At 50.8% G+C, this 71,668-nt stretch overlaps 1 long non-coding RNA gene across 1 annotated transcript; it reads right to left on the bottom strand.

Moving 5' to 3' along the window:
- Positions 1 to 23,565: 23,565 nt before the first annotated feature.
- Positions 23,566 to 38,030, bottom strand: LOC133230412 (uncharacterized). Its single transcript, XR_009730842.1, has 3 exons — positions 37,356 to 38,030; positions 34,042 to 34,417; positions 23,566 to 24,145 (listed from the first exon to the last, which is right to left on the bottom strand). It is a non-coding gene; the product is annotated as an uncharacterized LOC133230412 (long non-coding RNA).
- Between the last annotated feature and the right edge of the window lie 33,638 nt (positions 38,031 to 71,668).

The following is a 71,668-nucleotide window of genomic DNA, read 5'->3' as shown; positions in this document are numbered from 1 at the left end:
CAGGCAAATCATGTCAGTCTTCTCTTAACCCCTCTGGTGCTCCTCACTGCACTCAGAATAGAATGCAGACTCCTCCCTCTGGCCTTGCAGACCCCTCCTCTCATGCCCCTCTGCCCTGCATGCTCCAAGCATACAGGCCTCCTTGTGCTCTTCCGCACTCCTGCTTCCTCCCTGCCACAGGGCCTTTGCACTTGCTCTTCTATCTGCCAGGCTACTCTCCCAACTCACCAGCTGGCTTCTCACTTCATTCAGTCACTGCTTCGGCATCGCTTCCTCAAAGAGACCTTCCTTATCCCCTCAGCTGTAGGTCCCACCAGCAGTGCCCTACTCATCCCCTATTTCATTTTCTTCGTTACACTAATCATCACCCCCAAAACTATGGCAGTGTTTTGTTCATTCCTGGCCTGCCTCCCTCCACCCTCACCTTGACCATGATCTCCCAGGGAAGAATAGTCCTGCCAGGTTTGGTCAGCTGTGTCCACCCAGCCCTCACCCAGCCCCTGGGACATGGTGGGAGCTTACTCATCAACTGTGAATCAGATGGGTGAGCACCCCACTACCCCCTTTCAGGCCCGATTTCTCCAGGGAACCTTTTGTGCAGCACTGAGGGGAGGACCTCACTAACCTGCCTCTCCTCTGAATCACTTTGCCAGCTATGATCACTAATTTGTGACCATTTATGTGGTGTCCTTCTTTGCCTCCAGCCTGCAAGCTCCTGAGCCCAGGCCCGCATCTGCCTCAGTCCTCATTGGACCCCAAGCCCCTTTCAGAGCTGGACTTAGAGAAGGAGCTCAGTAAACATCTGGAGACTTGGGTTCGAAACCTCCCTGGAGGGCAGGCGTGTTCCTCTGGGTGAACCTGAGGGACTTTGCTGACGCCCTATATGTGTCTGCAGCCCCAGCCACAGAGCTGCATGGGTGTCGCACCCAGCCCCAGCAGGGAAGCAGCCCAGGCTCCCGTCGGCTCCACCTTCTGCTGAGACCCAGCTCAGACGTAGGAGAGGACAGCGGCCCAGGGTGGAGGACAGGAGTGGAGACCTGAGGGCTGATTCCCAGTGGGCCTGGCCCGGGAGGAAGCCTCTTCTTCTTCAGGCTGTGAAGGGCACCCACCCTGGGGAGCAGTGACACTTAGCAAACCCCAACCTGAGGGCTTTCCACGCCCTCCAGAAACAGGGACTCTGTTTTAAAATTTCTGGGGAGAAGATCCGAGTTTATCGATGCCTCAAAAGGCCTCAGACATTAAAATGTTTGTCAAGGCTCCTGCACCTCTGGTCCAGGCCTTTGGTCTGGTCTCTGCACGTGGCCACCAGGGCGGCTGGCTCTCCAGCCACAGGCTCCCCAGCAATGGTCCTCTGAATAGGTCTGTCCAGGGGGAGGCTGCACGTGCCCCTTTGAGTGACTCAACACAGCATGGCCCCCGCTCCAAGAAAGGAAATCCGTGGGCTCCTAGGCCTCACATGGGCATCACCTGCTCACCAGATCTGAGCAGCAAGGAGCACTCAAGTGGGGATGGGGACAGGGAAACCCAACTGGGGGCCTCCCGCTCCCCTTTCTAGATATGGAGTCACAGGCCTTACCTAATTAACCCAGCTCTAATGGCACCAGGGGAAAGGGAGAATCAGGAAAAGTGGAAAGCGACGCCCCCAGCACGTGGCCTGTGTCTGGCTGAGCCCTCGTCATCCTGCCAAGGCCTGGTCCTGCCCAGTGATCGGAGGAGACACTTCTGCAGCCACAGGGGACAAAGGGAGCACTGAATGAGACTCGGGGTACTTGGCCTCATCCAAACCCACCCTTGACACGCTGTGCATCACTGTGAGGTCACGGAACCTCTCTGAGCCGATTCCTCTTACATGAAGTGGGAGTGGTAACAGTCACATTTCACCTCGTAGGATCACTGTTCAGAGTAACAGCTTCACATATACAGAGCACTTCGAGCTCTTCAGGGCCACCCACACCCACTCCCATTGTCACTGTCATCGTGGTCTTCGAGGGCCCTCGGCACTCTCTGTGAGATGGTGCTCTGCACACATTCTTTACAATGTCAGCTTCACAGTGTCTCTGCGTGGCTGGTTTTGTCTTCTCCGTGTTTTGAGCTGAGGAGACAGACTTGGGGTGGGGAAGGCCTGGCCCAAAGTCACACAGCTTTGATTTGAACACAAGTTGGCTGAGAGCTCAACTCTCTGGCCCTGAAGGCACCCACTGTGGGGTCCCGAGAAGAGATGTGCACTGTGTCCCCGGGGACAAAGCCAGCAGTGTGTGCTCAGGAGATGCTGGGAGCCGCTTCTCCAGGCCTCTCTGCACAGGTGTCAGTGCAGGGGTTACCCCAGCGGGAGCTGGGTAGTTTGTGTTTCCCTTCCCTGCTTTGTATAGCACCAATCACTAGCACCTAAGAGGAACAAAGACTGATTGAAATGAAGTCCCCAGCAGCTCGCGTGCCCTGCAGCACTCCCCTCGCCGGCCCTGTGCCCCAGCCAGCACTCAGGATAGCAGCCGCCTTCCCAGGGCCTCAAAGGAGCCTGGGGAGAAATCCAGACCTGGGCTCCACACCTAAGAATGAGCAATGGCTGCCCTGTAGGATGGGGTTGGGGTCTTGGAGATGAAGTCTCATTCTATTACAGGTGCCCCCCACCTTAACACAGGAACAGAAGCTGTGACTGACCACCAGACCCTTCATTTGAATCCAATCACCCTTCCTAAGGGCCTTTCTGCATCTTCTGTAAACTCACTGTTGGGGTTCAGAGCTTGCTATGTTTCTGATCTCCTTTGGCAGTGGGAGGTGGAGTCACGGAGGGCCATGTATTCCTCTGAGATTGGAAGGCTAAGGAATAGGTATCTCTCCTCTAAGATGTCGGTATCCTTTGACTGGACAATGAAAGACATTGAGCTCATTATATTTTCCTTTTTTGCTTTGGCTGCCAGGAAGCTCAGAAATAGCATTAATATCTAATATATCACACATGCATCATAAAGGTGCTGGCAGGAGAAAGTCTACACCAAGATGTAAATCTTGGATAAATCTACAGGGGAAGACCCACCCCTCCACTCCCCACACCACCACCCAGGGTCCTCTCCCAAGGCTCTCTCCCATCCTGGACTCTGACCCCCTGCACTTACCACCTTGTCACTCCAGAGAGCCCTGGTCATGTTCTTTGCTCAGCATTCCTGTCCTTCTTCAAGCTGAGTCTCCCTGTCCTCTGCATAGGCTTGTGTTTTTGCCTCAAATGTCATGTCTGGCAGCACACAGGTGTCAGAAAATCTTGTTTAAGCACAGAACAAGAGCAAATTTTCTCTCTGCGATGGTGTAGAGTTCAGCCTGCTATGTGGCTGTGACTGTTCCCTCTAAAACATGCTTCACGGGGTGATGGACTGCCCTGCCTTGGATTCAAAAATGAAGCAAATTTTCCTTTACTAATTTAGTCACATACAACAATAAATCCCAGAAATATGTCTTATGTATATTTTGCATTACCTTTTGCAGACAAATACAAAAACATGGTCAACATTTGCAATAAAATTATCATAGAAATGCCATCTCAAATCTTATTTTCTTTTTTCCAATGTGCATTTCACAAATAACTTGTATTAAAATTATGTTTTACAGAGTAGAAATAGAAAACAAATACCCCTGGTAATTTAAATAGGCATTTGCATAACATGACTAGAACACTTTAGAAAAACGCACAGCATCGGAAAATATGAGTTCAAAAACACTTAAATACAAGTGATTTTAATAAGTCTAATATGAAAAATGCCTTTTAGCTGTATTAATTAGTGAATTAAAATGTGTTGATCTTGGAATATTTTCCAACTAACAGGTTTGGGGATTGGTGTAGGTTTTTTTCTTTCTGTTTGTGAGAGAACGTTTCCATTCATTAAACACCACCACGGGGCCGTCCTGGAAGTGTTTCTGCAGGGATCTGGAGAAAGGCTGAAACCAAGCTCATGCCGTGTGCTAGGGAAATACAACTGCATGAGGGGACAGTGGAATAAATGTCAGATGCCAGGGGTCCAGGGTCTGACCCACTTAGGTGCAAAGTAGGGCTGAGCGGTTCCCCTGTACCAGATTTCTCAGGAGCCTGGGTACCCAGATGTGGGCAGGGAGAGGTAGAGAGGAGATGGCACAACCCACAGAGCCCACCCTGACTAATGTCAGGGCATTGCAGACCCAGCTCCCTCCATTCCTTCTCAGGAAGGACCTGCCCCAGCACAAGGGCTTCTTGTATGTGGACCCTTTGTGCACTGAGGTACTGATGACGTACGCTGTAGACATTTTCCTTGGTGGATTTTTCTCCCACAGTTCTCTCTCTCTTTCCATTTCTGGGTTGTTCCCTGGTGCGGTACGGCAGGTCAGCTCTAGGCAGGTCCTGTGAAGCATGGGGCCTGACAGCCACGAGCCACAGACAGAGCTGAAAGGGTGCACAGCCAGGCCCCTTGGAGACAGCTGCTTTTTCCGTGGAGGAGCACACTGGCACTGAAGGATTCGGGCTCTGTGCGGTGATCGCTCAACAAAAACGAGGAAGATGCATATTTATTTCTTCAATTTAGTTGGAATACCCTTCTGAGAACCCACAGTAGAGGCACTTTCAGTGCACAGCTTCTGAGCTGTTAAAATTTTCATTCCAGGTCCCCAGGAAACAGTGCGTTAAAACACATCACTGCATCCTCACATCATCAAAACTCCTCTCTTGCCCAGTTTTCCCAAGAACGAGTAGAAGAAATGACAAGGGAGCCTTGGGGCACGGGCTGTAGGGAAAGGCCCGGCAAGGAAGAGGCTAGAGGTGATGGCCCAGGCCAAACCACAGCTGCTCCATCAAATGCCCTGTCTCGAGGGATGGTCTTAATCCACCTGGCTGCAGAAGCTGCCATCAACTGAGTCCCTCTAGCTAAAAAGGATTCTCCAGCCACTCAAGTGACGTGGATCCCATTCATTTAGTCACCATGTCTCCTGAGGATCTTCTGGACTCTTAACAGTTTCTCCAGCTTTCCTTGTTTTTAATGACCTTGATAGGCTTGAAGTAATTTTGGTCACTGGTCAGTTATTTTGTAAAATGTTCCTCAATTTGGGTTTGTCTGATGTTTTTCTCATGGTGAGACTGAAATTATGGGTTCTGGGGAGGAAGACTATCAAGTGCTGTCTTTTATCACTGTCAATCCCATCATACCATCAATATCACTTATCTCTGTTGATGTTGACCTTGATCATCTGACTAAGGCCAGGTTTCTCCACTGTGAGGTTATTCTTTCTTATCCCCTCTTTCCATACTGTGCATTTTGGAACAAATTCACTATGCACAGCTCATGCTTAAGGAAAGTGAATTTTAATCTACTTGAATGAGGGTGAATAATCTATGATTGGGAATTCTTTTGTTTAGGAGATGTCTACTCTCTCCATTTATTTGTTTAATTCAATTATTTATCTATGTCCAAATGGACACATGGATATGTATTTTATTCTTTGGGTTATAATCCAGTGCTACATTATCTATTTTGTGGGTCAGATTGTTCCAGCTTTGGCCTTTAGGAGTTCTTTCAGTTGGCTCCTGTATCCTGGTGACACTCAGCCCCTATCATGTGCATCTGTGTAGGTTGAAAACTTTCTGATTTTCCGACACTATAAGATGCTTCAATCTCATCTTGTATATTTCCCATTTCAGTCCTAGAACTGGCAATTTCTCTAAGAGCCATGGTTCCTATCTCTGAGAATGGTAATAGAAACCAAGGTCTGGGTACAGGTGTGCTAGTTTTTTCTAGGCTGTCATTACTTCTTGGCCCTGTCAGCTGACAAAACAAGGAAATGTATGTGTGTATGTTATAATAACCCCTGAATACACACAGATTTATAAATATTTCTACATGCATCCATCTATATCTATATTAAGATAAATGAGCTGACAATCATGTTCTCAGATCTATTCCAATGCTATGGATCATTCTAGCTTTCCCACTTGCTTGTCTACAAGGTACCCGCTTTCCAGGTGGAGAGAGAAAGGCCCCGAGGTGGCTCATTGTCACAGCTCAGCTCAGGAGTGGACAGTAAAGCCCATACTCCGTGGCCTGCTCCAAAAATACAACTGCCCTAGGTTAGTGGGTGGAGGCAGAGGACCATGCTTGCCTGGTAAGGAGGAGGAGATGGTAGAGTCTTACCCAGGCAGCAAGAAGCCTCAGGTCCTAGGAGACCAACAGTTTAGAAACTTGCGCAGTAGTTAACTAAAAGGGTAACTAAAAGCTAGTCCGCAAAGAGTCACAGCCTTGGGACACTCAAATTTCCCTTGTCCCATCACCTTGACTAACCTGGCCAGGAAGTGAGCCCTGGGCAAGCCCGGTGGAGTTGATGCTGGCCTCTCTCAGGCCTTAGCCTCCCAGCGTACCTGCCAGGACCAGACACAGAGGTTCCACCTTACTGTCCCTGAGGGTGCTTCCAAAGCCTTGGAAGACCCTTTGTCTTCACAGCCAAGGTAACCAACATCCTGCGAGCAGGCCTTATGCAGGAGCTGATGGGATTGGATGCACAAACATCCCAACTTCCTCCCAGATGAGAATATTCCAAAGCCTGTGCCATAGCGCCTCCTGAGCTCCCATGGAACCTTGCTTAGCAGCCTCTTCCCTTCTTTCACACCCCCTCCCTCCCAAATAAAAACACTTTCACTGCACCTTTGTCTCAGGGGTTGCATAACCAGGACCCCAAACACCAATTAGCCCTTTCTTATATGCCGTCTGGAATCCAAGGCTGCTGCAGCCCAAAGTGCTCATCCATCCTCAGAGCACGGCTATCAGCTGTGTCCTGGCTCCAGCAGGCGGAGGCTTTGGGAGCAGAGGCTCTGGACCAGCTCAGGCTGCCAGGCGGCCTGGGGAGGGCGGAGACAGGGGTACAGTTCTGGGGGTCACTCCTGCTTGCTCACGGTGGGGAAGTGCTAAGAGAGCGCGGCACAACCCTGTGGTCTAGCTGGGGAGGCCCTAGGAAGAAAGAAGAGGAGGCCCAGCTTAGCTCTCAGAGCCATTTTAAAGCCGTCTTTCCTAGCGTGTGAGGGGAAGGGAGCTCCATTTGTCAGCTCAGGTAGAAGAACCGGTGGCATCTGAGCTCACACCTGCATAGCCTCTGTGACATCCCCACAGAGGCTCCATCAGTCAGAGCAACGTGCTGGTGTCCCATGAAGGGCGACAGTCAATTGACAGATCGAGCTGCGCCCATATGGAGTGGCACGCTGCCTGCCCCCCATCCCAAGAGCAATGGCATTTGTCAGGAAGCTCCCCGTGGGCCTGAGAAAGTGCAGTCTCTGATTCACCAGAGCCTCTGCACGCTCTCCCCTGTCAGAGGCATGGCTCTGCCACTGGCCCTTCATGGCCTGGGCTGACCTGCGAATTTTGTGCAGGAAGCCCACACACACTTACGGTGTGCAAATACATACATGCGCACACACACACGTGCAGCAGTCACACGTTCACCCAGCCCCCACTAAAGAAGAAAAAAAAACCCTTTTGCTTTTCTAGACAAGGTCCTTTTCCTTCACAAGTTGTTCTTGTCTGATTGGCCCCCAGCTGTACCCTCAAATCCCCGTGGCCCTTCCAGGGGTTAGGGGCCACCTGTCTTTGCCCCTGGGGCTCTCCAGACAGCAGCTCAGGGCTCATGTGAAATTCCACGTTGACTTTAGAAGGATTCTGTGGTGTCCTGATTACCACTCTGTCCTTATGAACTGGATTAGAGGGCCCTTAACAGATAATGCCTGGAGTCCTCTCTGCTTGTCGGACATTGAGCAATTATGAGCAGGGTCTTAAGAGATAAGTGAACAGTGATGCCTCAGCCAGGAGCTCAAAAGGTGGTTCCAGGGAGGCTTTCACAACAATACTTGGTGCAGGAGGGAATGAACGCCCTGGCTTTGGACGCTGAACTATGAGCCTCTCGGTGAGATCTTTTCATATCGGGATAAGACCTGGGTAGCTCTTAATCCTTTAATTCTACCAGTTGGCCAGGAGCTAGAATTGGATTTGGAGCCTAAGGGAGGAAGAGGGGAAAAATCAACAGAGGAATTTAAAAATCTTCGTTGTTGGGCCCAGCCAGCGGTCATGCCAGGAGCACGGCTGTGGGGAGGGATGCCCCCTGGGTTCCCCTCCATGGAGGGGTGTCAGACTCAGGCTGTCAGGCTGCCAGGAGCCCTGGTGACCACTGACCGTAAGGGCGCGCTGTGAGGACAGGAGGGTCTTCGGCTCGTGGTGCAGGAAGTGGGTGCTTCTTCATACTGCCTCCGCATAGAGTAGGAAGAATAATCACCTTTGTAATGAGCTACTGATATGCCCCTCATCTGTGTGAAGCATTTATAGAAGCATCTTTGGAGAATCAATAACTGGGCAAAATGAAACGTGTGCCATGGTTCACTCTGCCCCCTAAACATGATTCCACGCGGCAGCGCCTCCTCATTGCCCGGAACTGCAGCCCCCCGTTCCACAGGCCCTTTAGCGCCTCACCCTTGGCAGCATGGGGGCCAAGGAGGTCTCCTTTACAAAAGAGAAAATGGGATAAGAGGCAAGGATGGAGTCAGAGGTCCCACAGGGAGGCCCTGACCCCTGAGAGCCTCATGTTGGAGTCACTGATGTGACAAGCCTCGCTGGAAACATCCTAAAGGCAGGTCAGAGGCCATGACCACAGCCTTGGAGAGGCGTCTACCGCAGGGTCTCATTCATTCACTCATTCTCTCAGCGGGGGTGTGTTGAGGCCTGCTCTGTGTCACACCTGGCCTATGTGCTAGCGGCAAAGCAAAGGACAGCTTTGGTCCTTCCCCTCCAAGACCCCATAGCCCAGAGGGGGAACGGAGGTGGGAATTGCCGGTTACAAAGCAGCGTGGCTGTGCCGGACAGGGCCTGAGGGCCGCAGGAGCACAGAGGAGCCGGGTGCCTATCCAGACTGGGAACTGAGGCCTGCTGATGGGGGAGGAGCTGCCAGGAGAACACACTGTCCCATTCCCTGTCCCAGATCTTCAGAGGCTCTGAGGCAGGACAGGCGAGGGAGGGACTGTGAGAGGGAGAGAGGAAGCATCCATCCCTATGTCACCCGTAACAGGAATCCATCAGTCTTCTAAGATTATTATTCTGCCCCAGACATTTTAAGCCAGAATCTCAAAAGGGAAGAGACTAAGAACTAGGGCCCCTAAGCCCCACACAGAGCCCGCCTGCCCCAGCAGAGGGCTGCAGCAGAGGGATGGATGACTGTCCCCAGCTGGACAGCTGCTCAGGCCAGCAGGTGGCAACCCAGGACCCTGTGGGCTGGATGAAGAAATGATTTCCAGAGAAAGCAAACTGGCCTATGGACAGCGGAACTGTGCACAGAGAACCCCCCTGGAACCAGGTCTCTGGGTTCCCAGTCCAGGTGCGTTCCTGCCTCCATCCAGGGGCATCACGTGGCAGGAGCAGGAAAAGAGCTGGGAAGGCTTCACACTGTCTGCACTCCTTCTTCACTGCCCCTTCCCATGTCCACAGAGGACGCCTTCCCTGCGCACAGAGAGGCAGTGGAGGTGGAGGCCGAGACCTGCTGGGAGGGGAGGGACCAAGAGATACCACCATTCATTCTGCCATCTGACCACATGCTGACTGGCCCTTGAGAAGTGTTTGGTTAATGGATTTCTTTTTTTTTTTTTTTTTAAGAAGAAATATCCTTGTTTTTCAAGTTGGGCTCTTAGTTGCAAATGACCAAATCTCAATTTAAACTGGAAATAAAGGGTGGTGGGCAGGAAGTTTCAGCTTCCTGAAAAGTCCAGGAGTGGACCTAGTATAACTTCAGGCATAGCTGGATCCAGTCACTCACCTCCAGCCTCCGGCTCCTTAGCTCTGCGTGGCTACACTCTCAGCCCAAGCTGAGCAGCAAGATGGCACGCTATAGCCCCAGATCTGCCTCCTGTCAGCACCAACCCCTCAGGACAGGACGGCATTTCAGAAAGTTCCAGACGAAGTCCTTGGGCTGCCTCTTGGCACAAATGTTGGTCAGCTGAGCATCCATGAATCAGATGCTGTGTGGGGACATGGTTCTGTCCTGAGATAAGCCTGGACAAGTTATTAACTTTAAACCAGAGAGTGGGTCATCCTCTGCATGGAGCAAGAACTACATGGACCAAGTTGCTTTTGGCATCAGGGTCATGGCAGGGGTGGGAAGAAGGGAGGGGAGTGGGGAGTGAGGGAGGGTGTGCTTCAACAGCCTTTTCCCAAGCTCAGGGAGCGGGCAAATAATGGTGACTGCACCTGGGGGACACAGGAAAACCCACCAGAGGCACAGGGCTTGGCCTGGGCCCCTTAGCACCTATTGTTCAGCACCTGGACAACTGCACCCCCACCTCACCCCTTGCCCCTCCCCATCCAGAAGCCTCTACCCCACCCACCATGCACCCACCAGCCCCAATCCCTGGGGGACCATTTGGGAAAAGGCAGCTGTCCCCCTGTGCTGGTTATTGATTTAATTTCTGTTTACTTCACTGTAAGCTTAATTTGCTGTGTTAATGGCATTTTAATCCACTTGCCGGTTGCATGGGGCTGATAATACCACACTTCTGTGCAGCAGCAGTGACATTTCTTTGTGGCTGGGTTCTTCAGTGGGTGGGGCCGGGAGTCCTTCCCTGAGCACTCCCCTCCCCCACCCCGCAGTGACACCCTCGGCCAGACCCTGGGGGTGGGAGACACGGCTGCCTGCTCTCTGGAGCTTCAGGACAGTCCTCCAGAGCAGAGGGCACCCTAGCTAAGGCCCGTCCCTGAGCCCAGAAGGAAATGGGCGGCTGCTGTGGGTGAGGAGCTGTGTGGGGCTCAAGCGATGGTAGTGGCCTTGGGGATCTGGGCCTGCCCTGGCCAGGCATGGCTTCCTGGTGGGGTCAGCCCTGAGCAGGCCTTTTGAAATCAAAGATAGAAACAAGCCAGATAATTGAGGGATTCTAGAAAAATTTAGGCAAATCTGATTTCTCCGTCTGGAGCCAAACTCTGATAGCTGTCGGTGTCCTTGCACCCAGTCACCATCCGCCCTCCTGGTAGCGGTAGCGGCAGGCTCTGCCTTTCACTGAGTCAGTGAAAGCAGTGTGAGCAGTGTGTCACCATGGGCGGGGCGCCTGCTCGGCTTCGCAGGGCTGTGCTGGAAACCCAGCACCAGCCATCGGTTCTACATCTATCTGGATCCCGACCAGGGCAGCATCGCAGACTTCAGGTGACCTGGTGCCAGGTAAGACCGGTGCGGTCCGCAAGGCGGGCACCGGGGCAGCGAGCCAGGAGGGCCTCCCCTCGGGGCAGAGCTGGCCACCTGCTGTGCCCACCACCCCAAGGCAGGCCAGAGGACTGCCTGCCATTAGGGTCACAGCCAGAGGTGGCCCTTGCCCGGAGACAGCCCCTGCGGGTGGCCGGCGGTGGTCAGAGGGCAAGCTGCCCGAGCCGACGGGTGTGCGTTTCTGGAGAGTGAGTAATCACCGGGCACAGCCTGTCTGTGGAGGAGGTGACGTGTGCCCAAGGAGCGCTTCACAGTCAGGGTGCAGAGGTCAGGAGACATACAGAGAGTGCAACGAACACGAAAATAAAGTAAGACGAGGAGGAGGAGGAGGAGGAGGAGGAGGAGGAAATATTTACGGCTCTTCCCGGTGCCCGGCACTCTCCCAAGCGCTCTCCTTGCGTTATTACACTTAAGCCTCATAACAACTCGGTTGTTTTTCTCATTTTCTGGAAAAAAATAACTGAAGCTTAAGAGATGGTCACACAGATTGGATCCAGCAAAGCCAAGACTTGAACCCAGGAGGTCTGACTCCAGAGCTTGTGTTCTTAGATAAAACCCGGAAGGCAGAGGCTGCGGAGCAGCAGAGGCTTTGGCCAGGAAGAGAGAGGAGGAGCCGGGACGGGGACAGCCGGACCTCAGGATGGACAGAAGACTCTGCCATCAGCTCGGCCCCGGGGCTGCCGTCTAACCCCACCCTGGGGCCACGGCCCCCTCTGCCCTCTTGCTTTCACTAGAGCTGGGTGACAGCCCGTTCTCCCTGACACCCCGGAAGGGACAGGCCACTCAGAACCCTTTTCTCGTTGATTCTTCCTGTCCCAGACCTCCAGACGCAGCAGTTCCACCATCCCAGGAGTGTGCCTGGGGACCAGGGGTACCTGTCCCCCTCTCCCTGTTTGGGCTGTGGTCCCTCTCATGTGTGTGTGCAGCTTGCACACACACACGCGCGCGCGCGCGCGCGCGCGCGCCAACACCAGACGCCCCCGACTGCCCAGGCACTCATCCTCATCAGAGGGTCATTCCAGTGGCCGGGATGCACCCCTCGTGGTGTCACTGCTCGTTGAGAGCCACACAGCCTGTAATGACCCTGGGCATTTCCTGGGATTAATGGCCAGCAGGATTAATGGCCCTCAGCGACACCCCGGGCCATTAGGCACCAGGAAGCCCCACACCTCAGTGGCTATTACTTAAGTGGAAGACATTAGCGAGCTAACAACAATGTCTAACAAGGAGGGAATTATCAGGAGAGCGCCTGTCTGCGCTCATTACCTGGTCAGGCCTGAGGACAAGAACTGCAGCCAAGGGCAGGGGCGCCCCTTCCAGTCCCCTCCCCTCCCCCATCCTCTGGAGGCTTCTGTTCAGCCTGGAATCTCTTCTTTTGGAGCATTTGGTGTGTGCGTCTGTCTGTCTGTGTGTGCCTCTGTGTGTACGTGTACATGTGTCTGTGTGTCTCTGTATGTATGTACATATGCCTGTGTATGTCTGCGTGTCTATTTGCGTCTGCGTGTATGTCTGTATGTGTAGTGTCTATGTCTCTGCGTGTATGTCTGTGTGTCTGCTTGTGTCTTGTGTGTCTGTGTGCACGTCTGAGTGTGCCTGTGAGTGACGCTGTGTGTGTATACGTGTGTAGGTGTGGTGTGTCTGTGTCTCCGTGTGTATCTGTGTGGTTGCTCGTGTCTTGCGTGTCCGTGTGTGTGGTGTGTGTTTGTGTGCATGTCTTTGTGTGTGCATTTGTGTGTGTTTATGAAAGACCTCCCACTCGTACCTCTGAATGTCAGCGCCCCCTTGCTCTCGCTTCTGATGGGCAAGTCCCTTCTCCACTGACAGCCAGACCCCAACCTCTCGACCTCTCGGGACCGCACTGCATCTAGCCCTCCTTCCACCTCACGTTCCCTGCTCCAAAACAGCTTGCATGTCAATCAACCCTTTATTCTGAAAATGTTTCTGAGCCTTCAAGGAGCTGTCACATTCCCTGTGCAGCCCTGGGATTCAGGAGCTGCCTACCTTCGTGAAGCTTATAGTCTATAGCAGGGAGGATAGAGAATGACCATTCACGCCAGAATATAAGGACAGAGTTTTCCCAAAATTGTCCTGTAAAAAAATAGAGAGCTGCCTTGTGCTCGCGTGTTTGCTGAGTCTTCTGTCACATTGCTGGCTCTCTCCTTACTGCTTGAACTTAAAGGAAAAATACATTACACCTGTATGTTCTACAGGTTTTAATCACCACTAACTCTGGGTGCTCATAGAAGTCACCTGATGGAATCAGTGAAAAGAAAAGACAAAGAAATGGAACAATCATAATTATTCATGGGAAGGGATGTGATCTCAAAATTACAGGTACTGGATGTCATTGGAAAGCAGCTTTTTCAGGGGTACTTTAAAAAAGCAGCCCAGAAAGTGGTTGTTCTATGGAGAACATGGATAGCAAATGATGTTCGTGGCTTTAGGTACAATTCCTGACAGCATCCTCACGGATTCAAACAGTTCTGCATCCCACAGGTGGCTGGAGGTGGGGCCTGAGAACATGGCTTCTGCTAGCAAAGGCACTGAGGCGGAAGTGCTCGCAGGGCGTTTAAATGCAAGGGAGTCCTAGCGCGGGAGAATGAAAAAGTGTTCCTATGTGATGTCCTGTACAAGATGCAATTTCAAATATGTACTGCAACACACACACTGTTTGAAAGAGGAATTGAGCCATTCTGACTACTGCCTTAAAAGGCTACACGTGCAAGCAAGACCTCCCAAAAATGTTCTCATCCTTTCATTGGAAAAATAGAGGATCTTCTTGCATTCAGATAGGAAGGCACAAACAGTAATGACATGTTATTTAATTAAAACTGTGACTTGTAAACAATGGAAAAGAGCAGTGTATTATGAAACCCAAGGATTATGCTTTTAAAGATTATGAGTTGGCATTGATAGAAGGAAAGAAACTCACTGGTCCACAGAAGTGGCAAGCAAGGGCAGCTCCAGGCACTAGGAACAGCAGATATAAAGACCCTGTGGACAGCAGCGGGAAAGGCCCTGCCTGTGGGAGCCTGGGGGTGAGGGCTGAGCTCTCATAGTGCCTGGGGGGTTCCTGGCCTCTCTCCAGGGGCAAGTGGGAGCCTTCAAGGGTTTTACACACCAGAGTAGAGTGATTCGCCTCCATTTTAAGAGAGCTTTCTGGATGCATCCCACAATCATGACAGTCATGCTCTAATTACTTGAGCTCTGGGGACCCGGCACCTTGCATTCCCTTCTGTCATTTCCCTCCCTGTTTCAGATAAGTTTTCCTGAAAACTGAACTCACTTCCTGTGGCCAGGGGTCTCTCTCCCTTCTAGAACAGGGCAGGTGCTGGAGAAGACTTTACAGATTCTTGGAATTTGGAGCCAAGGTGGATACCGCCAGTCTGAAAGGGAAGATTCTCCCTTCCTGACCTCCTGATAGGCAAGGAACAAAGGACAAAGTAAGCCCAACAGGAAGCGAGACCCCTTCTCTCCACAGCTTTGCCACACTGCCCAGCCCTGCTCCGGCTCCAGACAGGCAGGCCTGCGGCCTCGGACTGGCCTGGGAGCTGTGGCTCTCTGGCCTCCAGCAGGCCACAAGGACAGAGGTCCTCCTCCCAGGCCAGCAGCGGCCTGGACACCCCCTGGATGTCTTTAGTCACAGAAGTCACATCACATAGCACGTGGTGCTGTATCCTACCAGTGCATAAGGTAAAATTAGAGCAGAGCCAACATTTCCCTTGAAAATTTCTTATGATGCCAGTGGTGCCCCTTCCATTAAGCTGGTGGCTGCAAACAGAGCATGTTGTAAGAAAAACTCTCTTTAAACACAAGCATGTCCCAAAGCTCTGTGAGATGCTCACACCATGAGAGGAAGCGGGCCCTGCTGGGGGAACTTCAGATTCGTGACTGCCACACACGCTCACCCTGGGACACTTGCCCACTGAGTGGAAAGGCCAGCAGAAGCCACGGCATGGTCTGGACAGCCACCTTGATGCCTCTGCTCCTCCACCGTGCACCCTAAGTGGCCCGTGTGGGGTGCTCGGTGGAGCCCTCCACTCACGAGCTGATTGGCACTGCACCTGGGCACCAGCCAGGAAAGGACAGGACAGGACTGGGGTTTGCCCCAGGCCCAGGGATCCCCAGCCCAAAGTGATGGTGCAGATGGCCCAAGCAAAAGGAGATGGCCCCAGTGTCTTTGTAGGCTTGTCCAGCCTCAGAGTGGACACACAGGAGAATGGGGAGCCACTGGCCAGCCTCGGCATGGGGTCTTTTATTCGATGCATTGTGACAGGTCTCGGTGCGACCTGATTATCTTTGGGGCTTCCCCGGTGGCGCTAGTGGTAAAGAACTTGCCTGGCAATGCAGGGGACATAAGAGATGCGGGTTTGATCCCTGGGTGGGGAAGATCCCCTGGAAGACGGCAGGGCAACCCACTCCAGTATTCTTGCCTGGAGAATCCCATGGACAGAAGAGCTTGGAGGGCTACAGTCCCTAGGGTCGCAGAGTCGGACATGACTGAAGCGACTTAGCACTGTGATAAAGGCTTCCCTGCGGCTTAATTCCAGCGTGGTCCTGCAAAAGCCTGTCCAACAAGAATTTTCCCTCCCCGTGAGCCAGCCGCCCCAGGCCATGAAGTTTCTGCGCTTTGTGTCGTGCTTCCAAACTGGAAATGTTACCTTGCCTTTTATTTATATTTTCCGATGATGAAACCGGTTTTAAAAATGCCCCACGCCATAGAGTGAGAGGGCTTTGGTACAACTCATGCACAGTTGGGGCGGATGGAGGGCTCCACTTCACCTCATCTCTCCTTTCTGCTTAAATATTATGCCACATCCTGATTAATACCAGACCAATAAAATCATCTCCGCAATCTGGTTAGAGGCTTTTGTCTTCCCAGATGGCCTGCAATGTTAATGTGTGACAATTTCAACAATGAACTAGGACTGTTTTATGGAACCAACATTTGTTCCACTGCTTTTTTTTTTAGACTCAGAATTTTGACACAGATGGTACAAATTACTCAAAAAACAGAAATGTTCATTTAGAAGGCTTAAATATGTGGTTTTACTCAGGCCATCAGAATATTTTACATTTGCAATTCAGTAAATTTACTAACAACCCTGCTATAATTAAGGTCTGTGAAAAAAAAAATCCCCTTTCTCCAGCTTTTTATATCTATAGAGTTTCATTAAAGCCAGAAAAAAAATATTATTATTTATTCTAGTTGTGCAATGTTCTTATTTCCTTGTGACATACATTGTTCGCCTCTGCTTTCTGTTTCCGTCATGGTTCCTAATTGCTGCTGAGGACGAGGGTAGGTGGGCTGCTGCTCCAAGGGCTCCCCCTTCACCCTGTGAATCAGGTTTCAGCTCCAAGTCACTGATCTCAATTGTTACAGCCGCAACATCTGCTAGAACCTTCTTGCGCAGGAGAAGGTGAGCTGGCCTTTTTCACCTCCATTTGCCATCTCTGCAAGGGCGGGCCCCACAGCACACGTCTTCTCCCAGCTGCAGCTGGTTCTTTGTTTCCAAGTGGACCCCGGTCTGCCTGTCAGCATCAGAAGACAGCACTGTTATTGTGACTCACATTTCAGTGCTTGTTCTGGACAGGATTGTGCAAAACGCAATACACAGATACCTGGGGTTAATCTTCTCTCTTCTTAGAGATGATGAACTGAGGCTGAGAGAGGCTACATAAAGGTCAAGGCCTCCCACCATAATCCCCTCAGCAGTGAGGGAGAGCACCAACAATTAATAAGAACCATACAAGCAGAAGCTGGTGCTCTCCCTCATCCTCAGGATGATCGTATTAAGAGGTGGGCCCTCTGGGAGGTGATGAGGACATGAGGATGGGGCCCTCATGATTGGGATTAGTGCTCTTATAAAAGAGGCCTCACAGAGCTTCCTGTCTCCTTCCATCACATGTGGACACCTTGGGAAGCTGGCAGTCTGCAACCCAGAAGAGGGCTTTCACAGGAACCCTACAATGTGGGCACCCTAATCTTGAATTTCCAATCTCCAGACTGTGCGATATAAATGTTTGTTGTTTCTAAGTAAAGCAAAACAAAACCCTGGTGTTTTCTGAGTGCCTCCTCTGTGGCACGCACTGCATAGTCCCTTCCACTGGTTACCTCATCTAACCCTCCTCTTACAAATGTGGGCACTGAGGCTGAGAGGAATTAAAAGGAAGGGGGGTGGTGCCCACTGGGGCAGAGGCAGCCAAGGGAACTGGACAGCCAGCAGCACCCCCGCTGCCTGCATCTGGTCTCAGCCGGGAGGACAGCCCGAGGAAGGTGTGCTCACCACACCCCCACAGCCACCTAAGACCAGGAGTGGCCTGCTCCCACCTCAGCTCCCGACACGCTCCCTCTGCCTTTCCCTCACATGGTCAGGTGAGTTGACTGCCGCCCGTATACAAGTTTGGGTTCATGGGAGACCTTGGCCGCCAGCAACCAGAAGACAGGTCTCCCCATTCCTGCCCTGGCCAGCCCCCAGTACTCAGAGTCTGGAGAGTGCCAGCACACAGTAGCCTCTAACTACTAAGGAGAACCTGTTGCAAAACGGAAGCCACAGGCATAGCTTTTACAAATGCCCAGAGCCCCCTGAGTCGGGGGAGAGCTTTTCAGGGGCTGATGTGGAGGGATGCCTAGAGAACGCATGTTAGGCTCTCGACCTGGTGTCCCGAGCACAGGGTGCTCAGCCAACATTAGCTGTTGCTTTTGTCATTACTTGTTTTTAATTTAATTTTTAATTGGAGGATAATTACTTTACAATTTTTTTAAAAATTTACAATTTTAGAAATTTTTACAATTTCTGCCATACATCAACATGAATCAGCCAAAGGTATATATAGGTCCCCTCTCTCTCAAACCTCCCTTCAACTTCCTTCCCCATCCCACCCCTCTAGGTTGTCACGGAGGCTTTGGGTTCCCTGTGTTACCCAGAAAATTCCCATTGGCTATCTACTTTACATATGGTGCCATCACTCCTATGATTATTCTTTTGGAAGTCTGCAAGGCCAGTAGAATAATCAGATCTGCAACAGTTCTGGTCCTGGGGGGAGGTCCCGACTCCAGAGGCACACTCAGGCAGGGTTCCCCTCTTCCAGGCCTTTTTCTGGGGGCTCCTGACTGAGCTCAACACCACCCCTTGACCTGACATGGGACCCTAGGTGAGCAGACTCTTCTCAACTGCCTTGGTTATTTTCCTGAGATGGAGTCAAGGGAAAATTCAGCCCCCGACCCAGAACCTAAACAGGACAGGGTGTCCTTATTCCTTCCTGCCTGCAACTTGAACAATTGTCTGCTTAAACATTTTCCAATATTATTTTCCCAGTAGTAATGATTATAATAAAAGCAACACCAGCATCCTGTTCACTGCTTCGCTGACCAGAGTTTTGGTGTTTGCTTTCGGCATTAGGTGACATCCGATTCTATGTCAGCATTGGTTCTTGTTGTTCAATTATATAAACAAATAATTTACTTCAACTTTAAAGTTAAAAAAGACTCTGTCAGCCATTGTTGTCCTTTGCTAATCCTTGCAGTGAGTACCATGCATTTCTGTGTGAGGCTTCAATTCATTAGAACATTCTACTAGCACTGCCAACAGAAAGTATGTTCTGAGTTTTTAAATGTTGTTTCCATGAAAATCAATCACTCCTTGCAATTAAGCCAATAGTCTCGCCATTTTTGCTGTTATGAGCTAAAGCATCCTAAATATATTGACAGCTGTCTTCGATAGGATGACACAAACAAGGGGGAAGCAGGTCTAAGGCTGAATGTCACCAAGGGGAGTGGGTGAGCTCCTCTTGCCGAAATGCACCTCATTTTCATACCCCAGAAGGCATTCACTACACTTTTTTTTTTTGCAATGGCAACATACAGTAATCAATGTTTTGCATATTACAATCAATAACACACTTAAATGTTTAAGTTTTGCATTCTTTTGCAATAAATATTGATATATTACAAACTCTGTAAAAACTGTTCATTGGACTTTTTGTTTGCACTGTGTACTGTATCATTCAGCAAATAAGTGAGCTAAATATTGTTTGTTACAAAACAGATGTCAAATAAAATTATGCCATATGTGCTATTAAACACTTTTCTTATTTTTTTTTTCAGCAAAACCCAAGACTTAGTTTCAGAAGTGAATGTATTTGGCTTTTCAAGGATTTGAAGCATGAAAGCAACATCTTTGAAATATTTTTAAACCTGCTGGCTTTGTGTGATCCAGTTTTGCGAGCTAATTCTGAATGTTATTGTAGATTTAAAATTTAAAATTCAGATAGATAAATAAAGACATGGATATGAACACAGCAATCTAGAGGTTCAGATTGACTTAGTGTTGCCAAAGAGAGGAAAAATAAAGGAAATTCTGTTCAAAAAAATTAATTATAAATAAATATAAATCTACATATAGAGAGAGGAAATTAGAAGAGTTTTTTCCTACTTGACTAGAGAATGTGAGAAGGTAGAAAAGAAAACTTTCAAAATTGGGCCTGCAGAGTAAAAGGGTGGGGCCTGTTTGGAGATGTGGGGGTGATTCAGGAGGTATGCGGTCCAGCCCGGCCCCCCAGGTGCTCCAAGGGGCTGGAATGAAGGCTGGAAGTGGGGGAGTATGCAGGGCAGCAGCTATAGCTCCCAGAGGGACTCACAAGGCCAAGAAGGAACAGTGGAAAGGGAGTGGGGGGGCAAGGACATGTCAGTGAGGAGCTGTCCCGACCAGCGTCCCTCGTGTCCTCCCCTCGTTCGGCCCAGCAGGGGTCTCCTCTGCCCCAGCCCTGTCAGAAGCGTTTGCACTAGATGGATGGATCTCTCAGCCTGCGGAAGTGTGAAATGTGAAACAGAATGAGCAGAATGCAAGAAACATGTTGCTAAGAGCCACCGAGCGAAACAAAATCTGGAGGCCCCGCATCCTGGCATTGGCACCAGCGGCCCCGATGCTTCTACCCACAGACAGAGGCAGGAAGCAGCAAGGTGCAAGAGCTGGCCGGGCTGTGGGGGCACAACTAGGAGGGTCATCGTGGCCCATGGCCACAGCTCTTCCTGCCCATCTTCAGAGGATGCCTCCGATTTCTGGCATCAGCTTCCGTGTTGGAGCGGTCTGAAACGCAGAAGAGCTGAGACCCCTTTCTACCTGGGAGGGCCCCTGGGGACTAAAAGAGCTGTGATACCTGCGTCCTCTGGTATCGGCCCTCAGAGACAGCTGGCTTCTGCTTCTTGCCGTGCCCAGATCATTCCCTTGCATCCTCACATCCCTGCATCTGTGCATGGGACCCCTCCCGTGGGCCAGGTGCCATGTAACACTCTCCCCAGCCCACATGGCAAACCTCTGTCTACCTGCTGAACCTGAGCAGGACACGCATGGACAACCTGAGTATGTGGACGTCATGCTGATTGATGTGGGTCAGTGTCGACAGGTAACTATGTCCCCATTTTGTCTCCCCAGGTGGACAGTTGAGAGTTGCATGTCAGTCAACTCTTCAGAAGGTCCATTGGGATCAAACACCTGTGGTATACTCCATGTAGTATCCTTGTCCTGGCTCCACCACCCTCCCCACCCCCACTCACCACATTATGTTCCCAGTAAGCTATTTGGGCACTTAGACTACGGCCTTGGCCTCTGCATCCCAAGGGAAACCGGGATGAGACCCTCCCTACATCTAAGCTCTCCCGATTCTGGGCCTTAGTTTATTCTGGGCCCCTGCCCTAAGGTGAACATTTGGCAAAGGCCCATGCCCCAGGCAAGCTCTTTTGAGAGTCCATCAGTTACCCGATTTTTTCTGACACTGATAAATGTTTCAATGAGATGGCTTGTTTACTTAACTGATGGCTGCTGTCCTCTTTAGGTGTTCTTAGTCCATCAAAAGGTGTATCCTTCAACTCATAAGTGATACCCTGCAATAGCAGCCCTGGGAACTTTGATTCCTGAGTCCAGACACTCCTTGGGGACTTAGAAGTGGCCCCTAGGGGGTCTTGGCAGCCTTGCCTCACAGCACAGAGCCTCCTGCCTGGACCCTGGACAGTGGTAAAATGGAACATGTCTGCTTACCTCACCCCTTCCTTCGTTTTTCAATCGTAAGGGCCCTTTTGAGCCTTGCATGTGCCCAGCCACAGTCCAACCTTGGAACTTCCATCCGGAAGATGACACACAAGAATCCAGATCCCCAAAGTCACAAAGGACCCAGGTGAGTGACAGAGTTTGGTCCTCAAGCCTCAGACTCCAGAGCTGCATGGAGGACCAGGAAAAACCGAGGAAGCCCTGCTTTCTCTGGGAAGTGGCGGTACCGGAACACCCCTGCATTCAAGGTCTGGTCTCGGGGACCAATCTGTGAGCCTCAAAACAGTCAGCGTCTCCCACGGGAGGGAAGTGGAACTCACACCCTGGCCTGCTCTTCTCAGGCTTTGGTCTGTTTATCACTTCTGGGGCTGGAGTCTTGGTCAACGGCACCTGGGTCCTGCCTTCTCTACGGGGCTGCAGAGCCAGAGTCCAGGAGGCAGGTGGTGTCTGTCTCCCCAGAGACCCCCACTGCCGACCATGGCTCAGAGCTCTGCAGGCACAGGGGAGTGACCGGGACCCGTCCCCACTTCACAGGGCATGGAGGGAGCCACAAGGCATTTGGGCATGGGGAGGGGAGGCTCCTCCAAAGAGATGAAGAACTAGGCCATGGGGGATAAGGAGGAGCAGGAAGAAAGGGAGCAGCAGGAATGAAGTGTCAGTGCAAGGCCTGCCTGACCTGCACTGCCTGCCTGCTTCCCCTTTGCCCCCACAGAAGTTTTATCCTGAGAATCACCCCTCCCTGTTCTTGAGCTACACAGAGGCATTTATCACCCTTGGTTCCAAATGCATCTGAACTCAAACACCAAGTTATCCAAAGGCAGTAGGGTCATTAAATACTTTAAGCTGGGGAGGGGTGGCCGTGGAGCGAATCACATTTGCAATTTAGAATCCTCGTTCTTCAGCTGTGTGGACAATGCTTTCAAAGAAGTGAAGGGGCTGAAGGCAGAACGTCCAGTTGGAAGCTGTGGCCACCGCTGGGAAGGAAGGAAGGGGCTGGCAGGGGAGTTGGAATCTGCAGGACTGAGGAAGCAGAGCCAGAGGACGTCGTGACAGGCTGCGTGGGGCTAAGAGAGGGCAGGTGGTGAGGATGAGTCCTGGTATCTGGCTGGGCAGCTGGGTGGATGGCGGAGCCGCCTCTGGGTGGAAAGGATTGCAGGAGCCAGAATGGGTCAGCTGTTGGTAATGTAATCAGTGAGCTTTCTCCTAACAGTGGGTTCAGGGTGGCTCAGACTGGTGGTGGGGTGGAGGCGGAAAACTGTTTCTGGATGGTTCTTTGGGTTGAGTTTCATCTTTTGGTAATGGACAGGTGAAACAAGAGAAAGAGAATTTGGTGTCCTGGCTGCTGCTTTGGGAGCCTGGGGGAGGGACGAAGTAAGGACAGAACCTCAAAGGAGGTGGAGCAGGGGGTTTGGTCCCCCGGAGGCAGCAGGAGCGCTGGGGGACACAGGGGCAGGCTGCTTGGGCTGGAGGTGGGAGCACGGAGCAAAACCAGTGACCGGAGGCAAGTGAAAGAAAACCTGCCTGGTGTCACCTTGGTTTGACATTTCCCACTAGTACACTATTCTCCCGCATGTAAGCTGTCCTGGGATTTGGGCCTTGGGAACCTTTACTTTATGTGCTTAGAAGAGGACATCAAATTCCAGCCATTAAACTGGGGTGGGGGGAAACCCAGGTGCTTATTGGGTCAAGCAGATGACACAGATGTGAAATGGGGCCAGAGATAAGAAAGATCATGTGACCTTCAAGATGACTGCTGCTGCCCTCAACCTCAGGGCCTGAGAGGCTGTTGGGAGTGGTGGGGACTGTGGCAAACTGGGCGGTAAATGCTCCATTTACTGAGGCACTTAAACTATGAATCCAGTGTTGTTACATCTTCTAATTTTTTTTTAATCTAGAAATTGGAACTTAAAAGCAAAACATAAAAATAAAACAACTCCTAATAGGTCAGAAAGAGAACTGTAGAAGGCTGGATTGAGCCTATGAGTCATGGATTCTTTCCATCAAGATCCCATACATCCCAGCTCTCCAGCTGGCCCCGTGCATTCAGACCCTTGGAAGCTGGAGCCCAGTGGATTCACCGTCTGTGACGATGGAGAGAAATGGAAACAGAGAGGCTTCTCTGGGAGCTCACAAAGAAAGATTTCTGAGGCCAGATCTCAAAATGTTAATCAGATTCAGAGACATAAAACATGACAATTTAATGGTGTTTGGTGGAAACTGAAAATTCTTTAAAGTTCTAACTATCCTACATTGAATTCTAATACTTTTTTAATTATTAGATATAAAATGCTTATAATTTTAGGGGGAAATTAGACTTGGTAATTTATATTTCTTGTTTATACAGTACAATTTACTGATGAAAAAATGTGCTAAACTTATTGATTCATGACCATAATTGTTTAATTATTTATCATTGCAGAATGGTATTAGCATTGCTAATAATGCAGATGTGCACAAAGGCTGAGGAGTCAGATGCAGCTTTTGTTTGGGGTGCACAGGGCTCGAGGAAGGTTGTTTCGGGCCGGAGGGCAGCCTGCCTGAGCCGTGAGGCTCCTGAGACGCACCTGTCTCCATGAGAATGACCGCAGAATTCTCCATCATGAGAGCGTAGAACTAGAGGGCCACACACGGGTCTTGCCTCTCCGGATTCAGAGCCTGGGCCTGGGCATCAGTTCTCAGTCACTGCGAGGTTCCTTCACTTTGCCCACAGCCCAGCGGGTCCACATCCACTTGTCCTTCATGATCCAGCTGACTTCCAGTGTCCAAGAGAGCTCAATGAGAGCCATGATCACACAGGCTGGTAGGGGTCAACAGAAGGTTCTAGCATCCCCTCAGGCTGGCTACACATCCATATTCCTCTCCATCACCTAAATCTGGAGGAAAAGCAAATCCTTTAAAAAGTCAAAGGTGATGCGAGACCTCAAGCCCCAGACCTAGTCTCAGAACTTGCAGATCATCTGAATGAACCTGCCCATTTTACAGACAGGGAAACTGAGTCTTAAAGACAGGGTCTAGATGCTCTGAGTAATAATCATCTCTAGCCTTCTGGAGAGTCAAGCAGAGACATCCAGAGGGTGTGGAATGTGAGCCTAAATCTCAGAACAGAAGACTAGCCTGCAGACATGTGTGGGAGTTGTCAGCACCAGTGTGCTGGGGTAGATTAAATTATTGGTCCCAATTCCTCGCTGTCCCATGTTAGAATCATCCATCCACATTCTTGCCACAGCTCACTGTGAATCAGGCACGCTTCCTGGCCCCCTGACCTTAGGTCCCCCCAAAGCCCACCAGTCAGGCAGTAACAGATACAATGGAAGCAGAAACTTGAGGCATTTGTGGGCAGATGGTCTTGCTGGCCTGTGCTTTGGGCTTTGCCATGAGAAGATTACGCCTGTGTTGTCCAGAAAGAGGCAGAACTACTCCAGCCAACCACAGAGGCTTCACTGAGAAACGCATGCGCACTTCTGTCTGATGCTGGGTTACTTTTGTTTGTGATACAGCAGTAGTTAATAGACAAGGTAAGCTTTCAAGCCATGGGAGTAGATAGGATTACTCAGGGAGGAAGAGGAGTGCAGAAGAAAGACAAGGAATAAACCTGAAAAACTCCGCATTTAGAGGAGAGGACAGGAGCCACCCAAGAGCCACTAGGCAGAAAGAAACGAAAAAACATTACTGCGGGTGGCAGAGGCCAAGAAAGGCACAAACTTCAAACACCTACATGCTGCATGTTGTCAACCAGCATCAGAGCAGGGAAGCCTGCTGGATTTGTGCATATGAGGATCGGCACAGGGTGGAATCCCAAGATGAAGGTTGGGCTGCAGGAGCCAAATAACGGGCAGATGGTGACAAGACAGTCGGTTCAGGGAGCTCAAACATCCAACAGCAGAGGGTGAACAGAAGTGTTTGGAAATTCTAAGGTGTTCGTGTCTGGAGGCCCAGCATCAGTAAGCAGGGCAGACAGGATAAGCTCCTTGTTACAGACAAGTAACTGAAGGGCAAAGGGGACAGAGCCAAGCTTAGAAATGACACGGGTGAGGAGCTTGCAGCTGTGCTGAGCAACATGTGGGTCATCCCGAGGAGGCTCCTGGCCCTGGGGTCCTGCCCCCTGCAGGCCAAGACTGCCCCCTGGGGGTGGTGCTCTGCTTCTGCGGGTCTCTGACGCCTCCCCTCGAGTCAGCTTACTTCCCGTCTAGCTTAGCACAGGCCTCTCCAGGGCAGGGTGTGCTGCCGCCCTCCCATGAATTAGACCCATGGATGGAGGCATGCTGGCCACCTGGACTGCCATTTGGGCCTGGATTTAAAATTCCTAAGTACCCAGCTGTGACCCTGGAAGCCACTGCCGTGGAGAGGGTCCTAAGCCGCCCCCACCCCCCAACTTGAATGGTTCTGTTAGAAATACTTGTCTCTGGGCCTGAGGCCCCCTCCCAAGATGAGTGAGAAGCTCATGTGTCAGAGTGAACGATTAAAAAGAAGAAGAACATGACTGACACAGTGAATTTTTGTTGTATTTGTTTTGGGGGCCTCAGGGGCTCTGTTGGGGCTACGCAGGGTCATCTCTTTTCCCTTCCCCCAAAGACAAAGCAACCCTGGGCATCTGACGTCCATCGCTGCCCCAAACCCTCCAGCTTGGGAGTTTCAGACCCTCTGAAGGGGTGAGTTGAGGCCCCCAGAGAGCACAGAGAGGGGATGACGCAGCACTGGGAGCCCCGAATGCAGACATGTGCACAGCCAGCCCCAGGAGAGAGAGGCCTGACTTCCCCAAACCTGAGAAAGGGGCACCATTTAGCCAAGTGGCCTCAGGAACAAGGCCAACCCCATGGGGCCCATGGCTTTCCCTGGTTTCCCAGCACCTTCCAATGCTGACCTCGTTCCTGGCCCGGGACAAGAGAAGGGGCCGCTGTCATGTCCACACAGTGTCCCTGCCAGCTGGAGTCTGGAGAGTCTGTCTGACTTGGAAGAAGTAAGGAAAGGTGACTGTTTCTCCCCTCCAGAAGCCACTGAGCAAATCTGTGCCCAAACACGCCTTCCTCCAGGCCGGGACACTTTCCTCCAGGCTGGGGGAGCTGGGGGGGTATCTCCCCAGTGTGCGACCCTAGGAGAGGCAGACAGGCCAGCAGACAGCAGGCGGGCCCAGCACCTCGCCCCATTCTCAGTCCCTGCGGCTTCCTTCAACCTCCCTCTAAGGCTGGTTCCCATCTGCTGGAGGCTGTGACCCACCCCCACCCGTCACTGAGCTTTCTCTGAGCCCCAGTGTCCCTGGTGAAAGTGAAAGTTGCTCAGTTGTGTCTGACTCTTTGCGACCCTGTGTAATTCTCTAGGCCAGAATACTGGAGTGGGTAGCCTTTCCCTTCTCCAGGGGATCTTCCCAACCCAGGGATCGAACCCAGGTCTCCTTCGTTCTTTACCAGCCAAGCCACACCTGGAAGCAGTGTCAATTCATGACCTATACATCCCCAACAGCTTTGCTGCTTGGTTTGGGCCAAAAAGTTTGTTCCCCTCAACAAATGCCTTCGTCTCTGAAGTGATGCGCTCCCTGTTTGCCCAGAGCGAGCCTCCTGGTGCTCACTAAAGGCCTTGTGTCGTGGAGTCCAAAGCCTGCATTTGGGGCTCTAACCTTCCACTCACTGGCACACGTGATTTTCGCCCTTCATTTGCCCTTGCTGTGCCTCCGTTTTCTCATCTGTGAAATGGGACCTGTAATTCCTGTCTCATAGAGTGTCATGAGAATTTGACAGGATAAGATCATGCAGAGTGACCAGGGCAGAGGGTGTTCCACAAACTCCTGCCAAACAGCAGACACCTCTGGCCACCCTGGGAGGGCAGCAGCAAGCGTGCAGGACTGGCCTGCGATGTGACCCTGGGTAACACCTCTTATTGCAACCTCAGTTTTCCTCTATGAAAAAAGCAGCAGTCAGACATGAGTTTCCAGAGCCCTTTCAATTTGAAATAATAATAAATAGCTTTTACTAAGCACATGTGTTGCCAGGGGTATTTCTTGGCCACTGACACACGGCCACCCATACCCCTTCACACTCTGCTCCGTGGTGCCCCTGGCTTACTCCCACCAGTGTTGACACCCCTGAGCTGAGAACTTGCAGTGGCCAAGGACTGCGCTAGCCGGGGCATAGGATGGGCCACAGTGAGGGGCTGGGGAGCACCACAGAGGCAGCCTCAGCCCAAAGGGGAGCAGACTGCAGGAGGATGACCGCAGAGGGCCCGACCTCAGACACCCTGACTGCTGCTCCCCCGCCCCGCCGCACTGCCCACTTCCTCCTGTGCTTCCTCCCAAATAAACCGCGTGCACTCAGATCCTTCCCCGGAGTTTGCTTCTACAGGAAGGACTGTGGCAGGCTAGATGGGACACTGGGGAGCATCTTAGCAGGCCACTGTGCTGTCCACTCGGAGGGGTCTGGCCCTGCCTGATGCCCAGCTAGGCTGTGCCCATGACCGGCCTAGGTTGGGCAGGCCTCCCTCGTGCCATCCGCCCCCCTTCAACCAGACCTGAGTCTGGCAGTCCAGCGGGCCAGAACTAGTTGGTGAATTGAATCTGCTCACTCACTCACCTCGCTTCCAGATCCCCACCCCTCCATGCTGGAGCATGAAAAGCCCCCGTTGATCAGTCTGGTGCGGCCCACAGAGCCCATCCGGCCTTGGCAAAGGAATGGAGGTGGCAGTCACAGAGGACAGGACCGTGGCGGGGACCACAATGGGCTCAGCCCAGGGCGGGAGTTGAGGAGCCAGTGGGAGTGAGCAGTGTGGGCTCCTGCTGACCGGTAGACACATGGTGAGCAGGCAGCGAGGAGGGGACCGCAGGGTAGGAGGAGGGGCTGGGGCTGGGAGAGTAGGAGGGTCAGGAGGAGGCGACATCCAGTTAGGACCATTGCACGAGAGTCAACCAAGCTGAGAGACAACGGCAGGTGTAAAGGCCTGAACGTAATTACAGGGGTGCAAGCGGTAGTGAGGGGTGGGCTGGAGGGTGGCCTTGGCCGGGGCTGGAGAGGTTGGGAGGGCTGGACACGTACAGGGTGGTGTGAAGGGGGAGGCAGGAGACTGACAAGAGGCAGGAACAGAGAGCAGGGAGAGGAAGACGAGGTCCCTTGCTGTGCACCCTGGGGAGTGATGGGACCTGGACGAGCACACATGGGCACACAGGCAACCCCTCTGCATGCAGAGAAGCACTCACACGTGTGCACACACTCACCCATCAGAGTGCACGCAGCTCACACATACAAACCCACGCAAACAGGCTTATGTGACACAGCCTACACATGCAGATACACACATCCTCGCTTGCATATGTACACACACGCATGGGAAGCCATTCCATAAGCTTTACCACGTGCGCCCTCCACCTCTTCACTCTTTCACAACGAACCCTGTCAAGGTCGGAGCCTCATTATCCCCATTTCATACAAGAGCAGACTGAGCCTGGCCGTGAGGCTCCCGCCAGCCACCCCAGGGACCAGGGCTTAGTCGTGCTCCACGAGGCCCTTGCTCCCATGTGGGAGCAGCTGTTGAAGATGAGAGAAAGGAAGGATGACATCTCAACAGAAGGTAACCTGCCTTTCTGATTAGAAATGCCCTAGTTGGTCATTGCCCTGGGGTGCAAGGCCAGGCCTCGAGGAACCTGGCCTGGAACCTGGCAACTCATGGAGGCCCAGCCCATGTGGAGCAGCCTTTGGCAGGCAGTTGCCTCTAACAGGGAGGCTGTGACCAATGGCCAAGCCTGCAACCAATACCCAGACATAATGCCCACCTGTTCATCAAGGGCCCATGCTGCCTCCATTCCCATGCAGGAGGCTTAGAAAGAGGGCGCATGGGATGTAGGGAGCACAGAAGAAAGCCCCTGAAAGGCAAGGCCTGGACAGCCCCCTCCCCTGTCCCGAGCCTTGCGGCTCCCTGTCCCTGGTGCTGACATAGGAGAGTCCCCGGTCTGGTCTGGCACCACTCACCCAGCCCTGTGCTGCCTGTCCCACTCAGCCTGCTAAGCCCCACTTTCCAGGAGACTACCAGCTCTGTCATTCACAGGTCCCTAAAATATTTGTTGAGTATCCACTATGTGGTGGGCACACTGCTACTTGATCCCTGGGCAGGAGTCTTTTGCACACTCCCTGGGGAGAGTCAGGTCAGGAGAGCGATGCCCCCATTCTCCAGATAAAGCGCTGAGAGAGGCTCAGGAAGAGTCCTTGGGTCCCATGGTGTAGGCAGCTCTCAGCATCCCCCCAGGCCTAGGGCCCCGGCAGAGGTAGCGCTTTCTCAATGGAATGTATCTCCCACCACGGTCCAGAGAGAACACAGGTTCAGACTTGCAGCACACATCAAAGCCCAAACCACAGGGAGCTGGGTCCAGCCAGGCCGCATCCTCGCCGCCATGCGTGCTGGAATTCCATGGCCAACGGTGCTCAGTCCTTCCCAGGACTCCAGTGAACACCCCTCCCCTCCAAGGTTAACAGGATAAAGGCTGGGTAAAGAAACTACTCATTTCCCCAGCTCGCAAAGAAGCAATTATGTGACTTTCCAATGTGGTTTCAAATATATTTTGCAAACTAGGACTCAGACAAATATTAATGGCAGCAAATTACAGTACTTAGCAGAATTATCACCTAGCAAAGAGGCGCTTTTAATCTATAAAAAATATCAACAAAAGATGTAAATATGAACCCCTCAATGGGTGGTGTATCTTGAAGAAAATATACATCTAATCTCACAGTGTGTTACCTCTAATACCTGGGGAGAAGGTTAACAATTCTGAGACGTTCCCCATGGCTAGAGAATATATTTTGATGTAGATTTGTGGATATCAGAGACTTTAAATCTATTGTATAATCACAGGGCGGGAGGGAGGAGCTGGCCACCTATTTCTCCATGATAGGAAGGCGGCCCTTGAGGGCTGTTTAAATAGCTCCACTTCCCTTCCCGAAGCTCCTGGCTCCTGGGGCTCCACCAGGCACTGAAGGCCTCCTCCTGGGGAGACAGCGCCGGCCAAGTCCTAGGCCCTGCCAGAGGCGGGGCTGAGCCCCTCTTCAAGATGGGGAGATTGATGAGGGGCTGCTGATAATGGGGTAATGGAGCCTGTGAAAGGCAAACTATGTCAGCCTCATGATGTTGCTGGGGGGTCCATAAAATGCATAAGCCAAGCAGCGTGACCTCAACTGCTGTAGGACGTGTGTGTGTGTGGTGTGTGTAAGAGAAAGATTCTCTACCATAACATCGCTGAATACCTGGGGCTCCTATAAGTCATCCAGTGACTTCCCAGAGGCCACCCTGAGCAGCAGGACCCTGACAGCCCTCCTGGAAGCTGTCTCTCCCTGTGCTGGCACAGGCCTGGGGCAAATATCCCCCAAAACCCCAACAGGCAGCCCAACCATAGGAGAAGAACGGTCCTTGGAGGCTGTGAGGAAATGATGCTCTAATCATGTTAACAGGTAGCAATCCCTCACGTTATCCCACGGACTCTGGACCTCAAGCCGGGACTCAAGCTCTGGAGTGAACCCTTCCCTTTCAGTTCTCAGGAAAGAGTCCTGAAGTCCCATAGGTACTAACCTGGGGCTCAGCTGTGGTCTTCAGACACCAGTGAGGAGACACCTGTCATTCGGGTTTCACCATCTCCTAAACTTGCCACCTGATGCAAAGAGCTGACTTCACTGGAAAAGACCCTGATGCTGGGAAAGAGTGAGGGCAGAAGGAGAAGGGGGCAACACAGGATGAGATGGTTGGATGGCATCACCAACTCAATGGACATGAGTCTGAGCAAACTCCAGGAGACAGTGAAGGATAGGGAAGCCACGGAAGCCTGGCATGCTGTAGTCCATGGGGTCGCAAAGAGTCCGACACGACTGAGCAACTGAACAACAAAACTGTCCCCATTAGACTTTTTCATACTCTCTTCCACATGTCCCCATAAGGAAAGTTAAGCTGGACTTGAGTTTCAGTGACTGCGATGAACTGTTGAAGCCTAATCACCAATGTGAGACTGGGGTTCCCACTGCTTACCTCCGCAGGGGGTTGGGACATTTGTAATTCATCTGAGGCTAGCTCATAAAACGTCACTATAAGACAGCTAGTCAAATGATCATGCCTCTGTCGACTGTGTTTTTAAGGAGGTTATTCTTCATAGCTAATTTGCTCTGTAACCCGTAAGATTTACCTGGCTTGGTTACCTCTCCATCAACATGCCTTGTTATCTACAAGAACTTTTATTCAGTCACTTCACTGCCTTCAGAAAGCCTCCTGCAGGAGGCTGGGCCAGGTGGAAGGGAGGTTCAACAGCTACATGGGGGATGGGGAGGGGAGATTACCTCTGGCTTCGGGGGATCGGGGGAGGGAGGGCTATGACCTGGGAGCTTGATGGGAAATCTCTGCCACTTGTATGAAAACTGGGCCTTTTTACCTATTGTTTGGGGCCTGCAGAGTAAAGGCTTTTTTGTGCAGATACCAATCCTTTGCGCACTGAGCGGGATTCAGGTCCTGACACTGTGGGACCTTACGCAAGTCACTTAACCTCCCAGTGCCGCAGCTCCGCAGTCGTAAACCGCACAGGATAGGCCCACCCCCACCTCTCTCACTACCCATGTCCAGAACTAATTGGATAATGCTCATAGATTGCTCTGAGCTTCCCAGAAAGAGGGGCACCTCAAACACGGGACAATTATTCTAATTATAACTGCCTCAGACCTGTGTACACAATTTTGCCTTTTAATGTCATCACTGAACATAATGGTAGAAGAGTGAAGGCCACTCTCCCCAAAGGGGATGGTTTTAAGAAGCTCCATTTTCAAAAAAGAACAGAGCTTATAAAACAGAAGCACCTTCATTCCTGCTGGCACTTGTAAAATGTCCCTCTAGCTGGTCCCTGCAGAGAGCCTCGGAGGTCTTCAGCCACGATTGGCGGAAGCAGCCAGACAGGGAAACGTGGCTCCTTCCTCAGGGACTCAGGCCACGGGGAGGGCATCATGATGAACGTGGCCACTGCCCACTTTGGTCTCTGAAATGGGTTGCTGTGGGGTCCTCTAGGCACACAGTGGGGTGGGCAGCTCCTCATAGAACCGGTTCTGTGTGCCAGCTTGGTCAAGCCAGCGTGGCCCCGTAGCCTAATCCATGGCAGGCCTGAGCAGCCATGTCGGCCCTGCAGCTGGTTCAGGGCTGGATGCAGGGCCAGTTAGAACCGAGCCAGCTAACCATGTTGGTGCACACAGACAGGAGGCAACGGAGGCACGGGGAGCAGTGAGCAGCCCCAGGAGAGGGCAGAGAGAAGTGACAGAGCAAGATCCTGTTCCCCTGCGGCTGGTGGTGCCCATGCCCCTCATTCCTCCCATCCTCTGGGCGCCTTCAGTAAGACTCTGTGACTGGAACTGATGGAGCAGGCTCCTGAACCTGGCAGCACAACATTCTTTCCAAAGTTGCGCCCTGGGTCGAGTCACAGCCAGATGCTGTAGAGACAGGGCTGCACCATGTGGGGAACCGCTGGGAAACCAGGCCTCCCCCAACATCCCAGGACCAGCAACATCGAGGCCTCACCATCCACTGACGACAGCCTCTGTCCTGGGCATGGACATGCATCAGTTCATCTAAACACACAGGGCCCAGGTGAGGGGATGCTAGGCAGGAAATCAAAACCCCCAGTTGAAAACTTGCTCACAGGGGACCCCAGGATTTGAACCCATTCTGACTCCTGACTTCAAGATGCTGCCACCCTCTCTACTGCATCCCAAATCCTGTGCCCCTCCCTCATACCTGCACCCAAAGGGCACACCCCAAGGGTGGACTCCTAGGCAGCAGGTAGCCCAGCCCCCATCTGGTGACCTCCATCCCCAGGACCACTGAGGTCCTTTCTAAGCTCTGGCTCTTCTGTGAAGCAGATGCAAGTTCTTGGCCAAGGCATCTACCTTGTCGGGGCTTCCTCCACTGTAAAGTGAGAGTAATACTTCTCTGCAGAACTTTTGTGAAAATTAGATAAAAGAACATAAGGTGCTTTGCCAACTCGGACCTTCAGGGTGAACATGAGCTCTTTGTCTTCGCACCTCCTGACTCCACTGCAGTCTCCTGTTGCCCTTGTGGGAAGCCAACAGACGGACGCCAGCAGTGTGGCCCTCAGATGCGGAATTCCCTGGGTCTGAGGTGGGAATCATGAAGGGGACTTGCCCTGCGTGGCTCTTTGTCTGCACTCATCTCATTCTCATGAGATCGGGCCATGGATCTTCAGGGAGTCTGGCCCAGGAATGGCAGGAGAGGCATCTCAGGACAGGCATCTACAGCAGGGCTGGCCTTATTGAAATGGAGATGATGGTGTGATCCATGAAACCAGGTGAGGCACCTGGAACTCCTCCTGGGAAGTCCCAGGTCTATGCATCCCTTTGGGGAGACCAGCTCTAGCAGCCACGCACAGACAAGAGCCCCCAGGGGCACTCTGCAGGCCATGTCGCTGATTAACGCTGGCTGAGACCCATCCCATCCACAGGTCTGCAAGAACCACATTTAGTTCAAACTAGAGTTAGTTTGATGAACCAAGAAAGCATCTGTCAAGCTACCTGCCAACCTTTGGTGACGACCAAGCCATATGCCCAGTGCTGGGAGGACCAAGGTGGGAGACAGAGAGAGGGAATGTGAGGGTCCAAGCTCGGGAAGCCCTGAGTCTGCAGGCAGGCTAAGAGAAATCTTCCTCTCAGTTGGGCCAGGAGGGGCTGAGACTGCTGGGCAGGGAGAAGTGAACAGGAGAAGGATAAGCTGGAAGAAGGAAGGATTGGTTGGAAGCAGAGAGGCCACCTCCACCTACCGGGCCAGCTCCTGCAAGTCCAGGAGCAGGGAACAGGCGTCAGGTGTGCTGTGCAGCTGGATGGACGGGCCAGTTTGGTTGTCCTGGGATCTTGGGCAAGGCTCGAACTTCGGTACACCGTCTCTTCCTAATCAATAAAACGGCACCAGAGGACTGTCATTCTGTTGGTTTTTATGACTGGCAACTAATACTTAATGAATGCTAACTGCACAGAGCTGAGTGCTTTATATGAATTCTCTGAGTTTACCACCCCTCCCCCAATCTTACGAGACAGATGCCATTCCCATTTTAGAGAAGGAGAAATTGCCTTTGTGCTTCATCAGGCTCCTAGCCCAGAGCCGACTTATGGTTGGGAGACCATGTGGACCAGCACCAGCTGTGGAAATAGAATACAAGCCACACAGATGATCTTCAGTTCTCTGTGGTGGTTGGTGGTGGCTCAGTCACTAAGTGGTGTCTGACTCTTGGATTATGGCCTTCCAGGTTCCTCTGTCTATGGAATTTCTCAGGCAAGAATACAGAGGTGGGCTGCCATCTCCTTCTCCAGGATCATCCCAACCCAGAGACTGAACCCAGGTCTCCAATGTTGCAGGTGGTCTGCATTGTAGGCAGATTCTTTACTGACTAAGCCACCAGGGAAAGCTAACGTGCTCAGTTGCTCAGTTGTGTCCAACTCTTTGCAACCCCATGGACTGTAGCCTGGCAGGCTCCTCTGTCCATGGGATTTTTCGGGCAAGAATACTGGAGTGGGCTGCCATTTCCTCCTCCAGGGGATCTTCTAGAAGCCACATAAAAGAATCAAGTGAAATTAATTTTAATAGTGTATTTTATTTAATCCAACATATCCAAAAGAGTATTTAAAATATTGTGGGACTTCCCTGGTGGCCCAGTGGTTAAGACGTCGCCTTCCAATGCAGGGGGCATGGATTCAATCCTTGATCAGGGAGCTGAGATCCCACATGCTTCTCAGCCAAAAAACCAAAACATAAAAAAAAAACTGAAACAATATTGTAACAAATTTAATAAAGTCTTTAAAAATGGTCTACATAAAAAAAATCTTTAAAAAATAAAATTAAAAAATACTGAGCTATTTTACACTCTTTTTCGCCTACTAAACCTTCAAGATCTGGTGTGAATTTATACCTCCAGCCACTTTTTTTTAAAATGTGTTTTATTTTTAATTGGAGGGTAGTTGCTTTACAATACTTTGCTGTTTTCTGCCATACATCAACATGAATCAGCCATTGGTATACATATGTCCCCCCCTTTTGAAACTCCCTCCAGCCTCCCTCTCCCTCCCGCCCCTCTGAGTTGTCACAGAGCACTGGGTTTGAGCTTCCTGCATCATGCAGCAAATTCCCACTGGCTGTATGTTTTACACACGGTAATGTATATGTTTCAATGCTGCTCTCTCAATTCCTACCACCATCTCCTTCCTTCACTGTCTGTTCTCCACGTCTGTGTCTCCATTGAAAGTGAAAGTTGCTCAGTCGTGTCTGACTCTTTGTGACCCCATGGACTGTACAATCCATGAAATTCTCCTGGCCAGAATACTGGAGTGGGTAGCCTTCCCTTCTCCAGGGGATCTTCCCAACCCAGGGGTTGAACCCAGGTCTTCAGCATTGCGGGCAGATTCTTTCCCAGCTGAGCCACAGGGGAAGCCTGAAAATACTGGAGTGGGTAGCCTATCCCTTCTCCAGGGGATCTTCCCAACTCAGGAATCGAACTGGGATCTTCTGCATTGCAGGCCGATTCTTTACCAGCGAAGCTACTAGTGTCTCCATTGCTGCCTGCAAATAGCTTCATTAGTACCTTCTCTCTATATTCCCTGTATATGTGTTAAGCACTCAAAAGCCACATGTAACTCCTGATGGACAGTGCAGGTAGAAGTTACCCATCAAAGCACTCACTTGGAAGTGAAAGGAATCATTAATAATTAGGAGGAGACAGCAGGCATAAACCAGGACACCCAGGCCAACCAGTCCCCAGGAATACTAGGGAAAGGCAGGTCCCCACTCCCACAGCCTGGGGCCTCCTGGGGCCTGCAGCCCTCCCCCCTGCACCATCTCTCGTCTCTTCCTCTCTCTTAGCCACCTTTTCAGTGAGCCTGACTATGCCTTGGTTGGTCTACTCTATTTTATAAACATATGCCCTTGTCTCTACCACTTTCTTTCTTGTTTCTTTGGGTTTGCTCTTTTTCCAGTCTCTAGTGTTGCATAACTTAGCTTTTTTGCTGTCAACCTTTCTTGTTTCCTGATAAATATATTTAAAAGGCATTGGTTTCCCTCTATGTACTGCTTTCTCTGTCTCTTATACATGACCAGTAGCATCCTCAAGATCATTCCATTCTAGGTTCTCCTGATTTATTATTTATTTTAAATATGTTAATTCGTTTCCAAACACATAAGAATTTTTAGCCATTCTTTTGCTTTTAATTTCTAATATTATTCCATTTTGACTAAAGCACATCATATGTACCTTACTGATCCCTTGGAATATATGGAGACTTTTTTCGTAGCCTATGACACGGCTTGTTTTTATAAATGTTGCTGTTGGGCCATTCCCTTCTCCTAAGAAGCCATTCACCCAGGTACAGCTCTTTGAAAGCATCAGTTCACTCATGGCATCCCTTGTCTGAACTCATCCTTAGCTACCAGCCAGGCCTGACAAGTCCCCCAAGTCTGAGCCTGGCCTCAAGATCTCCCTGTGGCCCAGCTCCTCCAGCTGCAGGCAGCCCTTCCACACTCCCTGCCCTCTGCCTTTCTGCTCTAAGTTCTAGCCACGGCGGTCAGTCTCCTGGGTCTGCATCAAAGAAACCCCAGGTCAAGAAGAACTCACAGAAGGAGTCCCACTGGGCAGACAGCTGGGACAGGGAGGGTCATTTCCTGTGCCTTGGGGAGCCAATAGTGGAAGAAAACAGCAATGGTAATAGTAACAGCTCCCTCTTACTGAGCACTTAATGTAAGACCAGGAGCTGAGAGTGTCACGCGAAGGTACTACCTCATTTAATCCATAACAACCTCAACAGTGTCCATAACCGATATTACAGCTGAGATAATCAGGGCCACAAAGGAGGGGTCACTTGCCCAAGGCTCTGTCTGGCTGCAAAGTTGGACCTCTGGGCCACTCTGCTGAAAACATGAGAACAAGAAAGGAAAATCAAGGTAGGAAGGCAAAAGGGATTTTCCCAGGCCCCAAAGGTAGTCAGTGGGGACTTGGGATCAACCAGTCAGCCAGGGTCTACTCCTCACCTCCAAGAAAACAATGGGCAGAACTCGGAAAGCCTCGCAGCCAAAAGAGCCAGAGCCACCTACCCAGGAACAAGGAGCCTGCGAAGCTGCATCCCTGGGAAGCAGTCAGGTCCATTTATGTGCAGTCAGGATAAAGCCTTGTCACCTCAGAACACCTTGGGGGGACGGCGGAGGCGGGGGGGACTTGCGCTTTGCTCCTGGAAGGGTTTTCCTCTGTTGGGTGCCTGAGGGAGCCCAGAGCATGTGGAAAATCTACCGACGGGCGGGCAGACCCTGACTCCAGCTTCACAAATACACCCAGATAAACCCAAACACCAGCTCCGCCATGGTCCAAACACCTCATTCTTGTTTCTTTTCCCTGCCAGCACCAAGCCCGCCAAAGGTCATGTACAAGATAGAATTTGACACAATAAGACTCCACTCCCATGTTAATGCCCCTCAGATCGGGCCTGCAAAAGTGAAATAATAAATTTAGGAAAACAAGCAGAATGACCCATCTGGTTGGTTGGTTTTTCTAGATACCATCTACATATTTTAGAAACGTACAACCTTCTAATAGAAATGAATAAACTACTCAACCATAAAGTTGCTATAGAAGATATGCTTGTTCTGATTCGAAAGGGCATCTGCTATCTGCAATATTGATAATACTTTTCAAATTTCATCTGCTTTTGTTTGCATTCTGTGTCGTCTGTTTAAACACACTGGGAATAATAATGAATCCCTGCATTATCTCTACTTTTTCAAGGCCGAACATATAACTTTATCACAAAAATAATTAAAATTCTTTGGCTCTCTTGTATCTTTTCCATTAAACGTTATCAACCAGTGACAATAAACTAACATGAGCCCAAGGCTGGCCATGGGCCGCCTTTACAAAGAATGCATTTGTCCCCGGGCGAGAGACATGAATTTTCAGTTTACAGGGTCAGACGATCCTGAAGTTTTTTACAGTAGGAGACCACAAATCTATACGTCCTGTCCCCTAACAGGGGCTGGCGGCGGGCACGGGGTGCCCCATAAATTCTCAGGCAAGAATACACTTTAATAGGCAAAAAACCTTGGCAGCTTAATAATTCTGAGTTGCAAATTTAAATATTTTACATATCATTAGACATTAAAAACAAAGATTTATGCGGCTCGTCTCCGCGGAGTGAGGACCCCGTTGACTTCACACACAGCCATGAATCTGCTTGAGGTTCATTAGCTGAGTGTCTTCAGCTAAGGAAGCCCTTCGAGTGGAGGCTGCCTCTAAATCATGGCTTTTATTTTCCCGCCATCAGGAGGCACTTGAGGAGACCCCTCCCCTGAGCAAGTCCCCCGCAGGCACCCTGACCTGCAATGGCAGTGACCGTGGGCAGGCCCCAGCCTCCCCACCTGGCCAGGCCCAGCAGGCAGGAGGGGGCCCCTGCTCTACAGCCCCGGGTCCAGGGGTTCCCTGCCAGGACCCACCATGCGGGGAGGCTGGGCTGGGAGCCCACTGGGTACTTCTCAGAAGCCAGTTAACACACATCCTTGGGCCCTGGTTGACGGCCTCAGATGAGGAGGAGGGGTGGAAGAGAAGGAGAGACAGACAGAAAGGGAAGAACTTCCCCTGGCCACAGGCCCGGATCCTCAATGGCCTAGCCTACAGCATCCCACTGTGTAGCTGAGACTGACCATCCTGGTGCCCAGGAGTGCCTGTGACACACTCACTTGCCTCAAAATTCTATTTACGCCTCAAGATGTTCACAGCCCTCCCCAGGAAGCCCCTCAGCTCCCAGAGGACTCCAGCCCATCCCCTTGGGGGCCCTTATCCGGGATTTCCTGGGCAGCCTCCTCACCCCACCCAGCCCAGAGGTTCCTGGGCCCTGGCTTTCCTCCCGGCTCAGCCCAGGAGGGACTCCCCAGTGTGCCCAGGTCTGTGCTCTCTCAGTGTGGGGGTCCCTCACTGGCCTCATGGTGGTGGTGGTGGTTTAGTCGCCAAGTAGTGTCCGACTCGTGAGACCCCATGGACTGTAGCCTGCCAGGCTCCTCTGTCCATGGGATTCTCCAGGCAAGAATACTGGAGTGGGGTGCCATAGCTGTGTCTTCTACTTCCTGTGCATCTGATTTTTCGACACTGGGATCTTGCTGACCTTGGAAGGGCTGCTCCTTCCAGGACCACATCTACCATTCCTAGATGAGAAAGCAAGTATGCAAATAACCAACCCAGAGCCCACACCTCAACCTCCTCCTCCATCTGGCACTAACTCTCTGGGCCACCGTGCCCCTGCCTTCATCATCCAGCACCAGGTCCCAGGAAACGAGCGACTACATCCCAGAGCCCACTGAAATTATTCAAACTATTAGCCAATCCTAAGCCTGCTTACCCTGCCTCACCCATTCCTTCCCGTGGAAACCACAGTAAAGGCTCCTGCCCACACTTTTCCTCTCATGCCCTCTGCCTCCTGGCTGACACTGGGGCTTCTCCATGTGGCCCTGGGGGTGTGATGTGCCCTTTCTTCTTGAGAACTGTGATCAACTATCATTTCAATGACAATCTTATCCTGATCTGTTGGCCTTATCGTACCTCAAATTTTCTATTAATACACTGTATCTTAAAACAGGGCATACAGCTGGTGAACGTGGGTATTTATACTAAAAGCTTTTAATATATTTGTCTTTAGATGGAACATGAGCTGTCTGGGTGTCACAGCTCCCACCACTCCCTCTTTTATCGCATGCACACTCCTTCCAGACTCAGGAGACTCATGAGTTGGTATCCCGGCCAGTGATCTCATGCTCTTGGTGGCTGAAATGTGAGGTGGAAGGAATGACGCACCCTCTGAAGGGGGTAGGAGGTGTGTGTACCCAGGGATGGGGCCCTGGTGAACTCAGGACAGGGAGGAAGAGTGGGTTTGGTTCTTCAGGCCAGCTTCACGCTGTGGAGGCTGTGAAGGTGTCTTCAGACCTCAGCAGAACCCAGAAGTACCAAGAGAGCCCGTCAGGGCCTGAGACCTCACCTCTCTTGACACCTCAGTCTGCAGTGTGAGAGACAGAGGCCAGGAGAGGATGGGAAAGATGGAGGCAATGCAGGAGCAGGAGAGATGCCTACAGAGTTCTGGAATGTTCCTGCCTCGCATACCTGAAACTCCACGTCCCCTGACCAGCATCTCCCCACTTCTCCTCCTGTCCCCTCAGCCCTGGCAACCACCGTTCTGCCCTCTGCTTCTGTGAGTTTGACAACTTCTGATGCCTCATGTGAGTGGAGGTAAAAAGGACATGACTCCATGAAATAGGGACCAGAGACTGACAAAAAGGACATTCACTTAAAAAGGAAGGAAGGGAGTTTTTAAACATTAGAACTGTGAAGGCAAATTTTTAAAACATCAGTAGAGTGGCAGGAAGAGAGGAAATCCCTCAGAACTGGAACAGAAAGGGAAGAGATGAAAATAGGCGAGATAAGATCAGAGGATGAGGTGGAATGGAAGCCTGACAAGAGTTCAGAATGGTGTGAGGGAGAAAACCGAAGGTAGAAGACTTTGAAAGAAGTGGAAGTGATTGGAGAAATACCTGGAACTGAAGGACACGCATTGCCATGCAGGCAAAGGCCATTCACGTGCGGACAGATGAAGAGAGGATCTGAAAGCTTTCAGAGAACAGAACAGGCCACAGCTGAAAGGCTGGGACTAGGGAAGGCCTCAGACTTCTCAAGAGCCATGCTGCTACTAAGACGACCATGGGGCAAGGCTTTCAACATTGGGAGGGAAGACGCCTTTCACCTAGAATTCTAGATTCAGCCAAATAGCCAATCAAGAGGGGGGATGGACAGACAACATTTCAAACAGCTAAGTCTCAAACAAAACTATTTTCCAGGGACCCTTTCTCAGAAAGTTACTGGAGGGTGTATGCCACCAACATGAAGGATTAACCCAAGAGAAAGGAAGACAGAATACAAGAAACAGGAGGGGCACAGTCGATTCCCAGGCTGCTGTGGAAGGGAGACCCCAGCAGAGCAGCTGAGCCCCATTCTGGAGAGCAACCCGCAAAGCCAAACGCTACAGGCAAAGGGAGTCTTCAAGGGGGAAAAAAATGGAAACGTTAGACAGCCTAATATGTTGACAGTTGCCATAGGAGTTTACAGTTCTGGCGGGAAATTTGGACATACATTATTAATGCTACTTAAAAAAAAATAAAGTAGAAACAGCAACAAACAAAAACACTTAAAATTAGAACATCTGAAAGAGTGGAAAGTGGCTGCCCCGGGGTAGCCAGAATGAGGGCGTGGAGGGGCAGGCCGGAGATGGCTCGTTTTCACTATAAGTAAAAGTGTTTCTCACTATGAGCCATCTCATGTTTTAAATTATGCACGTATGTTAGCTACACACAAATTGAATGTATAAAAAGGAAGTTAGATTTAAATAGGACTGTGTGTTAAGATGCCTCAAGGATAAATTCTCTTCAGCACTGGCAGGGGCAGGGTCCCACGCCGGCATCTTCTCAGAGCCTGGTGTGGAGTGAACCAGGTTCAGACGGGGCTGAGAAGTAGCGTCCTGGGAGAGAAGTGAAGCATCAGCTAGGGGCTCCACAGCGTGGACTCAGGTCCTCAAGGGATGGACCCTTGGCTGGCCGAGGAGGTGAGGGCTTCCGAGACCTGGTGGGGAGCACAGCCCCAGGAGCCTGGGGCCTAGACGCTCCTTTGTACCCTCTCTGAGATGTGCTCACTGGGCCCGGGCACTGAGGTGAGGATTTAGTGCAGACCCTGCACCCCAGAGTCTCAGGAGCCACGGCAAAGTAGGGTGCTGAGCGCCGCCCGGGGCCCTTGCATGCTGCCCTTCCCTCCTGGGGAGAGGGGCCTCTGGCTCGGCTCGAGCTAGAAATCTATACTTCTAATATGATGAGATTGTCTTCCCACAGACATGGATTTTTTTTTTTTCCCCGATAGCCCAGCCAGAAAGCAAGTCTGACTTCCCGTGTCAGCACATTTCCCTTTCATCACGAGCCACGCACATGCTGGCCTGGCCCCCACAGGGAGCCCAGACCCCCGGCCCGCCCCAGGGGTGACAGCCACCCACGCACCCTGCGCACAGCCCTCGGCCGGTCCCCAAAGCTTCATCCTTCCTTCTCTCTTCCCTCAAGCAGTGGACACTACCATTCCCATCAGGCACTGGAAGGAAGGCCACTTCGAGGACGAATGTTGGGGGCCAGAGAACCCCAGGCCCCCTCTCTCCACACATTGCAGGTGCCCCTCTTGGTGCAGTGACCCTGGCTTCCTCATATGTGGGCCTTGAGTCCCCAACTCCTCCAGGCAGTGTGGCCAGGGCCTCAGACTGGGGGGACCAGAGGCGTAGGCCATCAGATTGGCCTTTGAGTGCCTGGACAGAGTCAGCCAAGACCAACACCAGGAGCTCCCAGCACCCTGACCCCTCCACTGGGTCTGACCCCATCCCTCCCCTTCCTAGGCAGACCTTTAACCTTCTGGTTCCTCGGCTGGGTTCCTCCTGCTCCAGCTAGCATGACTATTTTTTGTGACCATTGGGATTGAAACAAAAATGGATTTTTCTAATGACATTTCCCTCTGGCCCCAGGTAGTGGAGGGGCTGAGGGAGGGGACTTGCAGTCTTGGAACAAGGTTAGGAGCAGGGACCAGGTCAGGCCGATCAGGGCTTGCAGGCACATACATGCCCCGAGCCTGGTGCTATAGATCCCATTCAGATGCTGGAGGAAGCCCCCTTTCCATTTCTCCCAGCCCCAGAGGCCTGTGGGCATTTCCCACCTGCAAGGTGCCATCCTGCTTGTGTCCAGGCGTGCATGGGCCTCTGTTTGGTACAGTGGAGGCTGTCCAAGGAGGCCTGGTCCAGTCTCAGAGGAGCCCACATTCTGGCGGGAGGGGACAAGGAGTGCAGAGGGCACAGACCAAGGTGGGCTCAGGTGAGCAGGCTGGTCTGAAGGGTCTCCAGATTGTGTGAGAGTGTGAGTGCTGTATGCATATGTGTGCATATGGGTGAGTGTGATTATAATTGTGAGCATGTGTGTTGTGAGTGTGCATAAGTAGAGCGAGTGGGAGCATGTGTGAGTACCTCAGAGTATAAATGTATGTGTGTGCCCATGCCACTGATGGTGTGGTGTGGCTCAGCCCCAGGGCTGCCATACTGCAGCACCTGGAGGCACCCTATACTCTTCTGTATAAACAGCATCACTATTGGGGTTCCGTATGCAACCTGTGTAACTATATGCTACAGCCCCACTTGGAGCCCCGGTATCACCACCACCCACTGCACACACAAGGGGAGGTCACATGAGGCCCAGGCAGCCCTCCTCAACAAAGCTACAATCACATACCAAGACTAGCCCTTGGTTCCCTTCTAAAGAGACCTCAGTCTTGTACTTGAGGTCTCTTCCACCCTGTTTCATCACCCCAGCAGCTGTCAGGACAGTGACTGCTTCCTCATTCTGCAGGTGGGGCAGCCATGGTGGATATGAGTGGGGTATGGATTTGTGGGATACAGAAAAGAGCTTTCAGATCAGGGAATAGGAACAGAGGGCAGTGGCCCCTGTAGACAGCTTGGATACAAACTCACTGTTCAATTTTGCCACCTCTGAGCCTCGCTGGACTCCAGTAGTCTGTCCTGAAGGTCCCCCTCCCCACAGCTCTCCTGAAGGATCAGCCTCCCTCAGTTTCCACTGAGCTGAATGGGAGCTGGGGATACCTGAGTCAGGAGTCCTGATTTCTTCCTGAGTCTTTTCATCATTGAATTCACACTGTTGATCGAGTACATGACCTCTAATAATGTTGTAGGGGCACTGATGGGGGCGTGCATACCCTGGGCCACACTTCTGGGTGAGAAGGGCCTCAGTGGCTGACTGGACTGCAGGGCAGGAGCCCTACTCCGAGATCCTCCGCTCCCCTAATTCCAGAGCCTCTGTCTCATGTGTGGGCCAGCCAAGACTCAAACACTCATGTTCCTCACTTCCTGGGACCCCAACCAGCCCCACAGTCTGGGTGGGGGCAAGGTATGAGGGTTGCAGAGGAGACAGGAGCCAGAACGGGGCAACAGGGGAGCAAGTGAGCAAGGAGCTGCTCCAAAGCCTGCCAGCCTCACTCTCCCCACCCTGCTCCCAGATGACAAAGGGCCTGCTTCCCCTTCGCTTCCTATTCAACCATGTCTCTCCATTGTCAATAAAAGCCATTTTTAAGGTCAACTATCTTCTTCCATCAACCGCCAACCCCACACAGCTCCGACCATACCAGCCCCAGCATCACATCATGAAATAAAAATTAAATTGTAGTTGGGCTTTTAAATCAACTCAATTAAAATAAAGAGATTCTTGGCTTGATATAGGGAAATATTTGTATTTCCAATTCTATTTGTTAATACATTGACATATGTGCTATTTTTTAAATGTAGCACTAAGTGCACTTTCTGTCAATGCCATAGATTTTTTAATAGACTGAGAAAATGCATTTCATTTCTTCTTATTTTCCTTCAATACATCATTTGGTTCTGCTTTTTTGCCTGCATGAAATTCATTTTCTAATGGAAATATTTGTTTTGTAAATCAAATATGTATTATGCACAAAATGCAAAGCACAAATTAAATTATGTTAATGAAATGAAAGAGATATGAAATGCATATTTCATGGACAAAACATAACCTCAGCAAACAACCATTTCTTGATAAAATCTTTAAACACAATCTCATTCTGTGACAGACATATTGTTAAAGTAGATAGCACCTCATTTAAATGGTTTCCTTTAATATTAGTGCTTAGTATATAATTGTAAATAACTTTTGGGATGAAAAACCAATAATGAAATACTGTCTTTAATAGTTTGCTATTGATGTCAGCATAAAATTTGTCGTAGTTGAATATTGGAAATTGGGAGTGCACAGAAATATTCTCAAAAGCTGTAAATGATTGCATATTTAAATAGAGCTGACTAAGGCAAAGATGTTATAGATATTAGTAATAGGCAGAAAATTATGCTGACCTAACATTATTTGACAAAACCCACTGTTTTAAATTATATATTGGTTACACTTAATGAATAATAGATTTTGTAGGTGTTGTTTCTCCGATCATAATGCTGATGATACGATATGTCGGGGATTTCTTAGTCATCTTTCTGACAATAAACACAGCCTCGGCTCATGAAGGTCAGGCGAGAGGCCACTGGATGGCCTATCAGTGCTCTCTGCTGGAGAAGGGCAGATGGGGCCGTAGCGACTTGTCACCAGAGCGACTCCCCACAGGCAAACTGGCTGGCTTGGGTGGACCCAGCCCAAGATGGGCCAGGTTTTCTTGGGTGGGACCTGTGGGAACCTCTGGCCAGGAGTCCGGCCTTGCTGGGAATGCCAATACCGGGGAACGGCAGCGGCACGGCTCCAAGTATGGAGAGGTCACCAAAGGACATCCATCCTCCCCCAACTCATCTTTATCACCAACCACACAGGAGACGGGAAGGGACAGCTTATGCATATGGAGGCCAAGCCGAACACGGCTGGGACAGACCAGACGATACAGGTGACCGCGGCTGCTTGGACTTCTGTGCTCCCTGCTGTGCGCGTGCACAACCACACATGCACTCACAAGTGCACAGTCACACACTCACACTCATCTAGACCACCTGGCTTGCCTGCAGATTCTCAAAGGGCTCTTTGTGAACCGCAACCACGAGGAGCAGTCAGGATCCCGTCGTCCTGTGCTATCGGAGCCACACAGCCGGGGCTTGCCAGAGACCCCGGCCCTTTGTCCTCGGGGTCTGCTCAGGACACAGGGGTGTCACAAGTGTGTGCACATGTGCATCCTGTGTGTGGTACATGCTTTGTGAGTGCCCTGTCACGTGTGCGCTCACACGTCTGCATGTGTGGGGGGCAGGGCCAGCAGGTGTGGCGGGAGGAAGACAGTGTAGCACAGAGGGGGAGTGAGGGAGGCGCCGGGAGGAAGGGGCAGCCAGCTCCTCGGGTTCTCTCAGATGCTTCTGAAAAGCAAGCACTAAGACTCGGGATTTCACAGAAGGGGAAGAAAGAAAAAAAAGAGAAAAAAACTCTTGGAACTTTTCTGCTGTTTTCCTGGTACCGAGCTTTCCCAGCCCCTTCTTCCTGAAGCATGAGTGTCTAAACCCTAAGCCTGGAGTAAGGGTTGGGGCCTCCTCCTGTTCTGACCCTGCCCGGCTGTGTGGCTCTGGATAGGTTGCTCTGCATCTCTGTTTCCTCACTTGCCGATCTAGCACAGGGGAGGCTCAGCGATAACGGAGGTCCTTCCCAGATCCACAGCTGGAGATCTGGAGGCCCACGTCTGCCCCAAGGCATAAGCTCCACCAGGCATCATGCATAAGGTACCATAACCCAGGGTCAGCCATGACATCACAGAGATGACCGCGGTGCTTCAAGAACAAAGGAAGAGCTGCCCTCCGTGACCCACCACAGCGCAACTTAGGACAGCTATTCACGCCGACAGCCAGTGTGTGTGTGAAGGGGTGGCTGGCCCTTTGCAGTGGCCAGGGTGCCAGTTGCTGTCCCAAAGGTCCACAGAGGATGGACAGAGGAGGAGCCCACTGCCAAGGCCTGCACACCCCAGCAGGGACCTGCAGCTTCCAGCTGTCCCCAGGCCTTCCACGGCCTCCCCCTCTGCCCAAGCAGAGGGCTGCACTCAGGCTCCAGCCTGACCCCCAACACAGCCCCCACCTCACCAGACTCCCAGCACCCACAAGGCCTGCGGAAACTAAAAGAACATGCCTCTGGGTCAGCTCGGGGTGGTTGTTACGGTATGTCCTGTGTACACACCCAACTCTGGTACTATCTGGAGCAAATAGGAAGAATCCAAAGAACGCTGATGGCTCTATTTCCGGCAGAGATGACAAGGAACGTAGTCATCTATCCAACAGCTACTCTTCGGGCGCCTACAACGTGCTGGGCAACATGCCCAGTGCAGAGAATCCATCAGGGTGCTCAGCGGGGGACAGAATCATCTCTCCCCACGATGGAGCCCATGGGAGAGTCACACCACCCTGTAAAATGGTGTGTGGTGACAAAGCCACAACGGAGACCTACGTGTGTTTAGTTTGTTATCTGCCGTAAGAAAGCTCCACAGACAGGGGGCTCACACACGTTCTCCCCAGCTCTGAGAGCCACAGGTCCCAGGGTCAGGGTGACGGTAGGCTGGTCCCCCTGAGGGCTCTGTAGAGGCTCTGTCCCAGCCTCTCCCTCAGCTCCTGGAGGTTTACTGGTTATCTCTGGTGTCCCTTAGCTCATGGAGACACCAGCTCACTGTCTGTCCTCATGTCACTGGCGTTCTCCCCATGTCCAAATATCCCCTTTTCATAAGGACACCAGTCACACTGGGTCAGCAGCTCACCTGCTCCAGTGTGACCTTATCATAACTAATTACCGCTGCAATGACCTTATTTCCAAATGAGGTCATATTCTGAGGTAGTGGGGGTTAGGACTCCCACATAGGAATGGGGAAGGGGGGAATTCGACTCTTAACAAAGTCACTCAGTGGTGTCCAACTCTTTGCCACCCCACGGTCTATACAGTCCATGGGATTCTCCAAGCCAGAATACTGGAGTGGTAGCCGTTCCCTTCTCCAGGGATCTTTCCAACCCAGGAATCAAACCCAGGTCTCCCGGACTGCAGATGGATTCTTTACCAGCTGAGACACCAGGGAAGCCCAAGAATACTAGAGTGGGTAGCCTATCCCTTCTCCAGTGGATCTTCCCAACCCAGGATTCAAACTGGGCTCTCCTGCATTGCAGGTGGATTCTTTACCAACTGGGCTACCAGGGAATGCCCCCTAACAGTATAGGAGCCTACCAAAGGGGGCGTGACTGTGTGAGGTGTCAGGTGTGCCTCCCCCAGGGAGGGGCTCCAGGCTGAGACCTGCAGGAGGAGGTAGAGGAACAGGGTTGGGGGTACAGAGCAGGCAGGGCCACGAAAGCACAGGAAAGAAGACATAGGCTGAGCCCAGCACCAAACGGAGGGGACACTGGGGGTGCAGTGAGAGGACAGCAGAGCAGGCAGGGCCCTGAGGGCAAAGGGTGCATCAGAGGAGGCAGCTACTTCAGGGCTGGGGGCCCGAGCTCCCCAGGTTACAGAGTCCTCTGGCTTCTCCTCTGTGCCATTCCCCATCTCTCGAGTCTGCCAGGGGTGTAAGAACGAACCCCTGGTCAGGCAACAGCCACAGGGACGTTGGGACCTTCAGAGGGTGAGGCAGCGGAGGCTTGTCCAGAAGCTGCTCCTGAAGGTGTGGGCAGTAGCAATAGAGGCTGCGGCTCCGGGCTGGCCTCTCTCCCACACCTGGGAGGCCAGGGCCCACCCCCAGCTGGCGATGCTCCTGATCCCAGGCTCCCGGGCCTGTGGGCAGGCAGGTCACTTCCCAGGCCTCTGCTCTGTCCACTGGGAATCCCGCCGGGGCCTCCCATGCCGCTTACCTCGCAGCGGGCAAACGTTTTTATCCATTCCCTGAAATTAAACTTGCCCATTTTTCATTATCAAATTCCGAGCTGGTGTCATCTCCCCCATGCCGGCGTGCGGCTCTCGTTTACAGCACCCGAGATTAATATTAGGTGTTTGTAAAAGGCGAATATTAGCTTCTCCCTTATATCTGTCAGAATTAATAACTTCCCCATCACAGATAACTCCGGGTCAATATTAGATTCGCAGATGAGGCTGGAAATAAAATGTATGGAAATATAACGTCTCATTTGTACGTATTCAAAAGAGGTCCTTTCATTATTGAAATTCGGCGGCAACTGTTCAAAGGTCAGAGGACTTTGTGGCCTGGAAATACCCACCATCTGGCCTGAGCAGTAGCAGGCGAGGACAAACTGGTGCCCCTCCACGGGGAGCCGGGGAGGACCAGGGGCCGCTCTGCCAGGGACTATATAGGGCAGAGAGGGCTAGAGAGCTTACCCGCCGCCGGCCGGAGCTCACGCTGGGACTGAAGCCAGAGCCTGGCGTGGGCACCTTGCCAGTGGCCGCCGTCCATATGCCCTCCCCACCTCGGTGCCAAAGTGGGGGCACAGGTCCCCTCCCTTCCCTCTAGCAGCTGGGCGCTGGACATACAAGCACCAAGGGGTTAACAGCCAGTGCTGTCGCAGGACCCACCTTCTCCCAGAAGCGCGAAGCCACCCCCAGCCTCGCCCACCAAGTAGGGGGGAGGCAGAAACAGGCCTCGAGACAGGCAGGCCAGCTCCCTGTTTGGCAATCGCTCATAAATCATAATTGACAAGCAGAATTTTCCCCTTGAGCAGCAAGGGTGCTTTATTTAGTTGTTTCTATTTTATCTGCTTGCAGGAGATGATGGACCCCCCCCACCACCACTCCTCACCACTTTGGCTGTTTCCCATAGTAATAAAACTCTCCAAGAGGCCAGGGCGACTCCATGAACGCCTTCTGCCCTGGTGAAAGGGTATCTTGGGACTCTGGCTGCATGGAGGGGCTTGGAGGAGCCACTGGAGTGACAAGTAGCTGCAACACACTCACTGGCAAGGAGGTGGGCTCCCCCAAACCTCACCTCCCTCAGAGAGGGGTCGCAGCCCTCTGGGACCCCACGTGGTGGGTGGACAGAGGGGGCCCACCTTTAGTCTCAGAGAAAGAGGACAGAGCGCCCCGAGAAAGAAGCAGGCCCCCGGCCACAGAACACCTGCCCGTGCTGAGAGCACAGACCCAGAGGGTGGCCTGGCTCTGACCCCTTCTCCACGGAGGGCTGCCGATCAAGCCCACGATGACTGGTACCCCTGTGGTCGCTGAGTGAAGGGGAGGGGGTCCTGGGTGCGCCCCCGGCCCTGAAGCCCACACTCAGAAGGCAGAAGGACCACACGCCCCTGGAGCGGCTGAAGAAGGCAGCCCAGGAAATGTCTCTGCCCAGCCCGTGGCACTGCCGGGCTCAGGAAGGCCTTTCTTTTTGATACTAAGAAACCCCTTTCTGGTTCCCATAAATGACTTAAGCTCTTCCCTATTGAGGCGATCCCTCCAGCTGGGCTGGCATTGAGGCCCCCGCCCTGGGGCCCGAGTCTTTGTGAGCAAGGGGCCCCGCTCTGGGGAAGATGAAGGGGAAAAGCCCTTCCCTTTCTTTCCTCCTAAGCCCCTCAAACTCACTGTGACCCATAGATAAATCCCTTTTAACAAGGCTCACTTCCTTGTCCAACCAGTTAAAATTCCAAAAATAAACACAGACCAGAGCAGGCTTTTCCTGCAGCTTTGGAGGCCGTTAGGGATGGGGAGTGGGGGGTGGTGCTTGCCTGACGGGGAGCAGTACATTGCCTTCCAAAATGGGGTGCTCGGCCTGTCCCCACTGCCTGGAGTCCCTCCCGAGAGTAGCCCCTCTAGGCCAAGAAGCAGCAGCTTCAGGCAGGAGCCCGGGGCCACCTGGGCCCCCTCCCAGATGGGCCATCATCCCTCTACACTTGTCACACAAGTTCCCCTGGGTGACACTCTCACTGCTGAACCAAGGCCCGCGCTAACCTCAGTCCTCCCTGCCTGACCCAGGTTGGGGGGCGGGAGTGGGGGTCAAGCCCAGGGTCTCAGGCTGACGTGCAAGCATATGAGTGAGGGGCCAGATGAAGGGTGCTCCTCAGCAGGCCAGACACAGGGAACCCAACCCTCCCTTTCCTCAGAGCTGGACACATTCCCCAAGCCCCTCTGTACACGAGCTGTGGCTACAGCCACGCAGGGTCTCCCGGGAGCTCACTCAGAGAAGTGAGCCCCAGAGCCACTCAGGGCACGCAGAGGGCATGAGTGGGGGTCGGGGTGCCCTGCTTTCTCTGAAACCTTAGGGGATGCTCCTCCTTTGCCTCTTCCCAGAGCTGGCTGCCCCTCAGAGGAGCCAAAGGACCTCGAATGCAGCAGGGCTTTCACACAGGTCCCGGGGCTGCTGGCCAGCCCTGCAGGCCTCTGCCCGGGGCCCCTGGGGACTCTGGGGCTCAGGCTTGGGGTTGGGTGGCCCACACCTCTGCTCCTTTCCCCCCTGCATTCTTGCCTTGCACTGGGCCTGGAGAAAAGCAGCTTGCTGAGTAGCACCCAAATCCCAGCTGGTCTCTCTGTTCCACCCAGGATAAACGCCCATCCATCTTCTGTCTGTCCATCTATCCATCCTTCCTCAAGTATTTATTAAGGATTTGTTATATTCACAATGCCATCTGAATACCAAGGTGTGGCAGCAGACATGACAAATGAAATGCTTGACCCAACGCATCGGCAACGAAACAGAGCCACCAGAGAAAACCAGAGGACAAGTCTGGTTTACTCGGGCAGGCCAGGATGGCTTCTAGGAGAAGGTGATGTTGAAGTCCAGCTGGTGATTCAACAGGCTCAGGAAAGAACGTCAGGCCAGGGAGAGCAGGCAAAATGTCCAGAGTTGCAGAGTGCTTGGGGTGTTCTAGAAAATAGCAGGACAGCGTAGCTGACATTTATTAAGGGAGAAGCCAGTGTCACTTCCCATGGTTGCCACTCAGCCCTGTCTACTTCCCACCAGAGATGCCCTAGGTGGACTACAGTGGGCTTGGCCTGCCCCTGGGTAGCCTCAGAAGGGCCCCTGGGCCACCAGAGCCCAGAGAAGAGGAGCAGCCAGAGGGCCTTGCAGACCATCGAGAGGAGAAGGGAGACCCATCTTTGAGCCCTCCCTGACCTGGGGTACAGCCAGTGTCTGGACAATCCCACCCCCACCCACCAGCCCCTGGCTATGGGCGCCCCGAGGGCTCCAGGCGCAGACCCCAGATGGCACGTCCCTGACAAACCTAGACAGCTTCCTGAGGTACCCTCACAAAGCATTCCGGGCTTCATGGCTTAAACAGTAGACATGTTACTGTCTCACAGTTCTGGAGGCTCAGCAGTTAAAGGTCACGGTGGATTCTTCTGAGGACTGTGAGGGAAGGATCTGTTCCAAGCCCCTCTCCTTGGCTGGTAGGTGCTATCTTCTCCCTGTGTCTCTTCACTCCGTCTTCCCTGCATGAGTGTCTATGTCCAGATTTCCCCTTTTGGTAAGGACATCAGCCATATTAGATTAGGGCCCAAAGGAGCACAACAAGGCTGTATATTGTCACCCTGCTTATTTAGCTTATAGGCAGAGTACATCATACGAAATGCTTAGCTGGATGAATTATAAGCTGGAATCAAGACTGCCAGGAGAAATATCAACAACCTCAGATATGCAGATGATACCACTCTAAAGGCAGAAAGTGAAGAGGAATTAAAGAGCCTCTTGATGAAGGTGAAAGAGGAGAGTGAAAAATCTGGTTTGAAACTCAGCATTCAAAAAACTAAGATCATGGCATCCAGTCCCATCACTTCATGGCAAACAGAAGGGGAAAAAGTGGAAGCAGTGCCAGATTTTATTTTCTTGGGCTTCAAAATCACTGCGGATGGTGACTGCAGCCATGAAATTAAAAGACTCTTGCTCTTTGGAAAGAAAGCTATGACAAACTTAGCGTATTCAAAAGCAGAGACACCACTTTGCCAACAAAAGTCCATATAGTCAAAGCTATGGTTTTTCCGGTAGTCATGTAGGGATGTGAGTTTTTCCAGTAGTCTTGGGGGACGTGGAACAAGGCTGAGCGCTGAAAAATTGATGCTTTCGAACTACGGGGCTGGAGAAAACCCTTGAGAGTCCTTCGGATAGCAAGGAGATCATACCAGTCAATCCTAAGGGAAATCAACCCTGAATATTTATTGGAAGGACTGACGCTAAAGCTGAAGCTCCAATACTCTGGCCACTTGATGCAAAGAGCTTACTCATTGGAAAAGACCTTGATGCTGGGAAAGACCGAAAGCAAAAGGAAAAGGCGGAAACAGAGGATGAGATGGTTAGATAACATCACCGACTCAATGGACATGAATTTGAACAAACCCTGGAAGACAGCGGCAGTCAGAGGAAACTGGCATGCTACGGTCCACAGGGTCACAAAGAATAGGACACAACTTAGCGACTGAACCACAACTCTAGTATGACCTCATCTTAACTAATGAAATCTCCCACGACACTATTTCTAAACAAGGAAGTGGTTCAACCTGTTACACATGGAGCCCAGGAGAGGCTGCTTATCCCCCTTATCCTCTGGGGGTGGGAGGGGCTAGCATCCCTTGTTCTTTCACTCATTCCCTCCCTGGGTGTTTGCCAACGAGCCAGGCACGGTGCAGGGCAGAACCAGACATGGATGATTGTTACTGCTCTTTATCACCCTTGCTTTCGGGGGCGGGACTGGGCCTTCCTTGCTCACCACTGTATTTTCAGCATCCGACACAGAGGCGGTGCCTAATAAATGTCTGCCCTCTGTCCACAGTCTCAGGAACACACCCGCCTGAGCCGTCAGGAGAATGTGCTGAGTGAGGACTAACTGGGAACGTCCACTCCCTGCTCTGCCCATCCAGCCCGCTCGGATTTGGGGTTCTTGTTTTTCCTATGGCCCAAGCTCATCGGTCAGCTGAGGTGTGAGAGCTACTCTCTCCTGGCAGCTGAAGAGATGGACGGGGTGCCTGCCACACAGCGCAACCCTCAGACCATGCACGTCCGCTCTCCTGGCTGGAGAGGAGTAACAAAAGTGAAAAACAGTCTTGGCTGTCCTTTAGCCCCTGGTTCCCACTCACCAAGACCCTCAGAAAGTCACATCCTTGTGAGCGAACTCTCGGGATGGAGGGAGGTGGGGAGGAATGAATGGACGGAGAAACGGAAGGATGGGTGGGTGGATAGAGAGCTGAATGGAGGGATGGATGGATGGATGAATGGAGGGAGGGAGTCAATGAACTCAGCCAGACTCCTCTTCAGGAGCCTTGCTCTCTTTCACCTCCTCCGTGAACTACACAATGAAGTCCACAGCTCTGCCCAGCATTCCAGCCTCCTGCTACCCGTATACTTCCACACAGGAGTCTGGTTTGTCCCCCACCTCACAGCACAGCTTCAGAGCTGAGATGTGGCCACAGCATCCAACTCTACAGTGCGGGCCTTCCCTCTCTTCCCAAGGCTTGCCCCAGCCTTCTCGGGATGGAGGTATTTCCATATCACACACTCTGTGGTCTCTGTGACCTTTCGGGCACATTTACTCCTGGCACGCTGGCCAAATGACAGGCCCTTCCTCGGAGACACCCAGGTCAATGCCCAATATCGACAGCACCTGCCTGCCTCCTGTCTGCCCTGGCTGCCCTGTCACCTGTCGCCAGGCCTCGGCACAGGCAAGGCTCTCCCGGCCTGGCACGGAGGAGGAAGGCTCCCTGTGGGCCTGCGGGCATCAGTGGCCTCCCTCGCTGGCCTTGCAGGCACCTCTCTGCACTCAGAACCCCTCATGGACTATGAGCTTAGAGGAGCCATCGTGTCCCTGGAGAGCATGAACCCAAGGCCCACTGTCCCCAGCTGTGCTGTCGGGCAGCCCCCCTGGAACAGCCCATTCGTGCTCCCTGCCAGTGCCCTGCACAGCCGGCTGCCCGCCTCCTGGGGGGCATTTCAGCACAATGGGCTTGGCGGCCCACAGCTTCCCAGGCGGATGTGATGGCAAATAGCAAGCACTTGGCATATCTTCGGGATTTCTGAGCATAACAGAAATGTCAGGCGGATTTTAATGAAAGGCTGTGTGCTTCTGGGGATTGACAGGCCGACACAGAATCCTAATTTTCAGATGGCTTGTACTCAGGGCTTTTAGCACCCAGAGTCAGGGCCGAGGGGAGCCCCCAATGTCCCTGGGGGTCCTAGGCCATCACCCGTGTGTAGGATCATCTGCCCTTCAGCCGAGAGGCTCCCTTCCAGTGTCTGGCCGTGGTGCTGAGCCCTGATTTAGAAACCAAATTATTTCTCTTCCTCACCCGCTGCAATTGGACACCTGCCTTTTGCCTACTCTTTTGAGCAGCATGCAGCAGAGGAAGCAGCATCCCCTCAGCTGACGTCAGGAGGGTGGCAGGGGCACAGCCGGCTGCCCTGGGCAGGTGCCACCGGGGGGCGGGGGTGGTGGTGCTCGGCAGGGCAGCCCATGGGGGCTGAGGAAATCACCCTTAAAACGAAACCCTGCCTTCCTGGCCAGTTCCAGTAGGCCAGGGGACCCTGATAAAGGGGTCCAGGCAAGGGCCAGCCACTCCCTGAATGTGGGGTGATCAACGGATCTGCACTGAAAGAAGTGCTTGCCCTTTGGTGAGCACAGCTGGGGTGCTTGAGGAGACAGCTCGCCCGGGGCCAGCGTGGCCCTGGGTGCTGGGACAGGCTGGAAAGACCTGAGCCACCTGTGGTCTCCAATAGCACCACTCTCTGTTAAGGGCACGGGACTCTCACTTTGTCAAGTGAATGCCACCACTTCAAGTCCCCTCCCTCCAATGACATTGCAGGCTGCCCCTCACTTTCCCACAGGGAAGCCCCTGGTCCCTGCTTTCAGGAGCCCAGAGCTGGCTTGGAGGGACACAGCCCTCCAACAAGTAAACCACGGAGCTGGACAGTGATCACCACCAGAAGGAAAGAAAGGGAACCCATGTGAGACAGGGCAGAGAGGGGAGCAGGTGATTTTCACAAGGGCTCAAAGGGCTCTGGTGGGGGTGGTGAGAGGTGCCCCAAGAAGCCTGAGCTCTGCCATCTCCTGGCACTTGGCAAGGACTCCAGGGGTGGGGAACTCTTCCCTGCCTCCAGCCGGCCCCTGGATCAGACCTCCAGGCCGGGGTGGGCTTCATTTCCCTCACTACACTGGGGACAAGAATGGACAGACACCTTCAGTTTGGCAAGCCCAGTCACTAAAAGAGGCTGAAGGGAAGAGGAGGAGGAAGCAGATCGGACAGCCCCAGGCAGGCAGGCCTTCATACCCACTGCCTCCAGGCCCTCTCCCGGTGCCTGGCCCTGAAGGCACTCAAATCTGTGATGGCTAGTCCAATTTCCTGCCCCCCAAGGGGCTGAGCCAAAGCTTGAAGCCGACAGCCAAGGAATCCTGAATGTTACTAAGCGAGGAGCCCATTCTCCCAAGCCAAGGGACAAGCTCCTGGGGACAAGGACAGGGAGGCTGGGGGTTGCCGTGCGGCAGCACAACCCCAGGAGGCTTGCTGGGGGCATCAGTGCTGCGGGGCCTCCACAGAGGGTGGGATTTGGATGGGGCAGTTGGCGAGGTGGCAACACCAGTGCATGGGTGGCAAGACGGTGGGGAAGGCGAGTATGGGAAGTCCCCCTGCCTGCTGGGCAGGTGTGGGCAGGCCTGGCGGCTGATCACAGGCCCTGCCAAGGCGCAGGATGGGGCCTCTGACTTTGGAGAAGCACGTGCCTTCAGGAGTGTGGAGCCAGTCCTGCTGGGTCACCCACCAAAGGAGCCAAGGGCTGGGTCCAGGTGGGGATGGTGGAGGGCCCGAGCCTGCAGGGATTCTGGAGGCAACACACCCCTGGTGACCGCACAGGGCAGCTGAGTGGGGGTGGCAGAGTGACGGAGCATCATGTCACGGTGACTGAGTGAGCTCCAAGCCTCCCTGGCGGCCGGAGGACCCCGCCGCCCCACGCTGACTCCTTCCCGGGCCTCTGCTCTGGGGGACTCCCGGGGCACCCTCTGCGTCCTCTCACCCCAGCCCCCTCCCTGCCTCTCGCCCTTCCTCTCAGTTCCTCGAATGCACTGGGCTCCTTCCCAGGCTGCTCCGCCTGCCAGGACGGCTCTGGGCTCCTGTCCTGGCCACTCCCCTGCCCTTCTCCCGTGGCTCCTGCAGGAAGCCTCCTGGTAGGGGTCCCTCACTTGTGTAACATCTGCCCTCCAGAGGCACCCAGCCAGGGGCTGAGATGGGCCAGTGAGGGAGCATCTCCCTGCCCACCGCCGGGAGGGGACCTCTGTCGGCGGATCCGCCCCTCCCCCAGATGGAAGGCCTCGCCAGCCAGTATCCTGCCCCGGGTCGCCGGGGTCCCAGTACACAGCGCCCGAATGAATGAGGCTGGAAGGAATGAGTGAGTGAGCGAGCCCCCTCCAGCCTCTGGCTCCTCTTCCTTTGCCCCCAGGCTGCTGCGGTTCCCCACAAAGGGAGGGGTTCTCAAGGGGCTTGGTTGGGGCGCTCGGCATGGGCGGCCCCTAAACAGATAGTTCTGAAACCTGCGCGCTGAACTCCACAAACAGCCCCAAAGAGGAGCCGAGATCGATGCGCTGCCCTATCGACAAAACCTCAGCCGTAATGCAGATATTTCTCACATTTTTATTGTGTTCATGTATGTTGATTCACAGCGGTTTTGTCAATAAAAAAAAACACCACACAAAGTCTCACAGTAAAACTGTCACCAAAAATTATTTATTGCTGTGATAACAGCAAATTATATGTTAGTGGAGATTTGTAGCGGTGGCTCGGACAGAGGCTGGTGGCATCTGGGGCCCAGGCGAAGGTCGCTCTAAAACCTGCGCGAGAAGGCAGGTGCCCCTGCCCGCCGTGGCTGACCACGCCCTCCTCAGCTGGGGCGCAGGGTCGCCCCTACAGAACCAGGGTCGGGGAGCTGAAGGCCTGGGCAGGGTCCACACCCACCAACCCGAAGGAGAAGGTGGGGTGCGGGCGCCCGGAAGCGGGAAAGGGTGATTCTGACGAGGTGAGCCAGGAGGGTGTCCTCAAGGAGGTGAGAGGTGGCGCCACCTCGAACATCAGACGGGTTTCAAATGTGCACTTCCCCGAGCAGGAAGCAGCAGGAGCAAAAGCTTGAAGGCAAATGCCCGCGTGTTCAGGACGCAGGGCAGGACTCACTTGGCTCATGGGAACCGAGGGGCACCTGGGCCCGCAGCACCTACTAAGCCCCGGCTCCTCTCCCCAGGCCGCTCGTCTAGTCAATCTAGGGAAGCGTTTTTTATGTTTCTTCCTTGGAAAATTTACTCCCGGGTCTGGTATTTCATGGGCAAAGTATAAATTGTGGAGGTGGCACGAACTATAAAAGCCAGCTTTTCTTTTAAAATATAAATGGGCCGAGAGGTGCAAAGTGCGGGGGGGGGGGGAGAACTTAGATCATTAGTGGCTCCTGCCCGTCTCCCCGACAATAATTGGTGGGCGGAGCGGCGCGGGCTGGGCGGGAGCGGTGGGCGGTGGTGCCGCGGAGGGTAAATGGCACCAGAGGCAGGGAAATTGGCGGGGAGGGGAAGGGAGGGAGGGGGCGACCTCTCTAGAGCGGCGTTTGCTATTTTGGGCAGTTAACAAGGGGGCAGGGATAATTTTTTTTCCCCCCTGGAATGTCTGCTTGTGGGTCAGAAATTTATATTTACACCAATTGGTTGAGCAAATGGGAAAGAACTCATTTTTAAAAAGAATTAGTGGAAGATTTCTGCTCCATACTGGCAGCCCTTTGCCTGCACATCTTTCTCTTTATGCGGTTTTGTCTCAGTGATTTGAGCATGTTCTAATTTTGTCATTCAAGCCATCTGACTTTCACTGCTCTATACAAACAAAACCTAATTTAGTCTGAGATGTTTTAAGTCATAACAATGACGGATGGCCAGGGTTCAGGTGTGGTGGAATATTTAAATACCTAGTCTATATTTTTCTGATATAAAGACAGGCAGCTTTTTGTACTCTGATTAATTATGATTTTGCATTTCAGAAAAAAAAATAGCTTTTCCTATTCTACATTATTAATTGGTTATTTAATTAGGAATTCTCCAAGCTTCAGATGTTGGGAAGCTAAATCTGTGAGTGGGTTTAAAAAAAGCCGAGCTCCATCCTGTTGCCTTTTTGTATCTTATGAAGGTCACAATAAGACGTGATTGTTTGGCATAGCGGCAGTGAATTATGCCACCCAGACAAGCTTTTAACCTATGTGCCTTCACTCTGAGTGAGACACACGGGCATGTGCTCTCTTTAAACCGTTCTCTATTGAAGAGGATTCAATCACCATAATGAATCTGAGGCCAGGCAGCAATCTTCCGCACTGAAAGAATTTCTAAAAGATTGTAGAATTTGTAAAACGAACAGCTCGCAGACTAAATGGCTGTGTGGGTGAATCAATTATTGCAAGGCCCCGAGTAGTCATAATATTTAGTACATATCATAGAGTGTTTCAGGTACAATAAGATATGCTCGTTTTTCCCTGTTCCTGCTGGAAGTGGTCCCAGATGCCTGCAAACAACCCCAGCTGAACCCTCTCGCATCCTGTGAGAGCGAGGTCAAGCCCACGGCGTCCACACACGCTGGTTCAGGATACACCCGGGTGCCGGCATGGGCACACGCATGGCAAGGAGGAGGCTGGCATCTGGAAAGGCAAAGGGGTGGCTAAGGCGGCCCCCATCCCATCAAGCCTGCCTTACTACCCACGAGATGCTAAGTTGCCAGTTCTCTTTTTTTAAAGCCTGGTTTTGAACGTTTCCTTATTAATACAATAATTATTTTTCCCTGACAGCACCATTTATAACCATCTACTCTGTGTCCAACTAGCCCTGTTTTCATTAATCAATGGACATGGAGACTACTGTCATCACCTCTCTGGATTATGACTTATCAGCCTCCTGCAGCCTCCTTTTGAGTGGACACAAATCAGGTGAAGATGGAGCCTTTTTTGGCTACTTGTGGGAAAGCTTCTTGCACATAGGCAGGCCTAGGTATTGTCTACAGACCTTCAGAGAAGGACATCCAGGGAATCCCCAGCGCACTCAGGAAAGACTGTCCCACCTTGCTTTAAACATTGTGAGATGGGCAGTGGCCCCCTCGAACACAGTGGGGAAGCTTGCATGGGATCCAAGGGGAACTTGAAAACCTCATGGTGTCATCAGGCCAAGAGTCCCAGTGGTTGGAATATTACAGCCAGCCTACAACAAGGCTATACGCATGTTAGAGGTGGATGTTGCAAGGATTCAGGCTGGGGCAGGGCCCCATGTGAGCCACCCTAGAATGAAGCTAGGGTATCCTCCAGGTCCCTAGGCTTCCACCAACAATGCAATCCTCTCCTCTGTTAGCATGATCCACAGCACATGCGCCACAGTTTCTCAAAGCCCCGGAAGTGGCACTGTTCCATATCTCCATAACTTATGCTCCCTGGATAAATCTTGTCACTTTGAGGCCCAAGAAGCCACAGTGCTGCCTCTAGGGGATGGGAACATGTGTTCTGTGATGATTTTCAGCCCAGCTTTGCCTCTGTGGCTGCATGTTTTTCCCAAACACTCTGAAGACATGAGTGGCTCACCATTCTCAGCTGGTTCAAAGAAAGATTCAAAGAAAATTCCTCATATAGTTTTAACTCCATGCAGATCTTTCCTCCAGTGAACTTCACTCTTGGGCACCTTTGCTGATGTAGGACAAAGAGTTAACCTAACTTAAAAGGAAGGATGCCAGTAGCTGCAGAGTCAAGACTCAAGCCTGGATCTTGGGAGCTCTTCCCTCCTCCTCCCCACAGGGCCTCTCCTGGATGGGTGCTTCTCCCTTAACCAGCTCCTCCCTGGATCACCCCATACACCCATGACTCTTCCCTCATGAAGAGCATACGCTATCCTCCCAAACAGGTCCAGAACAAAGCTTCCCCGCTAGCTTGCTTAAGCAGCAGAAAGTGGACCAGAACTTCCATTCCTAAAACAGCCTCCCAGTTCAGTCCTCAGCTGCCTCACTCTCACAGTCTGCCGAGGGAAACAGGAAATAAACAGAAGCAGCTTGGAGAGCTACATGGCAAAAAGATCCACAGATAGAGAATACCAAGTACCTCAGAAGAAATCTAACAAAAGGTTTATAACTTACACAGGAAAACTTGGTTAACAGCTGTTAAAGAAGTCTTAACTAAATAGAGGGATATACCATATTCATGGATAGGAAAGTTTAACAGGGTATACAGATGTCACTCTTCCTCAAATGGACCTATTGATTTGATATTATTCCATTCAAAGTTGCAACAGGGATTTTTTAAAAACTTATTAAATAATATGGAAGAATAAGCCAAGAATAACCAGGATACTTCTGAAGATGAAAAGTAGACAGGAAGGACTTGATCCACCTTATTGTCAGCACTTAGTGTGAAGCTATGGTAATTAAGGCAGTGTGGTATTGGTGAAAGGAAAAATAAATCCACCAGAGGAATATCTCAGAAACAGAACCTCACACTAAGGTATATGACAGAAGTTATGTCAGAACGGCAAAGAGAAAAGGACCTGTTGAATAGATGAAGTTGGAAAACCTGATTAACCATCTGGAAAAAGAAGAAATTGTACCTTCCCCTCACACCATGTTGGGAAACCAAGTCCAGATGGATTAAAGATTTAAATGTTAAAAACAAAACTTTTAACTTCTTAGTAGAAAATATGTCTAAATATCATTTAGACCTTGGGGTAAGAACAGATTTTCTTAAACATCAATGACTATAAAGACTAACACATTTGACTATATTAAAATTAAGAATTTTATATTTATCAAAAGACATCTCCGTGCAATGAAATATAGCCAATACTCTATAATAACTATAAATGAAGTATAGCCTTTAAAAATTGTGAATCATTATATTGTACACCTGTAACTTATATACTATTGTTTATTGATTATACTTCAAAATAAGACGTCTCTAAAAGTAAAAAACAAAAGATGTCTAAAGACGTCTCCTCCTGCCCCCAATCCCTCCCAGTATCAGTCTTTTCCAATGAGTCAACTCATCGCATAAGGTGGCCAAAGTATTGCAGTTTCAGCTTTAGCATCAGTCCTTCCAAAGAACACCCAGGGCTGATCTCCTTTAGGATGGGCTGGTTTATAATATACATAAATAACAAAAAATTAATATCACAAATGTACTGAACTCAATATCAATAAGAAGAGCAGAAGCAACCCAATGGAAAAATAGGCAAAGGGTATAAATAGGAATTTCACAGAAGGATAAATAAATATGGCCATAAAAGAAAATACTATTCACTGAATGTGTATATGCTTCCAAAAATAATATGTTGAGGCTCTAATCCTTTGGAGGACTCTGGGAAGTAATTAGGAAGATCCCTTCCTGAATGGGATTAGTGCCCTTATAAGAAGAAACATGAGAGAAATGATTTCTCTCTCTACCATATGAAGAGACAGCAAGAAGGCAGCCATCTGTAAACTAGGAAGAGGCCTTCACCAGGAGCTGGATCTGCCAGCACCTTGATCTTGGACTTCTCTACCTCCAGAACTGGGAGGAATAAATGTCTAAGCCAGCCTGGTCTGTGGTATTTGTTATGGCAGCCTGAGTAGATTCAGACAGAGCTATATCATTGGTGATGAGGGAAATGCAATCAAGAGACCACTTTATACCTATTTGATTAACAAATAGTACCAGTCCAATAATACCAAGTGTTGGGGAGGATGTGGATTCACCTACATTATTGGAGAGGCAATCACTTCAGAAAAACATCTTGGAATTGTCTCCTAAAGTTGAATATTAACTTCTGCTCTTAGGTTTATATACTCAAGAGAAAATCCTGCATGTGTATAAAAGGAGACCAATGACAGAATGTTTGCAGCAATATTGCTCACAGCACCACAACCCCAGAAACAACCCACACACTCATCACAGGAGAGCAGGATCACTAGCTGCTATTTTCACCCAGTGGAACACCCTACAGGAACACAACACACGAGTAAACAATGTGATGGTGCAACAATCAGTTCAGTTCAGTTCAGTCGCTCTTTGCGACCCCATGAATCACAGCACGCCAGGCCTCCCTGTCCATCACTATCTCCTGAAATTCACTCAAACTCACGTCCATCGAGTCGTTGATGCCACCCAGCCATCTCATCCTCTGTCGTCCCCTTCTCCTCCTGCCCCCAATCCCTCCCAGCATCAGGGTCTTTTCCAATGAGTCAACTCTTCGCATGAGGTGGCCAAAGTATTGGAGTTTCAGCTTCAGCATCAGTCCTTCCAAAGAACACCCAGGGCTGATCTCCTTTAGGATGGACTGGTTGGATCTCCTTGTGGTCCAAGGGACTCTCAAGAGTCTTCTCCAACACCACAGTTCAAAAGCATCAATTCTTCGGTGCTCAGCTTTCTTCACAGTCCAACTCTCGCATCCATACATGACCACAGGAAAAACCATAGCCTTGACTAGACGGACCTTTGTTGGCAAAGTAATCTCTCTGCTTTTCAATATGCTATCTAGGTTGGTCATAACTTTTCTTCCAAGAAGTAAGCGTCTTTTAATTTCATGGCTGCAGTCACCATCTGTAGTGATTTTGGAGCCCCAAAAATAAAAGTCTGACACTGTTTCCACTGTTTCCCCATCTATTTCCCATGAAGTGATGGGACCAGATGCCATGATCTTCGTTTTCTGAATGTTGAGCTCTAAGCCAACTTTTTCACTCTCAATATGCAGCAGTAATGACAAAAACTAAGCCACAAAACATTATATACAAGATGGTACCTTTTGAAAGCTGGAAACAACTAAATAAAAATACATGTCTTTAAGAATACAATACAGACACAATAAAATATATAGAAAAAAAAACAAGGGAATAAACAGAATTGAGAGGACTGTAGAGGGAGGTGGGAATGTGGGAGGAATAATAGATTACTGTCAAATTCTTAGTTTGTGTTTTGGATAGTGGGCTCATGTTACTAAAATGTCATTTAAATAATTATACTGCATATGGGCCATGCATAGTCCAAGGATGAGCATGTACGAACCAAGGATTATGATAAATCCATTCTAGGTACTCAGATCAAATTTTGTAAAAATACATATGCTTTGACCCAGAAATTTCTCTTCCAGGAATTCATTTTAAGGAACATAATCAGATACATGTGCAAAGAGCAGTGTACAAAGCTGTTTAGGACCAAATTGTTTCTAATAGCAGAAAACTAGGAAAGACATTAATATCCAACAATAGAGGATTAGATGAATCATTATCATGCAATAGAACACTACAGAAATTTTGAAAAGTTAAGGTGAAATGTCGTGCATACATACGTACACCATGGGGAAAAAATGAAAATGAAATGCAGCAGAAAAACTACAAAAACTACAAGTCTGATAGCATGGTAAGATTATAGATGACTTTTTAAACTGAAGTGTAGTTATCTTCATGTTAGGCTGTAATTTTAGGTGGTAAATTTAAGAGATAATATCAGTACCACTACTGGGCATGGAGTTGGAACAAACAAATCTCTCTTTCAGATACTGAAAGAATTATTTCCTGATATGGGCAAAGACAACACTTTTATTAATTGCTTATATTTTATATATTAAAATTTAAAAACTGTGTTTACTATTGAAACTTGGGGAAGGGAGAAGAAAGTATAAATAAATGCCCTAGAATCCCTTTAACACGGACACTCTTCCTTCTACTCTTCCTCATCATTACCATGATGGTTAAATTTATGCATCAGCTTGCAAGGCTGTGGTCAGTTATTGGTCAAACACCAGTCTACATGCTGTTTTGAAGGTATTTTTTGACAATATTAACTTTTAAAAACATCTATTTCTGCTTTACTGACTATGCCAAAGCCTTTGACTGTGTGGAGCACAATAAACTGTGGAAAATTCTGAAACAGATGGGAATACCAGACCACCTGACCTGCCTCTTGAGGAATCTGTATGCAGGTCAGGAAGCAACAGTTAGAACTGGACATGGAATAACAGACTGGTTCCAAATGGGAAAAGGAGTATGTCAAGGCTGTACATTGTCACCCTACTTATTTAACTTATATGCAGAGTACACCATAAGAAACGCTGGGCTGGAGGAAGCATAAGCTGGAATCAAGATTGCCAGGAGAAATATCAATAACCTCAGATATGCAGATGACACCACCTTTATGGCAGAAAGTGAATAAGAACCAAAGAGCCTCTTGATGAAAGGGAAAGAGGAGAGTGAAAAAGTTGGCTTAAAGCTCAACATTCAGAAAACGAAGATTACGGCATCCGGTCCCATCACTTCATGGTAAATAGATGGGGAAACAGTGGAAACAGTGGCTGACTTTATTTTTCTGGGCTCCAAAATCACTGCAGATGGTGATTGTACCCATGAAATTAAGAGACACTCCTTGGAAGGAAAATTATGACCAATTTAGACAGCATATTAAAAAGCAGAGATATTACTTTGCCAACAAAGGTCCGTCTAGTCAAGGCTATGGTTTTTCCAGTGGTCATGTATGGATGTGAGAGTTGGACTATGAAGAAAGCTGAGCAGCGAAGAATTGATGCTTTTGAAGTGTGGTGTTGGAGAAGACTCTTGAGAGTCCCTTGGACTGCAAGGAGATCCAACCGGTCCATTCTAAAGGAGATCAGTCCTGGGTATTCTTTGGAAGGACTGATGCTGAAGCTGAAACTCCAATACCTTGGCCACCTCATGCAAAGAGTTGACTCACTGGAAAAGACTCTGATGCTGGGAGGGATTGGGGGCAGGAGGAGAAGGGGATGACAGAGGATGAGATGGTTGGATGGCATCACTGACTCAATGGACATGGGTTTGGGTGGACTCCAGGAGTTGGTGATGGACAGGGAAGCCTGGCGTGCTGCAGTTCATGGGGTCGCAGAGTTGGACATGACTGAGCAACTGAACTGAACTTTTAAATCAAAATCCAATTAAGCTCCGTTATGTGGATGGGTCTCATCCAATCAGCTGAAGGTCTTAGAAGACAGAGGTCTCCTGAGGAAGAAGAAATTCTGCCTCCAGACACCCCTCAGACTCAAGCTGCTGCATCAGTTCTTCCCTGGGCCTACAGCCTGCTGGCCTGCCCTGCAGACTTTTCCCAGCACCCACAATTGCCTGAGCCAGTTCCTTACAATAAATCTCTTTCACTCTTACTCTCAATTTACACACATATGCGTACATGCACATGTGTGTATACATACATTCTATGGGTTTTGTTTCTCTGGAGAACCCTAATACATTTACCTATATTTACATGTAAATCTTTTTCACAAAATAGAGTATTCATATCCTGTTTTCATATAACATTCAGTACATCATGAGCATTAACCAATGTTCTTCTATAAGTCTTAAAAACCATTTTAATAGTCATATTTTTATTTTATTCTTAGCCAGTTCCTTATTGTTAACACTTGGATTTTCCTAGTATTTCACTATTGTATCAAATGTTGCAATAACAGGTTGGAGATATTATCTTTACATCTCTGATTCAACTATTTTTTTAAAATGTGGTTGAAGAGATGCTGGACTAGAAGGGAGGGGCCAGGATTCTAGAACTGGGTTAACTGCGTTGAGCTGAGGGTGACTTATGTTACTTCCACAGGCCTTTCCAGCCACTAATACCACAACTCCTTAGTTTCAGCCCACTGGTCCCACCCATGTGGAGTGGCTGCCTTGGCCCTGGCTGCCCCACTTTCCCCATAACCCTCTTTCCGGCACTTCCACACCTTCTTTCCTCCCCCATGTCCTCTGTCCCATCACACGCCCCATCACCTCTCGTTCCCATCTACTCCCATGGACACACTGCCACCCAGACACAGTGGAGGACCACAGCTTCCATTTCACATCCCTGTGACTTCTGTGTCACCAGGCCAGCACGTGAGCAATACGTGGCTGACACTTCTTGTACAGACTCCAAAGAGTCAAGGAAGAGGATCTGAGCAGACAAGAGAGATCCAAAATAGCAGGGTCAGAAGCAGGGTTGGGCTTGAGTCTTGAAGCAGAAGAGCTTTGGGTTTTGGACATCTCGGGCATGTTTCCAGAGTGTTGAACGAAGTCTGTTCTCTCTCCGGCCTCCAGGGTCACTGCCATCTGCACCGCTTCCCACGATCCTGCACTTCATGGCTCCAGCCACACCCAGCCACCCAAGCTGGATGGTAAGGATGGAGGCTCTCGTTCTCTTCCTCCCCACACTGGTCCACCAGCAAGTTCTACCATTCTGACTACAAAAATGTCTATTAAATTTGTCCCTTTCTCTCCATCTCTGTTGCTGCCAGCATCTCACTGAGTGACTTTCCTGGTGTCTCTGTTTCCATGCTTGGCCTGCTACAATCAATACTGAAGGGCGTGGACCCAGTGAATTTTCTTTAAATGTAAGTCAGGTCCAGTCACTGTCCTGCTCAGAACCCTCAAGGGCTTCACACTGCCCTGAGAACAATATCCTTAACAGCCAGCATGGCCCTGGTGACTCTCCTAACACCTGGGGCCTCTGTCAGCTTTGGGTCCCAAACCCCAACCCCACAGAACACCCCCAGGCATTCCTACCCATGGCTCACTCCTGCTCATCCTTTAGATCTGGTAGCTGCTGCCCCCTCCAGAGAGGCCTTTCCTAACCCCCAGCTCCACCCAGTAATCCTCCAGGTCCATTCTGTGTTTATGTTCTTTGTCTTTCTCACTAGACTCTAAGAAGGTAGTGACCAGACATGTCTTGTTTTATTATTCTGTCTGCAACAGCTACCACATAATAGGGGCTCAGTAGCTTGGAGAAGGTAATGGCACCCCACTCCAGTACTCTTGCCTGGCAAATCCCATGGACAAGAGGAGCCTGGTAGGCTGCAGTCCATGGGGTCGCTGGGAGTCGGACACGACTGAGTGACTTCACTTTCACTTTCATGCATTGGAGAAGGAAATGGCAACCCACTCCAGTGTTCTTGCCTGGAGAATCCCAAGGACGGGGGAGCCTGGTGGGCTGCCGTCTATGGGGTTGCACAGAGTCAGACACCACTGAAACGACTTAGCAGCACCAGCTCAGTAGCTCAGTGGCTCAGTGAAGACTCAACAAATGAGTTTGGGAATCCCAGACTGGAGAAGCAGCAAGCTGCGCCACTGCCCCACCCCTCCCCGCCCAACTCCACCTCGGCCCACATAGGGCAGGACAGCCACATATGAAGGCTCCTGCCTCTTACCTGCTCCCCCTCTCTAGATGTTTGGGCTTCTTTCAGCCTACAGGAGCCTTCACAAAGGAGGGGAAGAACATCAGGGCATTCATGGCACTGCCCAGCAATTGGAAGATGGCCAGAGCAAACGCATGTTCCATTTAGAGGAGGTGAATGGCATTAACCCTTTCCAAAAAAGCCTCCGTTTTCCCCAAGTCTGCTCTGTCCTCTCTCCCACAGGACCTAATGAGGTGCATGCAGCAGGTGCCATGCCTTCATCCATCATATGGGGCAGGGAGGGAAGGTGAGCTGTACATCCTGGTTTAGGGATCTCTGGGCTCTGGTGGCCAGCCTTGGGCAATGAGGTGGGGGAGGGGTGAAAGGGAGGCAGGGTGAAACCTGAACTTCAGATTTCTGAAGTTCGATGAACTGGGAGAAAAGGAGGCATGTGGGCAACCTCTCCATCCATGGAATCTGCACGCTAACTAGGCAACCCGTACATACATTCCCTTCCTGCCTTATGTCAAATGCAAATGTGAAAGAGTTAAGGCTGAAACACTGGGACCTTAGAAAAGACCTTTTCTCATCTGAGCCTCCATTGACCCAGGTCCTCTGGGTCTGCAGCCCACCAGTCCACAAAGAGGATGTGATGGAAGAGAAAAAGGCAAGACCACCCAGTCAAGGATACAGAACCAAAGCAAACCTTCAAAGGACAAAGGAAACTTGTGTTCACTCCACACAGAAAAATGATATGGATTACCTCCCACCAGGCACTTCCACATTTAATACTTCATCTCGACCCCACAGCCTTCTACATGGTGCTGTCTGGATTTTTGCAGTGAGGACATGGCTCAGAGAAATAAAATGACATGCCTGAGGATGAATCAACCAGGAAGGGGTGGAGCTTGAGCAGGACACCCAACCGTCTTGCCTCCACATCACAGGGACTATTGATGACCACCAGGATCAGGGTTCTATAAAAAAGAGTTTATGTCCATTGAAGGAGCTGGTCTCTAGTCCGAGCTTCCAAAACATGAAGCTCCCCTTAACTGTTCTCCAGCCTTCTCTGACAACATCAACATCCCCCATGGGCATGGAAATGAGATTCCTCCCAAGGAGCCTATGTCAGATAATCTTTTCTAAGGTGGCTGTCGGTCACCGCCTCAGCCTTGCTACCTGTGAGAGGGAAGCTTTTCTTGGGGAATTCTTGCTATGCCTGCACTGCTAGCCTGTGCCATTGGTTCCCTCAACACAGACCATGGGCTCCTCACTCCCACACACACATTACATACATTTGTTTATGTGGAGCTTTGGCGTGCTCTTGATTGCACAGCAGTGCAGCCTGCTGATGAGGTTTGCTGTTGACATTTGAACATTAGCTGGCTTTTGTCAATTGTGGCAGCCTAAGAAATTCTATCTTAAGGGGCTGCTCTTTATTAAATTTGCAAGATACAAAACTGTGACTGACAAATAGTCTCCTTTCCCTTTGCAAATGCATAAATAATGGTCAGCAACTCTAAAGTAATTAAAATATGTTCTAAATTTAAACAAAAATGAAATTGCCAAAGAGTTTACAGGGATTGGGGTAGGCTACATTTGGCCTAAGAAAAACATTTTCCCGATATTTTCCAACAGTTATCAGCGGATCTTTGGGGGGTGAGAATGAGGGAGAAGGCACAGCAGGGGAAAAAGCAGAGGAAAGAACATTTACATGAGCCTCCTTGTTGTATGTTTTGCCAAACTTTGTCTCAGAATCTTCTGTGCAACTCTTTTATGTGCTATCGGTGACATAATTCCTGTTTTTTTTCACCAGCCATTATATATGATAAATAAAACAATGCTCTGAAAACACTGAGATCTCTCATCAATGTCATTGTGAAAAGGGCCCAGATAAATGAGTCCTGGAATCAAAGGCAGATGACATGGCTGACCATGTATCATCTTCTATGTATTGAACGTAGTCTTTGTAAAGATAGAGCGGTAATAAAAAGTGGTATTGTGTGCTCTGAAAGGCTGTGTGGGTCTGTGCATGACTAATCTGTCTTTCTGCATTATTTTATTCAATCTTCTCTGACTTTATGCCTTTGACATTTTTGCTACACTCAGTAAATTTGAGTGAATAGGCAATTTTAAAGAATTTTTATAGGGCTTCAGAGAAGTCATATGCAGACAGTATCTTTGTTCAAATTTAACAGTTTAAATATTTCCTTTGTCTAGGGTGCAGAATAATCTTTAGACAAAAAATATGAAAGAATGCTTTAGCCTTAAGATTTTAATACTGTTTCCTAAAACATTTCAATTATTAAAAAAAAAAAAAAACAGAAAACAAGCTTATAATAGTGGCTCAACTTTTCTTATTTTATCATTATTATAAACAGGAGACACCTCTTTCTGCAGATTAAGGTGCTCCTTTCTCCAAAATCCTTAGATACAGAAGATGCAATTAAAAGGCATTATTTTGAATCTGGAGTTCAAAATAGCCTCGTTTGAGATCACCCACTTTTTCTGACTTCGTATTGCAATGGTACTTGTCTCTAAGGAAATAATGACTTCATAGCATGTCTTTAATTTACTATGTACCTTGTTATCAATTCATTATCTAATCTATAACATTAGTTTAGCTAAGCACTTTAGATAATTTGCAGCACAGAGAGGTATGCAATATGAAATATAAAATTATTTCCTTTGCTTAATTGGGCAGAAGTCCTCATCTGAAGTACACCACACCAAACATTTCAGGAAAATCACTCCCTTCTATCTAGGCTATTCAGAGGAAAACTGGGATTACTTGATAAAACTGTTTGGGCTAGCAGGTGCCAGCCTCATAGTTTTGGCTCATGAATACTTTTTAAAAGATTATTAAACTATTTAAAGTAAACCTAAACTTCAGATGACCCCATCCTGATGGATTCGTATAGCCAACTATATTTTACAGTATCTGTAGTATCAAAAACATACTCCACACATTTCATTTTTATGAATCACTTCATAAGCCCACATCCAACAGGGTGACTGAAGACTTTAGTACCTTTGAGGTGCTTTCAAGAAACTGGACTTCAGGATTCCTTTATGTGGGAAGTGGGATATTTTCAGGTAACTGGTGACCGACATGCCCTCATAGCCCAGTGCAGTTGAGTCCTAAGCCCATAGTCTGGAGCATAAGTTGGGTCAATGGCAGAAGGCGGTTTTCCCCAAACACACAGGGAAAACTAAAGGCATGGAGCTGTTAGCTCTGGCCCCTTGAGGGACCAGGTCATTACACATCCCTGCTCAAGGCTTCCATACCTGACCCAAGGATCACCAGCACCCACACATAGGCTTAGGGAGGCAGGCGCTACTTATATCCCTCTAAGGGGAAGCAGGGGGTCAGTAAACAGTCCCCTCAGGTTCTCCTCAGAAAGCAGGAGCCTCTACGGAGAGTAAGAAGGCCCGGAACCCAGGAGCCTGGCCATGGCTCACATACAACAAATGAAACCATCAGTCACAAGCAGCTCTGAATCGGCCTCAACCCTCCATGCACACAGAGTGGCAGACAGCCTTCATCTCACTGAAAACACAAGGTAATAAATACACAAGTGAGGTCCCCAGCGCTTTTGTAATCATCTAGCAGAGAATGAGATCTGGATGCATCATGTCTGGGTTTGTGACTTCTGCCTTGTAAATGGATAAACATTTCACATCTCCATGAAAGACTGAAACACGAATCCCCTATCTTTTTTCATAGCAGACACAAACAAATACTACTTTTTATCACTGCAAAGCACTTGATGTAAGTTC

This window comes from Bos javanicus, chromosome 18 (assembly GCF_032452875.1).
Source record: "Bos javanicus breed banteng chromosome 18, ARS-OSU_banteng_1.0, whole genome shotgun sequence".
In the NCBI taxonomy this organism is placed as follows: domain Eukaryota; kingdom Metazoa; phylum Chordata; class Mammalia; order Artiodactyla; family Bovidae; genus Bos; species Bos javanicus.
This window is presented reverse-complemented; position numbering and strand designations above follow the sequence as displayed.